Raw genomic sequence first — 72089 nt, 5'->3', positions numbered from 1 at the left:
GCTTATGAAGATGACAAAACCCTTAACAAATTAGCTATTGTGCCCCGGGCATAGACACAACGCTTGGAGAAGTTCAATTGTAAAAAAAACAAAAATTTGCAACACTAAAATAGCCAATAACAATTACTCCTGACTAAAGGAAATCGGGATAGTGTCTTCAGCCTTCCAATTATTGAGTCCGTCGCCAATTGTTGGGAAAATCCAGCTATCCAGGTCGCAATCGCTGTCAGCATCTTCTACAGCATTAATTTGACTCTTGGCTACCTTCTCAGAGATAAACCCCAGGCCAAATTTGTCAGACTTGTACGGTACGTCGATCAGTTGACCCCAACCAGTACAGCCACCATCTTCAACCACAGCTTGAGCGTCCTTCAGAGAAATCATAGCAGGAGGAGCACGGATAACCTTGGGCACACAGGAAGTCGGCTTAAGGACAGGACTGGTCGGAGGAACTACTTCAAATGACTGACAAGGAGTCTCAATGAATTCACCATCCATCTCGACGTATCTGAAGGCATGCACACTACTGACAATGTACTCTTCTTCTCCACACACGGTGACAATTTTGCCCTTTGTGGGATACCTCAACTTTTGATGGAGAGACGAGGCTACAGCGCCTGCCCCATGAATCCAAGGGCGTCCCAGTAAGCAGGAATAGGCAGGACGAATGTTCATTACATGGAAGGTAATGTTGAAGACTTGAGGTCCTATCTTGATAGGAAGGACTACTTCTCCATGGACAACACTCTTCGCACCATCGTAAGCACGTACCACAATGTCACTAGGTTTTAGTTCAATGCTTTTACAATCCAGCTTATCCAGCACAGCTGTCGGCAGCACATTCAAGGAAGAGCCATTATCGATCAACACATGAGACAAAGTGATTCCCCTACACTCAATGGAGATATGCAGGGCTTTATTGTGATTCTTTCCTGCTGGTGTCAGATCAGCATCGGAAAAGCCTAGGCCATTGTCAACAGCCAAGTGAGCAACATAATTTTCGAACTGATCGACAGATGTTTCCTGAGGCACGTGAGCAGTCTTCAAGAATTTTACCAATGCATTGGCATGAGATTCAGAAGATAACAGCAAGGATAACATTGAGATCTTAGACGGGGTATGCCCCAACTGTTCTACAACATCAAAATCACTCTTGCGAATGATTTTCAGCACTTCTTCCATTTCTTGTTTGGCAACATCTTCGGGAGTAACTTCGACCGGTGTCTCTGACTGAGAAGGATTGACTGGTTCCTTTCCTCGAGTTTCAAGGACAGGAGGTGAGATTTCTGGAGAGAAGATCCTTCCGCTTCGAGTAATTTTACTAGTCCCAACAATGCCACTAATATTAGCAGCATTATCCACTTGCTTCACGCCATGGACGTAAACATCACCGCCATAATTCCACGGAATAGCTTTGCTTGAGGAATACGGGATCGGGCCAGGTGCAGTGATGATTAGGGGAGCAACCCTGGGCTCAGCAGTAATCTTCACAGGCGCCCTGGTAGCGGTAATCTTCACTGGAACTTTGGACCTAGCAATCACAGATATTTCTTCAATAGGGTTTTCCGCCTTAGGAATCCTTTCGAAGAGAACTGTACGATCGTCCATCAGCCGTTGAATACCATTCTTCAATTTCAAACAGTCCTCTGGCCGGAGTATGCAGAGATTGCAATCTTCAGCACAACCTGGAAATAAACCAGCTTGCAATAAATTCCTCTTTATGATCGGGAGAGGAGATGTTAAGTCCGCCACATTGGAAACGTGATCGTCATCATCCACGGCATTAACCGTCTTGTCATGATTAGGCATAGGGGCAGTGATGACATTAGGGGTCTCCGGAGGCTCAAACTCAATTTCTCCAGCTTCGATCATATCCTGAATCTTATTCTTCAATGACCAGCAATTGTTTGTATCATGCCCGGGGCTATCGGAGTGATATGCACACCTGACATTAGGGTTATAACGAGAAGAGGTAGTGTTGGGATTCGTAGGAGGATCTCTGAGGGTGATCAAATTTGCCTTTAGCATTCCCTGCAGTGCCTGTGCCAAGGTCATATTGATCATGGTAAACTGCCTTCTTGGCCTGTCTTGTTTGGGCTGGAAGTTTTGAGATGGTGGTGCTGCAATCGTAACTGCTCCAATGTCGTGGTCACGGTTTTTCTTGTTACGACCCTTTTGACCGTACACAGCATTTGATTCGTTCCTCCCCTGATAGGACCTTTTGGTGCTTGCAGAGGTAGCCGCCTGTATCTTTCCACTTCGGATGCCGCTTTCAACACGTTCACCTGTTAATATAAGTTCAGTGAAACCTGATGAAGAACTTCCTAGTAGATGGCTGTAGAATGGGCCGGTCAGTGTGCCCATGAACATGTCCACCAATTCTCTGTCAGTCATAGGGGGTTTGACTCTGCCAGCCAAATCTCTCCACTTTTGAGCATATTCCTTAAAGCTTTCTTTAGATCCCATAGTCATATTCTGCAACTGTAGCCGGGTAGGTGCTAGTTCAGAGTTATACTGGTACTGTTTATAGAAAGCTGTTGCTAAATCAGTCCAGGTGCGGATGTCAGAGCTCTCGAGCTGATAATACCATTCCAACTGTGTGCCAGCCAGGCTCTCTTGGAAGAAATGGATCAATAGCTTCCTGTCAGTGGTATGCGGCTGAATCTTTCTCACATAAGCTCTCAGATGCATCTGAGGACAAGACGCACCATCGTACTTAGTGAAAGTGGGGATTTTGAATTTGCGAGGAATGGTCACATCGGAGACCAGACCCAAACTTTCGAAATCTAGACCGGGCGCCTTCTGACCCTCCATAGCTAGCATACGTTCTTCCAGCAACTTGTACTTATCATCTCTTGGAGAGTACTGTTCATTTTCATAATCTTCATCGTCATCCTCAGGGTTGGAGAAATCAGCATTCTCTTCCTCTGAATCATTCTCCGCCCCCTCTTCTGGACCATTCGGGATTCCAAACTTGACTCCTGCGGCCTGTCCTTTACGCCTTCTTCCCGGGTTAATGAAACTCACAGCTTTCTTGTCTTTCTTCTTTTTGAGCAAAAGAGCCTTCAGTTCCTCCTGCCCCTTGGATAAGCTTAGCATCATCTCCTTGAATTGAGCATTCTGAGTCTGGAGATCTTTGACAGTTTGTTCGAGATCCATTTTTCTGTTTGCAATGAAGACCGTGAGAACATTGAACTTGTAAAATACCTGTTATGCAGTGTTATGTTATGTTATGCAATGCATGAAATGTTTTCAAGGACTTTTGGAATTTAACTTTGCGTAAATCACCAACGAGAGAGAAATGTTTATTGCTAATTTCTTTGATCAATGTTCATTACAAAAGGAATAATAATAAAAATACAATGAAAGCTCAAGTCTCCCAGGGGCGACTTCTTTTTGGGCGAAGATACCCATTGAGTCTTCGTTCCTCATTAAGCTGACTGGTAAGTTCTAACACTTTCTTCCTTTCTGCGACGAACTGAGTCTCGAAAGTATCCCTTTCTTCTCTCAACTGGATCCAGGATCTCTTTAGTTCCTCAACATTGGTAGGCATATCTGGATAAGGAATGATCTGAGGAGCACCTCCTTCAACTTCAGGTTCGACAATCTGAGGTCCGATTGCAAGATATGGCATGACAAGTTCACGAGCTCTGGCGCGTACCCATCTGAGATAAGGTTCCATAGGAATAGAATTTTTCTGTCCTAAAGTACCTCTTTTCACCATGCCCCAGGCTCGTACAAACCTTTGACGGAGACCTTGATAGTCGTTGTCATAGTCAAACACAGTGCCTTCGATGATCATTTCATGTGGACCATCTCTTCGAGCACAACCAAACTGTCGCAGAGCTAAAGCAGGATTATAAGTAATACCTCCTCTTATTCCTAGGAGTGGTACATTAGGGAACTCGCCACAACGGTCAATGATGGTAACATTTTCCTTGAACTGAGGACACCAACAGATGTCTGGGTGGGAGAGCGACATTATCCTTTGAGACCATTTCAAATTCTGCTCGTTCTTCAAGACTGATTGAGGAAGGTGCGAAATAAACCACCTAGACAACAAAGGTATGCAGCACATGAGAGTCCCTTGCTTCTTCATGGTACGAGTGTGGAGGGAATGCAAAATGTCTCCCAGCAAGGTAGGTACAGGGTTATGAGTGAGAAATATCTTAATAGCATTCATGTCTATGAATTGGTCTGGATTAGGGAATAACACCAAGCCATAGATTAGCAATGCCAGGATGTCTTCGAAAGCACGGACATTCATAACTTTTAAGAATTCTCGGGCCTTATTTGTCAGGAATTTGGCAAGTAAACCCTTAACTCCACTCCTTATTACCCAATTAGCTTCAATGTCGGATTTCGTCATGTGTAAAGCCGCGGCAACTTCTTCAGACTTCGGAACCTTTTCTAAACCACTGAACGGTAGTTGATCAAGGATAGGTATCCCAAGCAGTCTGGAGAATTCTTCCAGTGTAGGTACCAACTGATAATCTGGGAATGTGAAGCAATGATGTTTAGGGTCGAAGAACTGGAATAAAACTCTCATCATATCTTCTTTGAAACCAGTGGTAACCAAATTGAGGAGAGAACCGTGTTTCTTGATGAACTGGGCATGATCGGAAAGTTCTGACACTAAGTTCTTGAGTTGAGGAGAGATTGCTACAAGATTAATCCGGATGGTCTTCCTGGGAGCCATAGCTTTACAAAACAGAGCAAAGTTAAATCCCTAAGTCCTTGAAATGGTTAGTACAATGTTATGATGTCATGATGTTATGATGTTATGATGTTATGAGGTTAAATAAATAACAAGCGCAAGCAAGTCACACAACCATCATTCCTAGGTTTTAAGGCTTGCATGAGTTCCATAGGTAAGTACCCTCCCCACTGAAGTTTAGTTGGTTCAACCTGTCCTAGAATAGTAACCGGGTTCTAAAAGGATCTCCAATCATTGACCTTCCCTCAAGTCCACTTCAGTGCAACACCAAGTGGTTGACCGAAGCTTCCCTAAAGTCCAATCTCAAGGAGTGTAGTATCGAGTCTCAACCAACCCCAGTCGGAACCGAAGTCAGTTATCTCACTACTTTCTAATGGCCAGGATGAGTCAATTAGGGTTCTAAAAGTCTGGTTAATGCTTTAATGACACCACGTAGATGCCAAATTTTTCCTCAAGTAAACATGAGGAACATCAGGACATCCAAAGTATCACATTAACCGTAGCCATCATTTTAACCATTCCAGTATACGCCGGATAGTCGCGATGATCTATTGCTACTTACCTAAGGTACACTAGATCCGGGTGTAGGATCTTTCACTCAAGAATACCCAAGCAATCCCTTAAAAGTAAATCAGACAATTTGGAATAAGTGATCTTGTTTTTAAGGTAACCTCTCTTTTTAAAGTGTCCCCAGCAGAGTCGCCAGTTCTGTCATACGGTGAACTGACTTGGGGTGTTTTGCTTTTTATCGCAATGTCGCGGATAGCAAGAGTCGCCACCGACTTTTCTTTTATCCAATAAGGAAAGGTGGAAAAGAACAGGAAAGACCTCAATAGATTTTGGGTTCGGGAGGTACATTATACAAAGGGAAGGTGTTAGCACCCTTTGTATCCACGGTTATCCATGGGCTCTTAATTGCTGGATCACTTATATTTTTGTCTGAAAAAGTGCTTGTGAACGGCTTAGAAAATGTTTTGAAAAGAGAGTTTAACTTTGTAATGATTCTCGTATGAATGTATACAAAGTGGTTATCTCGTTTAGTTTTGAAAGTTGTTTGAAAAAATATAACTCGGTAATGATTCTAGTATGAATGTATACCAAGTGGTGATTTTCCAAAAGAGGTTTTGAAAGGTGTGAGGTGTTGAAAATATTTTAGGTTATGATCCAGTAATTGAGAGTTATACCTTCCTAAGGTCGTTATGAACGTTTCCTATCCTTATGAGGGTAAAACTGTCCTTACTATTGAGAAGTAAGTAATTTTACCCTTTGGATGTTTAAGGGTCATTGTAGGGTCATCGATAGGTCATTGAAGGCAACAGTTGTAAGGATACCTTAGCATTCGAAGGGACGATCATCATTTAACCGTAGGCTACACCGAAGGGTCATCGAGGGACAAAATCATATATTCGAAGGCAACATCCGAGGGACTATGATTTATTTTAAAGGGACATGATGATTTAATCGAAGGGTCTTTGCTAAGGGTATCCCCACATTCGCGGGACATGACCGTAATACCGTAATATCGTAAGGCAATAAAGAGAGGTCCAAGATCACATATTTATAGGCCGTATTTTACAATCGATTAGGTAATTAGGATGAATCTCCACATTACAATTAATACATTAAAATTAATACATTAAAATTAATACAGTAAAATTAATTAGGTAATTTAGGGTGAAACTCCACAAGGGTATCCCACCCCTAAGGTGGAATGCCTAGCCGACCATTTCCTTGGAAACATGTAAACCTTTACACAATTCAACACACGGATTAGAGCATCGAGATAAAATATAATTGAAAGTTGCACCATAAAATAAACACAACAATCATGAACTCAAACCAAATGATGCAGAATTATAATAACATAAGATAGAACAGCCAAAAAAAATGAAACAGCCGCTGTTCCATTCGCCCCTGCTTCGCCTAGCGAAGGCCTAGCGAGTACTCGCTACTGGCTCGCTTAGCGATGTGCTAGCGAGCGCTGCTGGTTTTTGAATATGATATCAGTATAATCTCAACCAATTTTATGCCTTATGGATCTCATTACTGCAATTATACGATTAATCATTTAAGGTATGCATGGTATATATTAAAGTTCACATGCCAAGCTTAAGGTATTTCATAAATCTAATCATAAAGTCATATGCAAATTAGGAATATAAAACAATGATAGCAATGTAAACCTGTTAGCAGCTGAGTTGTGACTTCGAATCGGCAAATCGGATTGAATTGGGTGGAGGTAGAACTTGGTGCCGCCGAGTTCCTTCCAGGTTTGCCTCCAATGAGTATCAGGGTTTGCTTGCTAGGGTTCTCCTTTCGTCCTTTTTCGTTCCCCTTTTCATTACTGAAGTGCTGGTATTTATAATGCTCTTTTTTGTGACCTAATGGGCTCAGAGTGAAGCCCGAAATTTTCTGTTGTCTGTCAGCTTCGCTAGGCGAGCGTGTAGCGAACGTGTAGCGAACGTTCGCTAGGCGAGCGTGTAGCGAACGTGTAGCGAACGTTCGCTAGGTGAGCGTGTAGCGAACAGGCCAGTTTGGGCCATTTTCTGGATTGGGCCATTCGTGAGCTGGGCCTTTGTTCCTTTGAGATCAGTGTCATAAAAATGAGTCGGAGTGCCCTGAAAAATGTCTTGAAATATTAATGGGCAAATTTTGGGGTATGACAACATGTGACTCGAATCACAGTTTTAACTTGATTAAAATCAGTCAACTATGTGACTCGAATCACAAGTTGCACTTGATTCGAATTAGACAGATCCTGCCAGCCTTTACCTCATTTAATTCAAATCACGCTTTACACTTGACTCAAATCACACTATTTCCCCCCCACATTTTTCTATTTGGATCTGTTCAAATTAACTCAAATCATGCTTTATACCATATTAGAATCACGAGCCTTCATGAAACGAATCAAAGATTTAAGGTGACTCAAATCATGAAATGTTCTTGACTCGAATTTAACTAACTTTTTCCATCCATTTTGTGCTTAATATCAAGGACATATAAATTCATTTTGTCATCTTATTAAAAAAACAATTTCACAATCTACACTGTAATTTTGTGAAATCAGAACCTCCCTTTTTGAAAACCCAAAAAATCTTGCAAATATAATTTGTTTCATCTTCAATCTCTAGTTTGAGTTCAGATCTTGATCATGGAGATTTGTAATTGTTGAGGGAGACGTGACTTCAAACTAACCGTTCTTGAAGATTTTGACAAGGATTTTCAAGAAGCTTGCAAGATTGAGACTATTGTCATTGGTACTAACAAAATCTAGTGAAAAGAACGAGGTCCTTTTCTTCAGCTGACCTTGGGAATGACCGTGTGGAAGACTACATAAAATATGGAGTTCTTATCAATCTTCAGATAGTTCACCGCACAAGAAATACATGGAATCAATGGGTGATTGCCACACACGAAGACTGTGAGCATATTGGTGAATCTGGAAGATAAAAGAATTGAGAGTCGAGTAAATATTCCGCAGAAGAGTTTGACATTAAGTTGTATACAAGTTAAGATCCAAATAAGAGATTTATTAATTTTAGCATTATTGTGGATATGTGATTATATGAACTCTTGTAATATTTGTCAAAACATTGTGGAAGATGTCATACTCCAATTTTGTCTCACTTTTTTTCAATTTTCCATCTGGATCATACTTAAATCATCTGCACGCATGACTATCGAGTTATCCAATTAGGCCATTCATTTTAACGTTTCATTCATCGCATTTCACATAATTCGTCAGTGAGCTAAAGATTCAGTAATAATGAATTTTATCAGTTTAAGTGAGTTTTCGAGGAAGATATTATTTGGTGATTATTCGGGTTTATTTCCCATATTTCTTGTGGTGCGAATCATCTCTTTATTTGAGATTCATGGTTATTAGGGGGATTGAAATGATTGCTACTTAATTCAGAAGATTGCTTGAATTAAAAAAAATGGCAAAGTTGGAATAAAAAGAAGATTTCATTCATTGGAAATTCATGATATAATTCATATTGCTTGAGATACAAATCAAAAGAATGAATTTCAAGGAAAGGGTAAAAAAAACTACATCTATTGGGTACAATTGACTTTTTGGTCAACTGTTGACTATTGTCTCGCTTTTGACTCATGAGTTTTCTTAGACCTATTCTACAAGAATTTGAACAAAAGATTCATCATTATTCATCAAAAATGACTTATGTCATGATTATGTTATAAATGCTAATTTCCAACAAATTCTATCTTCCATCAAGCTTTACTTCCATGACTTGCTCTTCACTTTCCAATGTTGCTTCAAACTCATTCTTCCACTATAATGCTCACTTTTCTACAAAGAAAATTTGGATCAAGTTAGTCTCCATGAATCATAAGCATAAGTCATCAAAAAGCAATCAAAAAGTCATGAAAACTTAGACAAATTCTGCACTATATAGTGATTTCAATACTTGTTTTTCAACACTTTCCAACATTGATTCATGCCCACAAAAATTAGAATTTGATCTATAAATTTATACCATTCAAAAGTGCTTCTATTCAACACAAAATAAGTTCTCAAAAGCACTTAATGTCATGAGATAATTCACCAAAAAATCTTGGCAAAAATTTCAAAAAAATTAAAATGCAAAAACATTCAAAAATTCCAAATTTCATGCATAATCACTAATGACTATTTGCCTTACATTTCAATTTGATACTTTTGCAAAAACCTAAGTACCATTTGTTTCTAACTACCTATACATCAACAATCATTCAATTACACAATTAACTCTTAACTACCCTAACTACCAAACTAACATAAATCCTATCAAACAAACACAAATTCTAACTTTCATTTTCAATCAAATTTCCATTCAATCCTAATCATTCATAACAATCAATTCAAGGGTTGAGATTAATGATCCGCAACTAAGGCTTATATTAATTTTTAACCATTGATAATCTTACCATCCTATTTAAGTGTTTATGAATAACTATCCTACTTAAGTGCTTATGAATGACTTTCGATCCTATTTAAATGTTTAAGAATAGAGATTATAAGTATTGCATTGGCAGTGTAAAATAGTTTTACACTGTCATTCAATAGAAACTCAATAATTTTTCATATTATCAACGTAATTTTAAAATTAAAGAGTGATGTGGTGGAATGTATGTCGTTAATTGATTGACAATATAAAATTATTTTACATTGTCAGTGCATATTCTTTTTTCCCCTTATGAATAATTTAATTAAAATATAAATTAATTTCATATATTGATAATCATTTATAACAATCAATCCAAGAGTTAAGATTAATGATACGCAACTAAAACTTAGATTAATTTTAAGGGTAATGCTAACTTGTGTTCCAAAGGTACATGTTAAGAAACCCACAAATAAAAAATTTATTTTGAATAAATAAATAAAATTATTAATTATAAATTTCTAATAAATTCAATACACAATTTTCAAAAATTTATTTTTATATTTATCTCTTAACTTTGTCCCTTGAAACACATGTTAACATTACACTAATTTTAAATCATTGATAATCTTACCCTCCTATTTAAGTGTTTATGAATAACTATCATATTTAAGTGTTTATGAATGACTTACCATTCATTTAAGTAGTTATGAATAACTATCTAATGATTTAATTAAACATATAAATTAATTTCATATATTGATGTATATTCAGTAGTCTAATAAATAGCATAAGTGATTCAAAAACAAATACGTAAAATGTTGCAATCGTCAAAGAGAAATGATACACCTTAATTTTTACCATAAATATATACTCATAGTTTTTAATAATTTTATTTTATCTCATTTTGAAATAAATGCTAAACTAAAACAAGTGCATACGGACTGTGTAGATGGCATACAATATCTCATTATCAAATGACATCCTTATCTCTATTTATATAAAAACTTGTATCAATTGGTGATAAGGAATAATGTTTCAATTGGTGATAAGGAATAATGTTTCAAGTTAACCATTCTGAAACAATTATATATACATAAGGGTTATGTCAGACGCAATTTTTGTCAATATATTTATCAATTTAACAAATAGTTTAAAAAAATGTTCCAATCAAGATTCAAATCTGTTACCTTTGAATAAATATCAAAAGTCTTTCTCAGTACACCATATTGAAGGAGAAGAACGATCCAAAACGCAACGGAATTTAAAAATTTCTCCTTTAGTGATCCTTACGAATGAACATGATCAGTGATAGAATCGTTACCTCTTGTGGCGATTGAAACCTTTGTTGCATATCTACAAAGCGATCACGAACGTTGAATGGTGACAACGCCTCTATTCAGTCCACACAAACGGATTCCTTCAATCTCAGTGCTAACTGCTGTGAATGAAGGCTTTGAATGAGTGAGAGAGAAAACGAAATTACAACTGCACAAATGCTTCTGCACAAAGGTTCTATTTATAAAACCACTTGTGTGGGCTGCAAGCTAAAAAGTCCACTTAAGTGTATGTAACCCATATCTTATATTATGCCAAAATCACTTAAGCGCATAGTACCTCACCATATTTCGTATTTTACTTAAGTAGACCGTATCTTACGATGTTCTACAATTCACTTAAGTGCACCGTATCTTACAGTGTTCCTTAGTTACTCTCTCTCATCAATCCGTCCTTTTGTGTGTGACCCTATAGATTTTCACGTCATTGGCAATTATATCAAATCACGTATTTAACATAATAAACAGTGAGCGGTATCTAGCAACACATCACTACTACCTAAGACACGAAAATATCATGTGATCTGATAAATCCTTTTGTGAGAATACTTATGTGTATAATTACCCTTTTGCCCTTATGTCTATATTGAACACAAGACATCGATCGTGTCAGCCTTGTCCAGTTCAATATTGGGCCCGGAGACATTTATCTTGTTACGTAGGATGAGCAAATTCCATCTAGGTCACTCATGTCCCTCAGTATGCTTCGTGGAGTACCCATCAACTGTCTTTATGGTCATCCAGTTACAAACAATGTTTGATCAACAATAAGGCACTCGACTCTACATCTAGGATACATAGTGGTTTCAGGTCAAAGAGTGGTATACACCATTATCACCATGAGAATAACTTATGACACTTAACATAACATTCTATATAGTATTCTCATAGCGGGTCAATCCAGTATAAATATTACTCTCAATATTCATACTTATGTTTAAGACTTGATAACTCCTTATCCATGATCCATGAGATGTGATCATTAGTCTATATACATAATAGTCTTAATACTTTAATGTTATCCCACATCACAACAAAGATCGACTACAGATACTTTAAGAATAGTATCCTTATGTTTAATGAGATCTCATGATTAAGTCACACTTGATATATTAAACGGATTAACTATTCTAGGGACTTTATTAAAGAAACGTAATAAAGAAAAAATATTTTATTATTAATAAATAATTCGATACAAGTACCAAAAGTATTGGTCTCTAGGGCTTACACCAACACATATAATCACCTATGATTTAAATGATTCATAAAATCAATTTAATCATTATTATTTATCAATTAAATACTTTAGAAATTTCTCCAACAAAAAAGTGTAACTCAATTTGCACATGCAGGGATTAATGAATGTGAATGTGAATAGTTCATTTTTATGTGTAGCACTATGATATATATATATATATATATATATATATATATATATATATATATATATATATATATATATATATATATATATATATATATATATATATATATATATATATATATATATATATATATATATATATATTGTTGGAAATTGTTTTGCAATATTAGTTCCAAAATGACAAAAGAGTTAAATAGCATTTAATGCTTTGAATTTTAGTTATTGTTTTGTTTGAATTTTGAATTCAATTTTCATATCTTTTCATGAAATAGTGTCATATATGAAACATTGTGTTTTATGGTGAAATGGTGTTGTTTCATCAAAGGTTGCAAACTTTTGAAACAACATCCATATCTCCTATAAATATATGATTCTATTCAGAAAAATAACACAAGAACTAAAAACGTATTTCTCTTCCAAAATTCCAGAAAACCTTCCTTGCATTTCGGGTTCTTCACTTGTCTTGTGCAGACTCGAAATTAAGGCTGATATTATCCTGAGTGTTCTTGCATTTTCCAACTCTAAGACATAATAAAAGAGTGCTTGAAATACTTTTAAGGAAAGTGATTCTCAATCACGATTCAGTCCTGGATCCATTTAATTTTACCGAATTTTCTAACAATCTTAAAAGTGTTAGTAACATAATGGCTTCAGACGCTGCTGTTTCAAGCATCAAAGTGATGAACCAGGATCTTGTCAAGTTAGATCGATTTGATGGAACAAATTACACAAGATGGCAAGACAAGATGACATTCCTATTGACTGCCCTGAAGGTTCACTATGTTCTTGATCCCGACCTACAACCAATACCTGAACCAACAGAAAATGATTCGGAAGAACTCAAGAAGGAGCGCAAGAAACGCAAGGAGGACGAACTGCTTTGCCGTGGACACATTCTGAATACTTTATCTGATCGTCTCTACGACCTCTACACAGACAATCCATCGGCAACAGAAATATGGAAGGCACTAGAATTCAAGTTCAAGGCTGAAGAGGAAGGTACGAAGAAGTTCTTAATATCTAAATATTTCGATTTTAAATTCTTAGATTCTAAGCCCATTCTTCCCCAAGTGCATGAATTGCAAGTTCTGGTCAATAAAATAAAGGCAGTAAAAATAAACATCCCTGAGACCTTCCAAGTCGATGCAATTATTGCAAAATTACCACCTTCATGGAAAGGCTACCGAAAGAAATTGTTGCACAGTTCTGAGGACTTCTCCTTGGAGAAAATTCAGAAACATCTTCGAATCGAGGAGGAATCGAAGGAGAGGGAGAAATCAAAACCCCCTACTCATTTCAAAACAAACGCTGTGACCAACAAGGGAAAGAAGAGACATGATGGCATGAAGAGTCATCTTGGACCAAAGAAAGAACATAACAAGTTCAAGAACTCTGGTGGTCATAAAGGTCCAAAGAACGGATGTTTCGTATGCGGTAAACCTGGACACTATGCTCGAGATTGCAGACAAAATAAAGCAAAAAATGAGATCAATGCAATTCGATCAGATGATGACATAATTGCTACAGTGAGCGAAATTATGGCAATCAAAGGAAAAGTTCAAGGTTGGTGGTATGACACTTGTGCTACGGTGCATGTTACTTATGACAAGGCTGCATTCAAAACCTATTCTGAAGCAATTGATGGACAAGAGGTACAAATGGGAAATGAAGTCCGCTCTAAAGTTGTTGGAACCGGTTCGGTCGAACTTAACTTCACTTCTGGAAAGAAAGTTACACTTGTAAATGTGCTTCATGTTCCAGACATGAATAGGAATCTTGTTAGTGGGGATTTATTGGGAAAACCGGGTATTAAATCTGTATATGAATCGGGCAAACTTATTTTGACCCGCAATGGTGTATTCATTGGAAAAGGATATTCCGCAGAGGGAATGATCAAACTATGTACTAATGATAATATTATTAATGAAATTTCTAATTCCGCTTACATGCTTGATTCCGTTTCTTTATGGCATAATAGATTAGCACATTGTGGTATTAGTTCTATAAAGAGACTAATTAAATCTGGACTAATTTCATGTAATATAAAGGATTTCAAAAAATGTGAATTATGTGTTGAATCAAAAATGATTAAGAAGCCTTTCAAAAGTGTTGAAAGGAAAACGAAATTACTTGATCTTGTGCACTCAGATTTGTGCGAATTTAATGGCATGTTGACACGTGGAGGGAATAGATACTTTATTACATTCATAGACGATTCCTCTAGATACACTCATGTATATCTCTTAAAGCATAAAGATGATGCATTTAATGCCTTTAAGACTTATAAAGCAGAAGTCGAAAATCAATTAAATAAAAGTATAAAGGTCCTTAGAAGTGATAGGGGCGGCGAATACTTTTCAATTGAATTTGATGCATTCTGTGAAGAGCACGGTATAATACATGAATGTTCGGCACCACGAACACCGCAACAAAATGGCATGGAAGAAAGAAAGAATCGAACATATCAAGAGATGATGAATGCCATGTTGATGCATTCTAAATTACCCCTTAACTTGTGGGGCGAGGCATTATTGTCCGCCTGTCATATAATCAATAGAATTCCGTTAAAGAAAACTGGTATATCTCCATATGAGTCATGGAAAGGCAGAGCGCCAAATATCAGTTACTTTAAAGTGTGGGGGTGTGTGGCATACTACAAAAACATGGACCCTAAAAGAACCAAGTTGGGTCCTCGAGGAATAAGATGTGCTTTTGTAGGATATGCACAACACAGTAAAGCATATAGACTCTTAAATCTAGAATCTAATGTAATTGTTGAATCCCGGGATGTAGAATTCTTTGAAAACCTTATCACAAAGGATAAAGGATCGGAGTCGGCCACTAATAAAGAATCTCATGAAGATAACTCTTCTCGGATTGTAGAAATACAAACTGAAGGCACTCCTATAATCATTGAACCACAACCCGAGCCTAGGATAAGCAAGAGAATTCGAAAAACAAAGAATCTAGGACCAGATGAGATTGATTCTCAATCTATTTCCTTTTATCTTGTTGAGGGAAATTGTAAGAACTTTATTTAACACATTCCGATTATTCTTCAAGTGGAAGATGATCCAAAAACTTATAAGGAAGCAATAACTTCAAGGAACTCCACTTTTTGGAAAGATGCTATCCAAGATGAAATGGATTCAATTGTATCAAACCACACTTGGGAACTTGTTGACTTACCTAAGGGATCAAGGCCCATTGGATGCAAGAGGGTGTTTAAGAAGAAATACTATAGCGATGGTACTCTAAACACTTATAAAGCCAGATTAGTGGCAAAAGGATTTAGACAGAAAGAAGGCATAGATTACTTCGACACATACGCACCAGTAGCAAGAACAACTACTATTAGATTGTTGTTTGCCTTAGCATCTTTGAATGATCTTATAATCCATCAGATGGATGTTAAAACAACGTTCCTAAATGGAGATCTCGATGAGGAAATCTACATGGAACAACCGGAAGGCTACCTGCTTCCTGGAAATGAACAAAAGGTGTGTAAACTTGTCAAATCCTTATACGGACTAAAACAAGCACCAAAACAGTGGCATCAAAAATTTGACTCTGTAATACTCTCAAATGGATTTATTCCTAATTCTTGTGACAAGTGTTTATACACAAAGACGTGCAAAACCACTGTAATATTCCTTTGTCTCTATGTCGACGATATGTTGATCATTAGTAATGATTTAAAAGGAATCTTAGAAACAAAGAAGTTTCTAACATCCACTTTCAAGATGAAAGATCTTGGACTTGTTGACACAATTTTAGGGATCAAGGTTAAGCGAAATAGTGGGGGTTATGAACTTAGTCAAACCCACTATATTGAGAAAATACTTGATAAGTTTAAACATCTAAACTTTAAGGAAGTAACCACTCCATTTGATCATGCCATCAAACTTCAAAAGCATAATGGAAGATCAGTGACTCAATTGGAATATGCAAGTGCAATAGGGTGTCTAATGTACCTAATGCAATGTACCAGACCCGACATATCATTTGCAGTCAGTAAAATGAGTCGATTTACTAGTAATCCAAGTAATGAACATTGGAAGGCAATTACAAGGATTTTTGGCTATCTACTGAAAACCAAGGACCTTGGTCTTCACTATGGAAGGTTCCCTGCCATATTAGAAGGATACACTGATGCGAGTTGGATATCTAATATTGGAGACCATAAATCTACAACTGGATGGATATTTACACTTGCTGGTGAAGCAATTTCTTGGAAGAGCAAGAAACAAACAACATTACACTTTCAACCATGGAATCAGAGTTCGTGGCTCTCGCTTCCGCCGGTCAAGAAGCGGAATGGTTGAGGGATCTTCTGTTGGAAGTTCCATTGGCTAAAGACAATGTCTCAAAAGTGATGATACATTGCGATAGCCAAGCCACATTAGCAAGAGCATTCAGCGAAGTGTATAATGGAAAGTCTAGACATATAGGACTTAGACATTCGTTCGTAAGAAAATTGATTAAGGATGGAATCATTTCACTCACCTACATACGAACATGCTATAACTTTGCAGATCCGTTTACTAAGCCACTGGCCAGAGACTTAGTACGAACAACCTCGAGAGGAGTGGGGTTGAAACTCCTTAAATAAAAGTTCCGACAGCGGCAGCAACCCAATCTTATGTTAACAAAACATTAACTTCAAGATTCAATGGGTAACAACAAGTCGTTGAATTGGATGTAAGTCAAGAATTTGGGAAATAAGGTTGACTGTGTTGAATTGAGGGTTGAGGTTTCCAAAACCTCTTAATGAAGTTCATTAACGAAGAAGAGTATCTATTGGAAAGGATGCTATATGAACCTCACCTATGTGAATTTTGAGATGGTGTCGTCTCAAAGTGAGAGTTGGAGTTTCTCTCATGAAAAATTCATGAAAAGGATAGCATATGGCCATAAATAAGTGCTAAGCGAGATATGTAAAGGAAGAACCTTTAAAGAGTGTGTGTAAGGTAACGTCGGTCTGATCCCATGGATTAATGGTTTAAAAGCTTTGCTACCAAACATTCCGATTAAACTTTGCGTTATCCTCACTAAGGTTAAGTTTAAAATCGAAAGATACCTAAGTGTATTAACACTTTTTATATTTCACTATCTGGAATGTTTTTTGTCATTATTAGAACTAGTGAGGGATTGTTGGAAATTGTTTTGCAATATTAGTTCCAAAATGACAAAAGAGTTAAATAGCATTTAATGCTTTGAATTTTAGTTATTGTTTTGTTTGAATTTTGAATTCAATTTTCATATCTTTTCATGAAATAGTGTCATATATGAAACATTGTGTTTTATGGTGAAATGATGTTGTTTCATCAAAGGTTGCAAACTTTTGAAACAACATCCATATCTCCTATAAATATATGATTCTATTCAGAAAAATAACACAAGAACTAAAAACGTATTTCTCTTCCAAAATTCCAGAAAACCTTCCTTGCATTTCGGGTTCTTCACTTGTCTTGTGCAGACTCGAAATTAAGGCTGATATTATCCTGAGTGTTCTTGCATTTTCCAACTCTAAGACATAATAAAAGAGTGCTTGAAATACTTTTAAGGAAAGTGATTCTCAATCACGATTCAGTCCTGGATCCATTTAATTTTACCGAATTTTCTAACATATATATATATATATATATATATATATATATATATATATATATATATATATATATATATATATATATATATATATATATATATATATATATATATATATATATATATATATATATATATATATATATATTTGTGTATTTGATAACAAACGACATGTTACTTTTTTTTAGATGACAAAACCAATCCTTTAAACACTATCTTCATGGAACAAATTATTTATTTTGTATTTGATACACCTTAAATTAAATCATCATATGAAAAAAGTAAGTTAATTAATTTAGAAATGTTTTATGTTAGCTTCTAAAACTTTATGTTATTTAAGATTTTATTTTATCTATTATAATCTTCTAATTTTAATATTTTAATTTTATTATTATTAATTTAAAATCAATTAAAATTATTTCCATAAGAGTTCCCTAAAACCAACCTAATACAAAACAATATTAAGTTATCTTTAAGGTGTATAACACTCAAATATATCTTGATAATGTTTCATATCTCACATGTATTTTCTTGACATAGATGATCATATTTTGATAGTAGATGGTAGTCGTCTTGATTATGGTTATTTATATAGTTAATATAAGAACTTGGACGAGATGATTGTATTTTATTTAAAGCTTAATTATATATGTATTTTTACGAGTCCCACATCGATTGAAGATTAATTTCATTAATTCACAAACCCGTTAAATATAATCATAGGCGACTAATGTGATACCGAATAGTCACGACCCATCTTGTGAAATGAGAGGTCATGATGGGTTTGTACATAATAAATATTTTGTTCAAGGGGTCTAAGGTTGGCCAAGTCGGAGCTCAGCTAAAAAGGTACATTTTAAAACCATTTTATGACTACTTTCATGTTTAGTTATTATTCACATGTCCACTAATATCTCCATAGTTGTTTATACGCTTTCGTAGTTAGTAGTTGTTTATTCTCTTGCATTTTATTAGGTATTTGGGTATGATGATTTGCCATAATTGTAGATGATATCAAATTTTAGAAGTATTTCCATGATTTGAATGGCAAGAGTATCGATTTTTTGAATTTTATTTTAGATTCCATTATACAATTGATTTAATTAGTAGATTTTTATGACATATTAAATTCAATTTTCTTGAAAAATTTAGTTTAGATGATACAATTTTCCTTTGTTGACCTCTTTGTGTTAAGCACTTATCATAAATGTTTAGGCTTAAAGGGGAGAGATCAATATTCTCACATTATAGTTATCATAGTTTTTTTTCTTCTTTAGATTGAACATGTTTTAAAATGTTTGTATTGTCCACCTAAGAAGTTAGAACCTTACAAGAATTTTTAGGTTATATCTTTTTTGAAAGTTGAGTTATTAAAAGATGTAAAAGTATATCTAGTATCACAAATTGTTTTGGATGAAGATGATTTTTTTAGTACTTGACTCCTTATTTATTTAAGAGTGATCATTATCTTTTTATGGATTTATTAAAGAATTAGGCTCAGACAGTCTCTTCTCTGACACAATATTTGGTTCATTCTAAAGATAGTTTATGAATTGTCTCAGAATTTTCAATATATATTTTTGCATTTCTATTCTAAAGATAGTTTATGAATTGTCTCAGAATTTTCAATATATATTTTTGCATTTCTTTTTGTAAACTTCTTAGTAATATTAGAATGTGGGTTGGTTTGAATATTTTATAAATTCACCATCGAGAGTTGGAGTATTAATATTTTATATATTTAAATTTATTTGATCTATAATTTGGAGATCTCTAATGAAAGTGTTATTTGTTTCAAGTCTTTAGTTGGTCACCCAATTTAAAGAATAAATCTAAATGTTTAATATTATTGCAGAAATGTTATCTAATGATACAATGACGTAAACATTCCACACTTAAAGGATAATTCAACAACTTCATGGAAAAAGAACTTTGTAAGAGGAGATGGGTCAAATTCTCATCAAATCAACCCAACTTTAGAATTTAAAGCTTCATTAAATTTGCTCATTCTCTCGTTATCAACGCTATAATATTTGATTTATCTCATCAAAACTTAATAATTTCTTATCAGGTACACACTCCTTTTTATATCTCATCATAATTGAATAGTATTGTTTTATCAAAGTTATGCTCTTAAGAAAGTATATATTTTAGGCTACTTGATTTATTATTCCCTGACTGATTTAATATTCTCTAATTTTGCATACTTGATTATAAATATGACAATGGGATATAGATATTTATCTATTAATATTATAAAAAGCTCTAATTGAAGCGGTGGAAATTTGAAAGGAGAATGGTTGGAGGAAGGTTTGGCTCAAAGGGGACTCAAAAATGACTATTGTTGCTTTAAAGATCGAAAAGAAAATACCTTAAAGAATGTGAAACCCATGGAAGAATTGCTTAAAATTATGTTCTTTTATGGCTTGCTCACACATTTTTAGAGAGGATAATACACATGAGTTGATATACTAGCTAACCACGCATATAAAATTATTCTGAACTAGGACAACATACAAATTCCAAGAAGATGGGTTAACTAAATTCCAAAAAACGAAGCAGATTAGGAGGTGAGCACACCATAGAGCCATACCTGACCATGACTGATCGACTTCTAAAGCATGTCAAATAGAAATAACTCACTTGTTTCTATAACATTTTCCCCTTGATACAATTGTCTAAGAGAAGGTTATAGAGTCTTTGAAAGGAGTGAAAACGATGAAGTACCTGGAATATTTGGAATGGAATATAGGAAAGAGATTGGTGTGCATTAAGCAAGATATGGATATGTCCTATCGAAGGTTGAAATGACTAAAAATGTTGATCGTATAGAACTCAAATTAAAGATATTTAAGTCAATTGTAAGAGGAGATGAAAAATATTCTCTTCAACTCAAATTTTGCAACTAAAGCTTCATGAGCTCACAATCTCAAGAATCAGTCGTATCATATCAAAATTTCAAAAATTTCCCAGGTACTCACTTCTTTTATCCGCTTTTTATTTCTCATCATAATTGACGTGTGTTATGTGAATAATATAACTTTCTAAAAATTATGCTCTCTAAAAAATATCATTGGGCTACTTAGTTTATGGTCATGTGTGACGTCTATTTATTTACCTCTAAATTTACATAATTGGTTATAAATATGACAATATGATATAGAGCAAATTAAATTTTTTATGAATATAATAATATTATAAAATATGGTAATGTAATAGATATGAAAAAAAAAGATGTAATATATTTAAATTTAACATTACTAAATGATAAGAATTAGTAATGATGAAGAATTAGTAACGATTTAGGGTCGGAATGTAAACGAAGTCTAGTATTTAAACACAAATTCTAATCGGTAAATGTAGGTACAATTGACAAACTATTTGATCATATTTTATTATTTGTTTTTGTTTTTTTTTGTATCCGTTTTTTAAAACTAGGATATATGTTTATGATGGATTTGTTTGTCATGAATTCTAATGTATATGTTCAATTGCTCTATGCAAGTAACATGTAATTCCAAGAGTGATTGAATTATGATTTTTCCCCTTTTGTTTGGTGATTCTATCTTTTAAAAATTAGAGATGATATTATCAAACCTAGATCAAGATCCACCCTAGTCAATCCAATTCAAGAATTACTTGTTCTTCCAATGAAGATGCTGATTTCTGATGAATGAACTTTTGAGAGATACAAATGAGGATGTTAAGATTTCAGCTACATAGATTACCAGACTTACAACACCAAATACCTCTTATAATTAAGAACAAATGAAGGTATTAGTTTTAATTAGATGTGATTTTCAATTTTCAATTAAAAGTTAAAGATACTATTTATTATATTATAAATGATGAATATTATATTTTATAATCAAAATGTTCTTGTTTATGTACAATTTGTACCAAAAATATATGATTACAAAACATTATATTCATTATCTATAACACATAGTATCCGTAAATTTTTAATTGAAAAATGAAAATTATATCAAGTTAAAAACAAGTACCTTCATGTGTTCATCATCATAAGGGGAATTTCGTGCTATAATTCTTGCAATCTCAATGAGACAAGTTATAACGGAAATCTTAACATCCTCGTATGTGTGTCTCAAAACTTGATCAGAAATGAGTGTTTTTATTGGAAGTACAAGTGATCCTTGAATTGGTTTGGGTGGACCATGATCCAAGTTTGATAATAGAACCTCCAATTTCTAAAAGTTAAAGTCATCAAACAGAAGGGGAAACAAATCAGAACTCAGTCGTCACTCTTGTAAGAACAGAAGAACAATTCAAGATATATAATTGAATTCATGACAAACAAATTCAATACAAACATTAACATATATCAATAGATATGAAAAACAATACAGAGGATAAAAGATCAATTATCAATTTGTAAATCACAAATCTAGAATATAGATATGTTAGAACATACATTCTAGTTCAAATTAAAAAACTGATACAAAAAACACAAACAAATAACGAAATTTGATCACATAGTTCGACCAATTGTACCTATATTTACAGATTAAAACTTGTGTTTAAATCATACTTGTCAGCAAACTATGAGTCAGTCATAACCAATAAGATAGTATTAAGAAAAACAATTCAGCAAAATTAATGACACAAAAATGAATAGAGATTACATCAAATAATTGAAGAAGCTGATCAATAGAAGAAGGCGTCAAGTTTTTGGAAAGCTTTCTTCCAACATGTCTAAGCATGTTCATTGTATCTCTATCATCATATCTCAAAACAATGATATCAGGACAACAAGTCATGTTTTGCAGAACACAATTACACTAAAATTAAGACTTTAAAACCCTAAAAATTATCTATATACAACTCAGTAAAATTAAATTTAAGAGTTTATAGTTATGACTTGCAATCAAAGATATAAAAAATGTATTAAAAGGTTCTATGTTTTTGACTAGTTTCAGATTTTGAATTCATATACAATGTGCATGATAATATATGTCAACAATTTTATTAGGTTTCCATATCAAAATTTCTTAATAAAACAACTTTTTATTATTCATCATATGTGTTTTGGTTGGATTAGTGCTAGGAATATATTTTTTTAATTTTTTAAATATTCACTTTTTTGTGAGTACTCTCATAGACATCTTAGTGGGAAATTTAAAACAACAACACTTCTCTTTTTAACTCACTTTCCAACACACCGAGTCATATATTTTTTTATTGGGTGAAAACACATAAATAAAAAAGTGAATATTAATAAAAGTTAAAAATAAGAGTATTCCTAGCATTAGTCCAACCGAAACACAGATGAAAAAAAATAAAAAATTATTTTATAAAGAAATTTTGATATGGCAAATACATTGTATATGAATTCAGAAATCTGAAACTAGTAAAAAAAACAGAGAATTTTTTAAATCTTTGATTGCATATATTAGCTATAAACTCAAATTGAATTTTGTTGAGTTGTTTATTGAAATTTTTTAGGGTTTTAAAGTCTTAATTTTAGTGTAGTGTAACTGTGTGCTGCAAAACATGAGTTGTTGTACTGATAGAATTGTTTGGAGAGATGATGATAGAGATACAGTGAAGATGCTTAGAAATGTTGGAAGAAAGCTTTCCAAGAACTTGACGTCTTCTGTTGATCAGCTTCTTCAATTACTTGATGTAATTTCTATTCATTTTTGATATCTGCTTCATTTTAGTGTCATCAATTTTGCTCAATTGCTTTTCTTAATACTACTATCTTGTTGGTTATGATTGATTCATACTTTGCTGATAATTATGATTTAAATACAAGTTCTAATCGGTAAATGTAGGTACAATTGGCCGAACTATGTGATCAAATTTCGTTATTCGTTCGCGTTTTTCGTATCAGTTTTTTTAATTTGAACTAGGGTTTCTGTTCTAACATATATCTATATTCTGGATTTGTGCTTTACAAATTGATCTTTTATCCTCTGTACTGATATGTGTTTATGTTTCTGCTGGATTTGTTTGTCATGAATTCAATTCTATATCTTGAATTGTTCTTCTGTTCTTACAAGAGTGATTGTTGGGTTCTGATTTTTGTCCCCATTCTGTTTGGTGATTCTAAATTTTAGAAATTGGAGCTTGTATTATCAAACTTGGATCATGATCCACCCAAGCCAATTCAAGGATCACTTGTGCTTCCAATGAAGACACTGATTTCCGATGAGCTTTTGAGACACAGAGACGAGGATGTTAAGATTTTGGTTACAGCTTGTCTCACTGAAATTGCAAGAATTACAGCACCAAATGCCCCTTATGATGATGAAAACATGAAGGTACTTGTTTTAACTTGATGTAAATTTCATTTTTCAGTTATAATATTATAGATGGTGAGTATAATATTTTGTAATCGTATTTTTGTTGTTCAAATTGTACATAAACAACATCTCATTTCTTGATGGACAGGAATTTTTGAAGCTTGCCGTGACAGCTTTTGAAAAATTGTCACATGTATCTGGCCGCAGATATGAAAAAGCAATTAGCATACTTGAAAATTTTTCAAAGATCAAGATGTTCTTGATCATGCTGGACCTTGAGTGTGATGACCTGGTTATGGAGATGTTTCGACATTTCTTGAGAATTATAAGGTTAGTCCCCTTGCACATAAGTTTTCATGTTACTTCTGGTTTATGTAACACTGACGCGTATAATAGAACTGAAAAACAGTGTTCTGAATTATAAACTTAGTATCAATAGAACTGAAAAAAACTTCTGTGAATGTATTGAAATAAACAGTGTTCTGTATTATATTTACATATTATCTTGCTTAACATGTGTGTATGAAGGTGAATTATCAATACTACAAAATTGTAGATTGCTTATTGCTAAAATATTGATTGTTTGCTCAATTTAAAGGTCAAACCATCCGAGTAATGTAATTGAATCAATAGAGAATATAATGACCGGGATACTTGACGAAAGCGAAGATATTTCCTTGGATCTTCTTAGGCCTTTGTTAGATAGTGTAAAAAAGGAGAACCAGGTAACATGTTTTGCATTATTACTTGTGTTTTCGTTTGCATTATTAATCAATTTCACCGTGTTAATCTGGTTTTTCTCAGACAATTTCACCTATTTGTTGGACCTTGGGGGAGAAAGTAATTACAAATTGTGCTGTCAAACTTAAACCTTATCTAATGCAAGCAGTTGTATCCTCTGGAGGAACGCTTGATGAGTATCCGCAAATAGTAATTTCTATTTGCCAGAATCAACCTGAATCACAAGTACACAATCAATCATTAGTATGTTTTCTAATAAACTGCTTTCAAATCAATATCAAATTCTCATGATGCGTTACAATGTTTCAGGTTCAAGCAGTTGAGAACAATCTTGATGTACCTAAAGATGCTACGGAAGAGCCCTTTGACGTAAATTATCTTTTTCCTTTCTCAGAAAGCTTTTGTATTATTAAATTTTCATTCGCAAAGCATTGGCCAATACATTTATCTTTATTTCTAAAAATCAGGTGACAAAAGGCCTTGAAACAGATACTACTTGTGTGAGAGATTTCCAAATTGTAAATGACATGGAGACAAATATACAAAGTACTAGTGCTGCTACTATGAACGGAGAAGTTGTAGAATGTTTTGGTTCAAAAAGAAAACTGCATCCGTGTACTAAAAACTCCGAAAAAACAAATCCAAAAACAAGTACAAGCAATTTAGTGTTAGTTCAGGAACTGAACTCTGAAACTCAACTGGATATTGTTCCAAGAAAGAGAGCTCGTAAGCCTAATTCTTTAATGAATCCAGAGGAAGGATATGATCACTCTTGGATTTCATCTCAATCCAAAAAGGCTCATGATAATGGCTATGCTCTTGCACTTTCTAAAAGCCCTACTTCCACAAAGGGTAAAACACTGTCAAATCCCAAAACTGTCGACCAAGCACTCTTTTCGGAGGTTAAGAATGAAAAAGCATCTATAAAAACATCTGATATAGGAGGCAGTTTTCTATCTTGTGAAAATCCTGCTTCTATTGATGGAATTGTAGTGTCAAATCTTGAAGATGTGAGCAATGCTTGTGAATCTAAAAATGATTCTCTTACAAATCATAACATTCGTAATGGAAGCTTCCTAAAAAAAAGGCGGCCAAGGAAAAGTATTAGCATTAGGAAGTTAAAGGATGATAATTTGAGTCCTTTACTTGAGAAGACTTCTTCAAAATCCCCTGGTGTAACAAAGGAGTCTGAAGTGAAACATGAGGCACCTGTTAGAACAATTAAATTATCTATCAAGTTTGATGGGAAAGTTGTTGTGCCTCCTACATCAATAGTTGCTAGCACAAATTCTGAGAAATTTTGTGACGACGAGGGAAGATCCGCTTCTCAAATAGAAGTTAAAAAAAGGAGGAGACAAACTGCTACTTCTAATAAAAGTTTCAACAAATCGTCTGCTATGAAGGTATATAACAAGTTTAAGTCAGTATCTAATGTGCGATTTATATGTTTATACAACTCTTGAATATTTTTTGTTTAATATTTGTTTAGAGACATGAACCAATAAAACTTGGTGACTCATTGGTTGGTAAAAGGATCAAAGTCTGGTGGCCATTGGACAAGATGTAAGGATCTCAATACCACTATTCAGCACTTTCTTTGTATCAGTTGCTTGCTTTGTTTATAATTTTTTTCTTCAGATATTATGAAGGTGTTGTCGAGACCTATGATCATGTCAGAGGAAAGCACAAGGTGAGATTTAGAGTTATGGTGCTTAAATGATGGATACCTTAACTTTAGAAGTAAAAGGATTGAATCTGATAAGTATATTTGTTAATTTTCCATATGACTATTCAATAGATTTTGTATGATGATGGTGAGACGGAACAGTTAAATCTGAATAAAGAGCGTTGGGAGCTACTTAATGTTTCACCAGAAGAAGGACTTGGATTTCTGAAGCTTGTAGGACCATGTAAGGGTGAATAAATCAATTCTCTATCCAGGTAAGTCTGTATTCTAAGCAATATCTTTTGGTTTAGCAAACTATCAAACACTTACATGGACACCGTACACAATATTGGCACAGGTACGGAGAAACCAATAATAAATGGAAGTGATTGAATATAACATTTGTCTTTGTTCGGTTAGTGTTAGATATCAGACACTTTCAATAAAAATAATGTTGGTGCTACAAAGTTAGCAAGTACTTAATTTGGATCCTTATTGAAATCTACTGAGATTTTTGTTGCTGCAGGTATGGTTTAGTTGATGATTCCATGGATGATCCTATAACAGCGAAAGAATGAAGAATGATTCACCCATCAAAAAGTATATAGAACTATAGGGAATGTATCAAAAAAACAAAGGCCTATAGAAAATGTGTTAGAATGAAGAATGTATATCATGTGCATATATATTGGAACATATATGTTAGTTATGGTAGCACAATGTAAATACATTGGAGACATTGACATACAAATCCTTCTTGAAAATGGAGAAATTTCGATGAAGACATAGATTCTCTTTTTTGTTATGAAATTTCAATCAATTTTGATATACTTTTGTTATGAAAGTTGAATCAATTTTGATATACTTTATAATATTTTCATTAAAATAATATCGGATTAGTGTGATGAATATATGCCTTTAAATTTAATTTTTTTGACATTTCTCATGGGATGATTAAAATTGCATTGTCTTAAATATGTAATTCAATTTTAAAAGTTAGAAGTTAATTATAAGGTGGTTAGGCAATTATAACCATCTTCACATCTGATTACTATTAATTTCATCTGTGGTGTGTCCAGTCTCAAAGAATTGGGAGCACCGATGACAGTGTAGTCAATATCGAGTACTGGGTCTTAAGATTTTATGATCTTACGTGTTGAAGTTGCATTTTAGTGTTACAATCTAAAAAAATATTTCTCATGCAATTTGTGGTCAAGATTGAGTGTTGGATCTTAAGATCTTACGTGCCGAAGTTGTCTTTTATATGACTATATTGATATGAGAATACATGATATCTTAGATGATTAGACTTGTTAGTTACATTTATGTTTTTTGAGCTTTTTAAACAAAGTCTTTTGAACTTGTTAAATCATGGAATGGTGGTTATGTGTTATTAATTAAATTGGTTGAATTTTGTCATTTATAGGATATTTTATCCATGTATTATAATTTTCATGTTTTTGTGTGTACATATATGTAAAATTATCGCTTTTCCCTTAAGTAAGATCTTAAGTGCAGTACTACGATCATAATTTTACGATCTTTTATAGACCGTCCAATCCTACTAAGATCTAGTGCGTGATTACCTTGACTAATGAGACTAATGTTCCAGGATCAAAAGAGAAGGAGACACCACGACTCTGATACCATTGTTGGGGAGTCAGAGAGAATCAAGAGCATCAATGATACTAATGTTCTAGGACTAATTTCCACCCATTCATAAACGATATTGGACTTTAACCAGTCACACTTGCATCCAACATTACTACTAACTCTATTTGTGGTTACCACTACTTTCGCACGTGATTATTACTAGTTTTACGTGCGGTTAGTACAAGTTTTTATACATAGTTACTACTAACTATGTTTGTGGTTATTAATTAAAAATTAGTTAATTAATGGTATGATCCTCTCTATATATATATATATATAACATTTGTAATCACAACTTATATAGATCAATTGAAAAGAAACACTCTCTCTTAATTCTGATTTGATTTATTTCGTTACCTTATTTGTTAAGATATCCCAATATATTGGTGTCAGAGCACCATTTCGATTCAAGTTTCCATCAATAGAAAATGGAAGACCAACTTATATAGCAACTTTCAAATGAAAGACAAACTTACATTGCAACTTTTAGTACAACAACCAAACGAAACTTGTGCGATAACACGAGTATTTTATTAATTTCAATCTAAAAACCAGTGATGTGATAAGAAAATCTTACATCAACTTTTTTTTCTCTATCAAAAATGCAAAAAGGGACTAAAATTCCAATTTAAATAATTATATTTTACTCCTAACTTATAAATCAAAAGCACTATTAACTTTATTGTTTAATATAAGTTATTGATTTTTAATATCAAAATTTGTACAATAATATATTTGTTTCAGTATTTAAAACTTAAAATAATTTACATTTTAATTTTTAAATTTTTTTTTAATCTATAAATTTTCTTAATAGAGGAAGAGGAATATTGCAACTATGGATGAATTATAATTTAAGTTTTGTAAAATGAACTTTTGTTTTAGTGGGAAAGTGAAATATTAGATGTTAGTTAAAACACTAATGATTGATATTGTATCAATAGTGATTTGTTATATAAATATGTAAATCATATTGTTTACTAGATTTGTAAGATCAATTGAGATTACTTATGTTCACTTTAGAAGTTACATGTTTCTTATGAAGTAGGTTGTCATTTTCTTATATACTTCTGACTAGCAAAAGAAATTATTATACCTGTTTTGAAATGACGTTTTTACATAATAATAATAATAATAATAATAATAATAATAATAATAATAATAATAATAATTAAAGGATATAATTGAAAAATTAATAATTATTTTTTATATTTAAAAATGATAGTTATTTTGAAACAAATTTTATTTATTAAACGATAATTATTTTAAAATAGAGAGAATAATAAAGAAAATGTATTAGGAGTTGGATCTAGTTGAGTGGACCAATGTCTAACCGTGTGAATCAAAGTTTACACCTTAAATTATTTTCTCTACCATTTATTGATTTTTTTTTATAAAAAAGCTCTATTAAACAAAGTTTGGATTCTCTCCCTAATTTTAAGATTAACTCATTTGTTTTGGTTTTTCACAAGATCCAATCATTAGAATCAATAACATCGCATATTTTTAATTATCTCTCACACACATTTACAATTTAATTCAATTATTTTATATTTTATATTTAATAATACTAATTTACTATATAAACATTTATTTTATCTTCAATAAATTACTTATTATATATTTGAAATTTACTACCTAATATTTTTTGAGAAAAGAGATCGTGCACTATCGTAAATTATTTTTACAGTATCAATTAATGACAAACATGTATCCCGCCAAATCAACCTATAAATTTTAAATTATTTATATGATTTGACACTTTAAAGTATTTTGATTGAATGTATGTATAATATTTTTTTTACATTGACATCGCACTACCATTAAATCATATTTTTTACTTAATTATTAAAAATCATTTATTTAAAAAATATCTAATACATAATATTTCTAAATAAATATTTACTATATGTAAATAAATATTATTTTAAAATAAATTACTTTAATAATATATTATAAAAAATATATTTTATTTTAAATATAATATAAACTAAATAAAATGGAATATTATTAAACAGAATAAAAATGTTTTGTTCTGAAAATAATGTTTTGTTGAGTTTTGTTTTGACAAAAGAAATTTTAAAATATTCAAATATATTCTTAAAATAGGTTCGAATATTTTAAAACTTGTTTAAATATTTAAAAATTAAACATATTATAAATTATATTCAAACATATTTAAATTAAATTTAAACATATTTTAAAAATATTTAAACACAGGTTAAAATATTCAAACATATTCTTTTATATTTCTCCATTTAAATGTGTTTAAATATTTCACAAGAACAAGTTGTGCTGGTAGTTATGCAGCGTGGTGATTGCGGGAATACTCTAGGTTTGAACCTTAAGAAATACTTTTTCTTTTGTATGTTTTAAAATCTCAAAGGTTTATATATTTTAAACTAATATATTTCTACTATTATTATGTAATAAATATCTAAACAAATTATAATTAATTTTAAAATGATATTTATTTACATATTATGTAATAAACATTTATTTAAAATATAATGTGTTAAGTATTTTTAAATAATTATGTAATTAATTTCAAATATATAATAAATAATTTATTAAATAAGAAATAATTATTTATATTATAAAATATTATTGAATATAAAATATGAAATAATTGAATAAAAGTGTAAGTGGGTGTGAGTGAGCGTGTAACACCCTTATTGATTATGAGTCTAGAATTATAATAGTTAAGGCGTTAGAATTTTGTTACTGAGAACAAACATCATGCATATATGGAATTAGAGTACATGTACGATACAACATAGCTAAAAGGAAGTACATGAAACATCATAATATCCGTATAACTAAGATTAAAATACAAGAAAGGTAAGCTCTAGCTTCAAGGTCTCACTGCATCTTTCCTTTACTGTGAACCACCTGAAAATAATGCAACATAATCATGTGAGATACTAAATCTTAAGGTTAACCTATTCTGCGAGACCACGACCACTCGGCTATAAGGTTACTGACATATTATTCTAAGCGTCATGCATAACTGTAGACCCAACGCACACTATGCCACATGCATAACTGGAGACCCAACAATCTCGCGTCATGTGCGTGTCCAGTTGTTGGATCCAACGAATCCATTAGACCTACATAGCCGAGAGTTATAATGCATGAAGTTTCCCCAAGAGGTACCTTTTGAGTCAATCCCAAAAGTCTCCGCCATTACATCACATATACATCTATGATTTAAATTATTCATTAGAATAAATGTGCATAAGTCACGCATGAAATTTTAATATCATTGTTAGAATTATCAATATGACACATTAAATAAAGCCTTCTGTCTCATATTCTTTTCATGTGGATTTGACGGTCAAGCTCTTGCACTCTATGAAGCGACACCATTTCATTGTCATGTATGTAGACTATATCATACATGCACTTATAATTATGCATTCCAGCAAACACATGTTATATATCTATTAAGAATAAAATATCTTCCTACCAGTCTGATTCTCATGGTCCAAGTACTTTTATCCTTTGAGATGTATATATCATTATATACTTCAATCAATCTAATGGTGTACTTTCATCATTGAACTCAAAACTTAACGTTAATCAAGTGGGAGTTGAGTTTCCATTATTTATGATTAATTAGATATGAGTTTGTTTTACATCCCTAATCCCTAATGATGTCTTTCTTGTATTCAATTATATACAAATACATCATATCTTTGTCAATCCTTTCGTCAAAGAATTGCAAGATTTTACAAATTTTAATAAATTCCGAATATTCAATTTTTCAACTAATGATGCATATGATTACTTTATTTACTCTTGATAGTATTTACCATTTATAATCAAATCATGACACTTTTGTCATATTAGTGCAGTTATCCTATACAACATATATTCTATATTCCTGATAGTTTCAAATAAACTATCATCATGACACTTTTGCATTCATTTTGTCATATACACAAGTTTTATATCATTATTCATTTGCTAACCAATTTAGTTTGAAGTTTTACTTCCACTTAAATATATCTAAAGTATACTTAAACATTTATAGCAATCGACAACCATGATCATACAAATTTGTCATGACTAACATTTATTTCATGAAGTGGGTTAAAACATGTAATTTTTAAACTCCGTATAAATACAACGCCATATAATTTATTTGTATTCTTTTAAAATAAATAATTTTCTTACATAATTAACACGTGCATAACAAATTATGTGCTAAATTCATGTTTCATATTTAACAATGTTTTATGGTATATCCAAATAAAAATTAAAATACAAAATAAACAATAAATTCACATCATTAATATTTTTTATAACTTTTCTCCATTAGTATTTTTCAAATTACAATAATAAAAAATATACCAAAATTACTTTTAATATCAAGACGAACAAGAAATACTATTTTCATATTATGATACACATATAATATGAGATAAATCATTTTAAGTTTGATAAATTCTTGCACAAATAAAAATACTCATTAAACATATCCTTGATATTTTTAACAATTTATTTACATCATTTTATGTTACCAAAACATGCATTATAAATTCAAATTGATGATTTTTTTGCCAAATCATTTCAACTAGAAATAATGCACTATTAACTAAAAAAAATTACTTGGACCAAAGAATAATATTTAACATGTAAATACACCATAAATCAAATATTTTCTTAATTATCCAAATTTACATACTTGAATAATTTATAAATCATACATACATAAATTTATGAAACATGTTAAATTTAACATAAATAAATATCATTTTCAACATATTTTACAATGATTTAGAATATCATATAATATATATTCATTTAACTAAATTATGTACATTTCACCATGGATATGAATAAAGAAAGATGTATATTTATTTCTCCATCAAAGTTACAACCATAAATTGATCACAAAAAAACATAAATTAAAATTTCACAATTTTAAAATTATATGAATTAATTGTGTATCTTTCATCGTCATTAAAAGTTGATATCATATTCTTTAAAGTTTCATACTTTAATATTAATTATAAATAAGGTATGCATCAAAATCGAAAATCAAAGCTAAAGATTGTTAGATCTTGTGAATCAAAGCTATAAAATTTGAATAATATGGAGATGTTACGTACACAATAAATTATAAAGCAGGTGTTTACACTAAACTTTAAGTTCGATTGTCCCAACAATTTAGGCAAATTGAATGCAAATGGATAATCCGACAAATTCTCTTCAAGCTACTTTAAAAACCTTAACATTAATCACACATTCACATTAAGCATATCAATCAATGATATTTTACACAATAAAAATTCTCTCATTCATTCTCGTACACTACAAAAATAAAAGTGACTTAGATATAATTTTTGACACTTCAAAAAAATAATTTTTGTATATGTTTATGTCTAACAAGTATCTCTATTTATATAAAAACATGTATCAATTGATGATAAGAAATAATGTTTCAAGTTAACCATTCTGAAACAATTATATATACATAAAGATTATGTCAGACACAATTTTTGTCAATATATTTATCAATTTAACAAATAGTTTCAAAAAATGTTCCAATCAAGATTCAAATCTGCTACCTTTGAATAAAATATCAAAAGTCTTCCTCAGTACACCATATTGAAGGAGAAGAGCGATCCAAAATGCAGCGGAATTTAAAAATTTCTCATTTAGTGATCCTTACGAATGAACATGATCAGTGATAGAATCGTTACCTCTTGTGGCGATTGAAACCTTTGATGCAGATCTACGGAGCGATCACGAACGTTGAATGGTGACAACGCCTCTACTCAGTCCACACGAACGATTCCTTCAATCTCAGTGCTAGCTGCTGTGAATGAAGGCTTTGAGTGAGAGAGAGAGAAAACAAAATTACAACTGCACAAATGCTTCTGCACAAGGGTTCTATTTATAGAACCACTTGTGTGGGCTGCAAGCTAAAAAGTCCACTTAAGTGTATGTAGCCCATATCTTATATTATGCCAAAATCACTTAAGCGTGTGATACCTTACCATATTTCGTATTCTACTTAAGTACACCGTACCTTACGATGTTCTACAATTCACTTAAGTGCACCGTATCTTACGGTGTTCCTTAGTTACTCTCTCTCTCATCAATCCGTCCTTTTGTGTGTGACCCTATATGTTTTCACGTCATTGGCAATTATATCAAATCACGTATTTAACATAATAAACAGTGAGCAGTATCTAGCAACACATCACTGCTACCTAAGACACGAAAATGTCATGTGATCTGATAAATCTTTTTTGATAATACTTATGTGTATAATTACCTTTTTGCCCATATGTCTATATTGAACACAAGACATCGATCGTGTCATCCTTGTCCATTTCAATATTGGGCCCGAAGACATTTATCTTGTTCGTAGGATGAGCAAATTCCATCTAGGTCACTCATGTCCCTCAGCATGCTTCGTGGAGTATCCATAAACTGTCTTTATGGTCATCCAGTTACGGATAATGTTTGATCAACAATAAGGCACTCGACTCTACATCTAGGGTACATAGTGGTTTCAGGTCAAAGAGTGGTATACACCATTATCACCATGAGAATAATTTATGACACTTAACATAACATTCTATATAGTATTCTCATAGCGGGTCAATCCAGTATAAATATTAGTCTCAATATTCATACTTATATTTAAGACTTGATAACTCCTTATCCATGATCCATGAGATGTGATCATCAGTCTATATACATAATAGTCTTAATACTTTAATGTTATCCCACATCACAACAAAGATCGACTATAGATACTTTAAGAATAGTGTCCTTATGTTTAATGGGATCTCATGATTAAGTCACACTTGATACATTAAACGGACTAACTATTCTAGGGACTTTATTAAAGAAACATAATAAAGAAAAAACCTTTTATTATTAATAAATAATTCGATACAAATACTAAAAGTATTGACCTCTAGGGCTTACACCAACATATATAATCACCTATGATTTAAATGATTCATAAAATCAATTTAATCATTATTATTTATCAATTAAATACTTTAGAAATTTCTCCAACAAAAAAGTGTAACTCAATTTGCACATGCAAGGATTAATGAATGGGAATAGTTCATTTTTATGTGTAGCACTATGATATATATATATATATATATATATATATATATATATATATATATATATATATATATATATATATATATATATATATATATATATATATATCATAGTGTGTATTTGATAACAAGCGACATGCTACTTTTTTTTTTTTTACACTAGTACAAAAAGAATAATATAATTTGTAAATTTACACCCGTTTTACAAAAAACGGGTGTAAAAAGCAAATGCGGTGGCAGTTTTGTAAATAAAGTCTTATTTTGAATTTTAGTACGTAACAATAGACACCCTATTTTTAAATAACGGGTGTAAATTCAAATATTATTTATTATCAACTCTATATTACACCTGATATTCAAAAAAAGGGTGTAAATTTAAAAATAAAAATAAAATATTCGTGCCTTAAACAATAACTTTTATTATTCTTATTTGTTTAATCTTAAATTTTCTTAAAAAAATAATAAATTTTAATATTAATATATAACAATAGACACCCTATATTTAAAAATAGGGTGTATAATTATAACAATATAAATGACTAAATTTATATTAAACCCGTTATATTAAAATAGAGTGTAAATTTTGGAATATTAATATAACAATAGACACCCTATATTTAAAAATAGGGTGTATAATTATAACAATATAAATGACTAAATTTATATTAAACTCGTTATATTAAAATAGGGTGTAAATTTAGGAATCCCTAAGTACAATTTATCATTACCGCCTAAAATATAACCATGACTTCTCATGTTCCAAATTTTCTTTTCATTTCACATTTTAGAAACTTTTCATCATCGATGAAGTGCAAGAAATAGTGAAAAAGGAACAAAGAACGTGATTGCTCGGAAATCTTCACAACCCACAACGGCTTCATCATTCTTCTTTACCGTTTTCTATACTCTCTTTTACGCTGCTTTGGATATTAAAGTTGATTCATTCGTTGTTGTTCTTACTTTTCTTTGCTGGGTTTCTTCTAGTTTCATCGTTAATTCCATCAGTTTCGAACTCGCTTGGAAGGTACTTTATTCATTTATTCGTTTGTTTTCATTCATCTACTCATCAAAATTATTTTAACCATTGTGCTGGACGATCTTTACTCATCAAAATTATTTTAACCATTGTGCTGGACGATCTTTACGAAAGCTACTAGCAGCTGCTCGACGACTCATCAAAGAAGGTTTTTTCATCTCCATAGAAACATAACGCAACATCAACAACGGGTTATTGATTTGCAAGTTTGAGACAATCAGGTAAATCTTTTTCCCACTGCCTCTATAATATTTGAACACATGGTTGATTTTGAATGTTGTGTTAATTGTTTTGTGCATTGGTTGTGTTGATTGTTTTGTGCATTGGTTCTGTTTGGAATTAACATTGAAACAGTTTTTGTATATTTTCGTATGGTTCTATTATTCTGATCTCTTTCACAGATTGTGTAATGCTGAAACAGTTTGAGTATGTTTCAGCTTCTTGTTTGATTTTCATTTAAAATTGTAGTATCAATGTTATGATTGAACGTTTAGGGCATTTTCCGCGAGTTCCCAAGCCCAACGACAATTCCAAGATGGGATTTTCATTGGAATTTGCTGGCATGCTTAACAGAGCCTGCCTGTTCTTTTATATTAGGATTGTTGGATTTGTCGCAAGCCTGCTTAACAGAGCATGCCTGTTCTTTATGTTCATGAGTCTGCATATGGTAAGCTATTTGGTAAGCTATTTGGTCTATATTCAATCTTGAAATCGTACCCCAGAAATTTCTGTAACCACGTCTGTTGTTCAGAAGTTTGCAGTGATTGATCCATCAGGATTTTCATACTTCTTTGATCTGTTCTAGTAATAAACTTGTTTCCCAACAAGTTGTGTTTGAACTTGGCTAGTGCTTCTGTAATTGCCAATAGCTCTCTGATGTAGGCTGAATGTTTCTACATTCTAGGTGCTAATATTTTTGAAAAATAGGTTATAGGGTGTCCATTCTGAACCAACACTTCCCCCACTCAAATGCCCGATGCATTAGTCTCCAATATATGGTTATAAGAATTTTGGCAATGCCAACACGGGCTGCAATGGAATGGCATCAGTCTCCATTGCAAAACTTTCTCAATTATGCAGACACTATTATAGGTAACTATATTTTGTGGAGATGGATTTAAATAGCTTAAAGGATTAGCCAACTGAACAATTCTGATAAACAGTTATGAAGCGTCAATATGGATACAACCTTACCTAGTGGAGCAGTAACCAACCCCGTGAACGTCTAGGACATCCGAGCACCAGTGCCCAATACTTTCTTTGTAGGATTCTATTTTCCGTGCCAATCTATTTAAGCTCAATACTTTCTTTGTGTGGCATTTGCTTCTCTGTTGAAAGATGAAAACTACCTAGAAGTTATAGTAATTGTTTAATTGACTGCAATATGCTTTGATTCATACTGCGGTTGAACTTTCCTCTTCATCCATTATGAAATACTGATGCTTCAGAATTAAATTAAATTTACTTTTCAATCACCCAAACAACCAAGCTAGGGGTTGCCTTGTGTCTTTCCATATAGAACTGTTTCTTGGTAGGTTTTACACTCGCAGCCATAGTATTGCTCAGTTGTAGTTGACATCAGCTAAAATGTACATGCCTGATATGAAGCTAGAGTTTTATTGTTATAAGTTTGTAACCATTTTGATTTCCAGTAATGAGTTGATGAAACTTGAAATTTTAATCATGAAGTACTGCTTATAGCTTGTAAGTAGTTGTTTGGCAAATTGCTCTTTCATGAACTTTCTATTTCATAACCATGCTGTAGTGTTACTCTCTAAATTTGGTTAAAGTAGTATTATTCTGATAAGGAATACTATAATTGTGATGTTTGACAATGCTCTCTCACATATAGGAACATTCTGCTCATAATTTATACATAATACATAATACATAATTTGGTTAAAAGTGCCAATCTATTTAAATTTTTTTAAGTTATTCAAAATTGAGCTAAATGGTTAAAAACTTATAACAAAATTCCAGGAACATTCTGCTCATAATTTATACATAATACATAGATTCATTAGATTCAAAAAAGGACAACCAGGAAGCTAGAACTCATACCAACAATAGCCTCAAGTCTCAAAAGGATTTCAAAAATAACCTTTCTTTTAATATATATTTTGTCTACATACTGTCCCTTGTAAATAAATATATATTCAATCTCATTTTTTCCATTCTTTAAATATTAAGAGTTGTGTTAGCTCAAAACGGTTCACTTTTAGAGAAATAAGATATGTCAAAAATTGAATCAATAGAAAGAAAATGAGCAAAAATAAATAAATAAAAAAAGGTGTTTTTCTTTGAATGTGATTTTTGCCACTTAGATTGGTTTTGTTTACCTAATTAAAGGGGGATCTTTGTAAAAGAACCACAGGTTATATCACAATATGGTTGGAGTTGTTTAATGATTAGCAATATTTGGATAATTCTTTTTTCCAATTTTAGATGTTAACGTTGTCACATCCTAAAGTGTAGTGTGCATATACAATGTCAACTGTCAGATACATTACAAGATAAATCAAACAACTACCCATTTGCAAATAGAATTTTTTAGTTACATAATCCTCCTTATTAGAATTTTCAAATGCTAAGCTAAATTTGTAGTGCTTCAGAGCATCCACTTTGTTCACTGCTACAAAATAAAATATTAATCATACAAATATTCATTAACAAATGCCAACAAAACTAAATATTCATTAGAACTTTGGAAGCTAAATATGGAGAAAAACCGTCAGTTCTTTCAAAAATGTTGTGTGTACGTACCTGAACCGCTCCTTTAGACACAATGTCTCCACAAAGTCTGTCAGAATTGCGAACCAGATTGCTAAGTGCACCTGCTGCATTTGATTTGGTTTTGTCCTCCTCTGCTATAATTCAGCGTTGTTCGCTAGTTTTGCTTCTGAGTTTGTAAAATTAGTTTGCTAACTGTGTTTTTAGTTGTCAATTTAGTTGTCACTAACTTAACACATTTATGATCAAAATTATGGTTTCCTCACAAGACTAGTTGTATTATTTATAAGAAACACTAGTTGTATTATACTTGTAAGTGCATCTTTTAACTACAATTCTTTTTGTTCTTTACATAGTTATGGATCGTAGTTGGATGCAAAAAAATCGCCTATCCGAGGAGTATAAGAAAGGAGTGTTAGAGTTTTTGAAATTTGCTGAAACTAATCTTCCTGAAAGTAATGGAAGATTTCACTGTCCTTGTGCTAAGTGTGTAAATATTGCACCTTTAGAGGCTCACATCGTATGGGAACACTTAGGAGTTAACGGGATTTGTCAAAATTATACAAAGTGGATATGGCATGGTGAATTGTCTGACGCGCCAAAGGCCTCTCCTAAAGAAGAGTTTGATGTAGAGATGGGTGATCGTCTAGAAGATATGATCCGTGATATTGGACAAGACTCTTTTCAACGGGCAAATATACATGACACTCTTTGCAATGACAGTAAAATCCCTTTGTATCCAAATTGTAAAAACTTCACACGACTGTCGGCTGTGCTAAGATTGTTCAATTTGAAGGCGATTAATAGTTGGACAGATAAAAGCTTCACACAATTGTTAGAGTTGTTGAAGGAAATGTTACCGGAAGAAAACATGTTGCCGAACCGGGCCTATGAGGCAAAAAAGATATTATGTCCAATGGGTATAGAATATAAGAAAATACACGCATGCCCTAATGACTGCATATTGTATTGGAAAGATAATGAAGAGAAAGAAAAATGTCCCAAGTGCATGACATCACGCTATAAGAAGAAGAGTGATGATGAAGGTTGTGATGTGACCACAAAGGGTCCTCCAGCAAAGGTGTTATGGTACCTTCCAATTATTCCAAGGTTTAAGCGATTGTTTGGTAATTTAAATGATGCGAAGAATATTAGATGGCATGCAGAAGAAAGGAAGTGTGATGGAAAAATTCGGCATCCAGCCGACTCTTTGCAATGGAAGAAGGTTGATACTTTATTTCCAGACTTTGGCATTGAACCAAGAAACCTTAGGCTTGGACTTTCTACTGATGGAATGAATCCATATGGTAGTTTAAGTAGTAACCATAGTTCATGGCCCGTTCTCTTGATTATCTATAATTTATCTCCTTGGTTGTGCATGAAGAGGAAACATGTTATGTTATCTATGATGATTTCTGGACCAAAACAACCAGGAAATGACATAGATGTTTATCTAAGCCCGTTGATTGATGACTTAAGAAAGTTGTGGGATGAAGGAATTGATGTATTTGATAGTTTTTCAAATGAAACTTTCAAATTGCGGGCTATGTTATTTTGCACCATCAATGACTTTCCAGCTTATGGTAACTTGTCTGGTTATAAAGTTAAGGGGCATAAAGCATGCCCTATATGTGAAAAAGATACATGCTACCATCAATTAGAGAAAGGAAAAAAGACTGTTTACCTTGGACACCGAAGATTTCTTAATCATAATCACCCATATCGAAGATTGAAAAAGGCTTTTAATGGATATCAGGAGTATAAAGTTGCCCCAAAGGCCTTAACTGGAGAAGAAGTCTATCATCGGGTGAGGAACATAAGTGTTAGTTTTGGAAAAAAACAAAAAAAGATTACAAGTAATAATATATGGAAGAAGAGTTCAGTGTTCTTTGACCTTCCATATTGGTCCAGTCTTGATGTAAGACATTGTATTGATGTAATGCATGTGGAAAAAAATGTGTGTGATAGTGTAATCGGAACACTTCTTAATATTCAAGGTAAGACCAAAGATGGTTTAAATTCTCGTTTAGATATGGTTAAGATGAAAATAAGAGAGGAGTTAGCTCCTCAACCAAGAGGTAACAAAACCTATTTGCCACCGGCGTGTCATACATTGTCAAAAGAAGAGAAAAGAAAATTTTGCCAGTGTCTACAAGGTGTGAAAGTGCCAAATGGATACTCCTCAAATGTCAAAAGTCTCGTGTCAATACAAGATCTCAAACTAATTGGTTTAAAATCTCACGATTGCCACATTTTGATGCAACAACTACTACCTGTGGCTATTCGTGGCATCTTGCCAAAAAATGTCCGACATGCCATAACTAGATTGTGCTTATTCTTTAATGATATTTGTAACAAAGTGATTGACCCTGATAAATTGGACGAGATGGAAAACGAGTCAATTATTATCTTGTGTCAGTTGGAGATGTTTTTTCCTCCTTCATTTTTTGACATCATGGTTCACTTGATTGTTCATCTAGTTAGAGAGATTAGATTGTGTGGTCCTGTTTATTTAAGGTGGATGTATCCTTTTGAACGATACATGAAGATATTGAAAGGCTATGTGAAGAATTATTATCGTCCTGAAGCATCTATTGTTGAAAGGTACATCACAGAAGAAGCCATTGAATTTTGTACAGACTATTTGTCAGATGCAAAACCTGTAGGACTACCCAAGTCTCGTCATGATGGAAGATGTGACGGTAAGGGTACACGTCTAAAGGTTAAGCATATGGGCGAAGGGGAAGTTTTTCAAGCACATTTGTATATATTGAATAACACTGACGAGGTTCATCCATACTTGAGTACACATCAAACCATTGTCAAAGCTAAAAACCCTCGTATGACTGAAAAATGGGTGTTGAAAGAGCATAACAGAACATTCTCAAAATGGTTTAAAACCAAGATTATGAATGATGATAATGCTTCTGATACATTAAAGTTTCTAGCATACGAGCCTAGCTTTAATGTTTTATGTTGGAGTGGGTACGATATAAATAAGTTTTCTTTTTGTACAAAATCACAGGATGACAAGAGTACCATGCAAAATAGTGGGGTAATGATAACAGCTTCTTCAATGCACTTTTCTAGTTCAAAGGATAAAAACCCTGTCTTGGCATCCACAGCTTACTTTGGCGTTATAGAAGACATATGGGAGCTCAATTATGTTAAGTTTAAAGTTCCTATTTTTAAATGTAAATGGGTTAATAGTAACAATGGTGTGCAAACTGATGAATTAGGATTTACATTGGTGGACCTTGATAAGGTAGGATATAAGGATGAACCTTTTATCATGGCAGCTCAAGCAGTACAAGTATTTTATGTAAAGGATCCCTCGAACACTAGGTGGTCTGTTGTCCTCCAAAGAAGAAACATGAATTATAGTGATGAAAATGAAGATTCAACTCTAGACATTGATCACAATACTTCTTTTTCAACACAAAGGCCTTATTTTAATGATGAAAATGAAGTTGATGATGTTTATGCCATTCGTTATGATCATCAAGAAGGGATTTTGGAGGATAATAACAAATAACCAAGAAAAACCATCTATATTTTACTAATAACTATATTTTAGTTAATAAATTGTTATTATGTTTATTATTCATTTTAATTTTAGTTTTGACTAATATTGTTTTCTCTCTAAACAGGAATTATGGATAAACCATCTAGCTCTTCACCAAAAAAAAAGAAGACTAGAGGTGTCACAGCATTGCTACGTTTCATTGCCAAACTTCCTGATGGTGAAAAATACCAAATTGATTTTGATCCTGATACCTTCCAACCCATTGGTCAGTATGCTGCAAAGTTTAAAAGTTATTTGTCATTCATTGCACGTAGCAAGGTTAGTATAAATGAAAAGCAATGGAAAAAGATAAGCGATAAGTTGAAGGACGTGATATGGGACGATATCATGGTATGCATTTTTAATTAATTATTTTAAAGTTATTATCTATAATTGCTTCAATTACTAACACTCCTTATGTTTTGAAGTGTAAGTTCACTTGCCCCACTGATAAAGAATTTAGGAAGCATTGGTTTGTTTATATGGGGGAACGATTGAAGCAATTTAAGACATTGCTCTCAAATGTCTATATATTTGGGAAAGGAGATAAGCATGGAAATACAACTCCATTTGAAAAGTATAAATTTATCAAAGAAGAAGATTGGGATTTGTTTGTCCAGACTCGACAAAAAGAAGATTTTCAAGTTAGTTAAATTTGTAGATTTATTTTTATGTTATCTAAATTGATTTGGTTTTTGACGTTTAGTTTAATGTGATTTATTTGTAATAGGAGAAAAGGCTAAAAGGAAAGACACATGCATCAAAGAATATCCACCCTCATATTTTGTCTCGTGGTGGTTATGAAAAACTTAGGGCCACCGTAATGGAAGAGAGGAGGAAAAAAGTGATTGAAGAGGCCAAAGGTGATGAAAGTTTGATGGTTGACCCTCCCGAACTAAAGCGATATGAGGCATGGTTGATGGCTCGACAGAAGCCATCGGGAAATTTTACATCTGAGGCAACAAACTTAGTAGCATCTAAGATTGTAAGTAATAAAAGATTTATTGATAAATTTAAATTTCATTCATAACTTAGTAATCATTTTACATCATTTTTATATGTATCTAAATGTTTTAGGGAGAGTTAGTGGAAAAAAATACACAAGGTACTATTGTCTTTGAAGGGCGTGACGATATCTTGACTGTTGCCCTTGGAATAAATGAACACCCTGGTCGGATCCGCACTGCTCCTAGGGGTGTGGGCTTTAAGAAATTCTATGGAAAAAGTTCACGCTCCACCTTAGGAGGTGTCTCTCAAGATGACCTTCTAGCCCACCTTCAAGCCTTGGAGCAAAAAATGAATATAGATTTCCAACATAAATTACAAAAACATCTCCAACAACAAAGAACAGAGCTCCAACAACAAATGCAAAAAGAGATGCAAGAGGAGAGAGCTCAAATCCAACAAGGAATGAAACTCCTACAACAGATGCAATTGGAGCTCCGCTCCGAGAGGCCTAAAGAGATGTTTATAAAAGAGGTATGCGTAACTGGATACAATTAATCTACTAAAAATTAGAAAAAAATTAATTTAATTAATGTTCACTTGATACAGCATGTAGAATCTGTGGGTACGAGCACTAACGGAAGTTGCTCAAAGGTTATGACTACTGAAGATTTAACTAAAAAAATGGATGCTTCTGAAGATTACCTCAAAAAGATTAACAATCTCAAGGAAAATTCATTCTCTCTAGATTTGGATCATGAAACAAGTGAACTCTCAGTTTTTATTGATAGGGTGGATCTTAATGAATTAACTTCCGGTATTAAATGGCTATCCACATCTATCTTGTCTTTATGGTGCACGTAAGTATCATATTCTATTGTTAGTTATTTTTTTTATGTATCAAATATAATTAATATTTGTTTCAAAAATTTAGATATCTACATCGCATGTGTATCTCCAAGAATTTCAACAAACTATTTGGGTTTCTCGATCCAAATAGGATACTAGTTCACACAAAACCGGCCGAAGTTATTCAAACATACATACAAAATAAGTTGGATGGAGAGCCAAAAAAATGTTATTTAGGACCATTGCTAAATAGGTAAGTACATGTTTCCTTCAAGGTTTTATCGTTTTTCATATGTTATTTTGTAATATTTAAATTTTATTGATTCTAACACTTTTTTTTTGTAAATTTACAGCAATCACTGGCAATTGTTTGTCATTTGTCCTGAAGATAATATTATTTTTTGGTTTTGTTCATTAAACAGATCTCCTAAGAAAAATATTAAGGTCATATTGGAGGGGTAAGAAGCCTAAATAGAGAGATATCATTTATACTAAATTTTTGTACACATAGTCTTTATATTTATAACTTACTTCGTTGACAACTCTTTTATCAGAGCTCTAGAAGGTTATCATTTATTAAGAGGTATTAAGAAGAAGAAGCCTAATTGGAAGAATATTATGGTAAGATTTGTTTTACTATATTGTCGTTTCTTGGAATACTGGTGTGTTGGCTTGATTTTTTAGTTCTGGAAAGATACCATTTATAAAGAGGTATTAAATGCCCATATATCTTGATTATTTATATTATTATAAATGAGATAAAGAAAAAGAAAATTCCGATTTTATAATTGCAAGTGATATATTTGTAAGTTATCATTATAAACATGTAGTATATTTATTACTGAATTGCACTTATGGTGATAAAATTATAGTTGTACATGCTCTGAACCAACTAAAATTGTATGTGTTTCTATGTCGAGTGAAGAAAGTTAGTGTTGGTACAAATTTTGTGAAAAAGGAAAAAAGTTTGTGATGTTGTTGTTTTTGGTGGCTTTAATGTAACTAGGAGTTTATATGCAGGGGCATCAACAAGATAACGGATGGGCATGTGGATATTATGTCATGAAAAATATGTTTGACATTATTGATGCTTGTATTGTTGAAAGATTCAATGAGGTATTTTATATTACATATATTTAATGAAAAACATGTAAATTATTGTTTTAACATGTAGTTGTTTAATTTATTATATGTTTGAACTTGCAGATATTCACAGACACCTCATCATATGAAAAAGAGTCAATTGATCACATCCGACAACTTTGGGCTCAATTCTTTTTGCAAAAGGTTGAAGAGCAAGAGAACTAGGAAAAGAAAGATTTAATGACAAAACAGAAGCGATTAAAAAAAACTTATATATAGATATATTTTTGTTCCATGAATGATTTATTGGTACAAGTTACATGAACAAAGTGGTTGAATTTTTTTCTTACATGAATACAATTTTTGTTGATGTATGACTTGGTGCAAGATTCTAAAGATTAGAGAAATGTTTGTTTTGGTTATTTTTGTTTTTTATTGAATATCCAGGAATATATAAAAATATTTGGTTTAATGAAATTTCAAATAAAATATTTTTAAAAAAATTGAGATATTTTACACCCTTCATACACAAAATAGGGTGTAAATGTGTTAAAATTAAATGTAATTATAAGATATTTTACATTTGATATATCAAAAATAGGGTGTAAATATTTGTCATTTTACACCCGTTTGAATTATAATAGGGTGTAAATTCGTTTAACTTCAATGTATGTAGGTGACAATTTACACCCGTTTTATATTAAATAGGGTGTAAATGTCCTAAAATTCAATGTATATATCTACCAATTACACCTTTTTTATCTAAAACAGGGTGTAATAGGTGACAATTTACACCCGTTTTATATTAAATAGGGTGTAAATGTCTTAAAATTTAATGTATATATCTACCAATTACACCCTTTTTTTAAATCTAAAATAGGGTGTAATATATTCTCTTTTTACACCCGTTTTAAAACGGGTGTAAATTCTTCATACATATCTCACCCTTTGAATTTACACCCTATCATAACGGGTGTAATATGTATAAAAAACGGGTGTAAAATCTTCTTTCTGCACTAGTGTTAGATGAGAAAACCAATCCTTTAAACACTATCTTCATGGAACAAAATATTTATTTTGTATTTGATACACCTTAAATTAAATCATCATATGAAAAAAAGTAAGTTAATTAATTTAGAAATGTTTTATGTTAGCTTCTAAAACTATTATAATATTTTAATTTTAATATTTTAATTTTACTATTATTAATTTAAAATCAATTAAAATTATTTCTATAATAGTTCCCTAAAACCAACCTAATACAAAACAATATTAAGTTATTTTTACGGTGTATAACACTCAAATATATCTTGATAATGTTTCATATCTCACATGTATTTTCTTCACATAGATGATCATATTTTGATAGTAGATGGTAGTCGTCTTGATTATGGTTATTTATATAGTTAATATAAGAACTTGGACGAGATGATTGTATTTTATTTAAAGCTTAATTGTATATGTATTTACGAGTCCCACATCGGTTGAAGATTAATTTCATGAATTCACAAACCTGTTAAATATAATCATAGGCGACTAATGTGATAGTCACGATCCATCTTGTGAAACGAGAGGTCATGATGGGTTTGTACATAATAAATATTTTGTTCAAGGGGTCCAAGGTTGGCCAAGTCGGAGCTCAGCTAAAAAGGTACATTTTAAAACCATTTTATCACTTTCATGTTTAGTTATTATTCACATGTCCACTAATATCTCCATAGTTGTTTATACGCTTTCGTAGTTAGTAGTTGTTTATTCTCTTGCATTTTATTAGGTATTTGGGTATGATGATTTGCCATAATGGTATATGATATCAAATTTTAGAAGTATTTTCATGATTTGAATGACAAGAGTATCGATTTTTTGAATTTTATTTTAGATTTCATTATACGATTGATTTAATTAGTTGATTTTTATGATATATTAAGCTCAATTTTCTAGAAAAATTTAGTCTAGATGATACAATTTTCCTTTGTTGACCTCTTTGTGTTAAGCACCTATCATAAATGTTTAGGCTTAAAGGGGAGAGCTCAATATTCTCACATTATAGTTATCACGGTTTTTTTTCTTCTTTAGGTTGAACATGTTTTAAAATGTTTGTATTGTCCACCTAAGAAGTTAGAACCTTACAAGAATTTTTAGGCTTTCACCTGCTCATATCTTTTTTGAAAGTTGAGTTATTAAAAGATGTAAAAGTATTGCTAGTATCACAAATTGTTTTGGATGAAGATGATTTTTTTAGTACTTGACTCCTTATTCATTTAAGAGTGATCATAATCTTTTTATGGATTTATTAAAGAATTAGGCTCAGACAGTCTCTTCTCTGACATAATATTTGATTCATTCTAAAGTTAGTTTATGAATTATCTCAAAATTTTCAATATATAGTTTTACATTTCTTTTTGTAAACTTCTTAGTAATATTAGAATATGGGTTGGTTTGAATATTTTATCAAGTCACCATCGAGAGTTAGAGTATTAATATTTTATATATTTAAATTAATTTAATCTATAATTTGGAGATCTCTAATGAAAGTGTTATTTGTTTCAAGTCTTTAGTTGGTCACCCAATTTAAAGAATAAATATAAATATTTAATATTATTGCGGAAATCTTATCTAATGCTACAATGACGTAAACATTCCACACTTAAAGGATAATTCAACAACTTCATGGAAAAAGAACTTTGTAAGAGGAGATGGGTCAAATTCTCATCAAATCAACTCAACTTTAGAATTTAAAGCTTCATTAAATTTGCTCATTCTCTCATTATCAACGCTATAATATTTGATTTATGTCATCAAAACTTAAATATTTCTTATCAGGTACGCACTCCTTTTTATATCTCATCATAATTGAATAGTATTGTTTTATCAAAGTTATGCTCTTAAGAAAGTATATATTTTAGGCTACTTGATTTATTATTCCCCGACTGATTTAATATTCTCTAATTTTGCATACTTAATTATAAATATGACAATGGGATATAGATATTTATCTATTAATATTATAAAAAGCTCTAATTGAAGCGGTGGAAATTTGAAAGGAGAATGGTTGGAGGAAGGTTTGGCTCAAAGGGGACTCAAAAATGGCTATTGTTGCGTTAAAGATCGAAAAGAAAATACCTTAAAGAATGTGAAACCCATGAAAGAATTGCTTAAAATTATGTTCTTTTGTGACTTGCTCACACATTTTTAGAGAGGATAATACACATGAGTTGATATACTAGCTAACCACGCATATAAAATTATTCTGAACTAGGACAACATACAATTTCCAAGAAGATGGGTTAACTAAATTCCAAAAAAACGAAGGAGATTAGGAGGTGAGCACACCATAGAGCCATACCTGACCATGAATGATCGACTTCTAAAGCATGTCAAATAGAAATAACTCACTTGTTTCTATAACATTTTCCCCTTAATACAATTGTCTAAGAGAAGGTTATAGAGTCTTTGAAAGGAGTGAAAACGATGAAGTACCTGGAATATTTGGAGTGGAATATAGGAAAGAGATTGGTGTGCATTAAGCAAGATATGTATATGTCCTATCGAAGGTTGAAATGACTAAAAATGTTGATCGTATAGAATTCAAATTAAAGATATTTAAGTCAATTGTAAGAGGAGAAGAAAAATATTCTCATCAACTCAAATTTTGCAACTAAAACTTCATGAGCTCATAATCTCAAGAATCAGTCGTATCATATCAAAATTTCAAAAATTTCCCAGGTATTCACTTCTTTTATCCGCTTTTTATTTCTCATCATAATTGACATGTGTTATGTGAATAATATAACTTTCTAAAAGTTATGTTCTTTAAAAAATATCTTTGGGCTACTTAGTTTATGGTCATGTGTGACGTCTATTTATTTACCTCTAAATTTACATAATTGGTTATAAATATGACAATATGATATAGAGCAAATTAAATTTTTTATGAATATAATAATATTATAAAATATGGTAATGTAATAGATATGAAGAAAAAAAAAGATATAATATATTTAAAATTAACATTACTAAATGATAAAAATTAGTAATGATGAAGAATTAGTAACGATTTAGGGTCGGGATGTAAGCGAAGTCTAGTATTTAAACACAAATTCTAATCGGTAAATGTAGGTACAATTGACAAACTATTTGATCATATTTTGTTATTTGTTTGCGTTTTTTTAATCAATTTTTTTAAACTAGGATTTATGTTTATGATGGATTTGTTTGTCATGAATTCAAATGTATATATTCAATTGCTCTATGCAAGTAATATGTAATTCCAAGAGTGATTGAATTATGATTTTTCCACTTTTGTTTGGTGATTCTATCTTTTAAAAAATAGAGATGATATTATCAAACCTTGATCAAGATCCACCCTAGTCAATCCAATTCAAGAATTACTTGTTCTTCCAATGAAGACACTGATTTCTGATGAATGAACTTTTGAGAGATACAAATGAGGATGTTAAGATTTCAGTTACATAGATTACAAGAATTACAACATCAAATACCTCTTATAATGAAGAACAAATGAAGGTATTAGTTTTAACTAGATGTGATTTTCAATTTTCAATTAAAAGTTCAAGATACTATTTATTATAATATAAATGATGAATATAATATTTTATAATCAAAATGTTTTGGTTTATGTACAATTTGTACCAAAAACATATGATTACAAAATATTATATTCATTATCTATAACACATAGTATCCGTAAATTTTTAATTGAAAAATGAAAATTATATCAAGTTAAAAACAAGTACCTTCATGTATTCATCATCATAAGGGGAATTTCGTGCTATAATTCTTGCAATCTCAATGAGACAAGTTGTAACGGGAATCTTAACATCCTCGTATGTGTGTCTCAAAACTTGATCAGAAATGAGTGTTTTTATTGGAAGTAGAAGTGATCCTTGAATTGGCTTGGGTGGATCATGATCCAAGTTTGATAATACAAGCTCCAATTTCTAAAAGTTAGAATCACCAAATAGAAGGGGAAACAAATCAGAACTCAACAATCACTCTTGTAAGAACAGAAGAACAATTCAAGATATATAATTGAATTCATGACAAACAAATCCAGTACAAACATTAACATATATCAATAGATATGAAAAATAATACAGAGGATAAAAGATCAATTATCAATTTGTATCACAAATCTAGAATATAGATATGTTAGAACATAAATTCTAGTTCAAATTAAAAAACTGATACAAAAAATGCAAACAAATAACGAAATTTGATCACATAGTTCGGCCAATTGTACCTATATTTACTGATTAGAACTTATGTTTAAATCATACTTGTCAGTAAACTATGAGTCAACCATAACCAACAAGATAGTATTAAGAAAAACAATTCAGCAAAATTAATGACACAGAAATGAATCGAGATTACATCAAATAATTAAAGAAGCTGATCAATAGAAGAAGGCGTCAAGTTTTTGGAATGCTTTCTTCCAACATGTCTAAGCATATTCATTGTATCTCTATCATCATCTCTCAAAACAATGATATCAGTACAACAAGTCAGGTTTTGCAGCACACAATTACACTAAAATTAAGACTTTAAAACCCTAAAAATTGTCTATATACAACTCAGTAAAATTAAATTTAAAAGTTTATAACTATGACATGCAATCAAAGATATAAAAAATGTATTAAAAGGTTCTATGTTTTTGACTAGTTTCAGATTTTGAATTCATATATAATGTGCATGATAATATATTTCATCAATTTTATTAGGTTTCCATATTAAAATTTCTTAATAAAACAACTTTTTATTATTCATCATATGTGTTTTGGTTGGATTAGTGCTAGGAATATATTTTTTTTATTTTTTTAATATTCACTTTTTTATGAGTACTCTCATAGACATCTTAGTGGGAAATCCAAAACAACAACACTTCTCTTTTTAACTCACTTTCCAACACACCGAGTCATATATTTTTTTATTGGGTGAAAACACATAAATAAAAAAGTGAATATTAATAAAAGTTAAAAATAAGAGTATTCCTGCTATTAGTCCAACCGAAACACAGATGAAAAAGAATAAAAAATTATTTTATAAAGAAATTTTGATATGGCAAATACATTGTATATGAATTTAGAAATCTAAAACTAGTAAAAAAAACAGAGAATTTTTTAAATTTTTGATTGCATATCTTAGCTATAAACTCAAATTGAATTTTATTGAATTTTTTTTAGGGTTTTAAAGTCTTAATTTTAGTGTAACTGTGTGCTGCAAAACATGACTTGTTGTACTGATAGACTTGTTTGGAGAGATGATGATAGAGATACAGTGAAGATGCTTAGAAATGTTGGAAGAAAGCTTTCCAAGAACTTGACGTCTTCTGTTGATCAGCTTCTTCAATTACTTGATGTAATTTCTATTCATTTTTGATATCTGCTTCATTTTAGTGTCATCAATTTTGCTCAATTGCTTTTCTTAATACTACTATCTTGTTGGTTATGATTGATTCATACTTTGCTGATAATTATGATTTAAATACAAGTTCTAATCGGTAAATGTAGGTACAATTGGCCGAACTATGTGATCAAATTTCGTTATTTGTTCGCGTTTTTCGTATCAGTTTTTTTAATTTGAACTAGGGTTTCTGTTCTAACATATATCTATTTTCTGGATTTGTGATTTACAAATTGATCTTTTATCCTCTGTACTGATTTGCATATCTATTGATATGTGTTTATGTTTCTGCTGGATTTGTTTGTCATGAATTCAATTGTATATCTTGAATTGTTCTTCTGTTCTTACAAGAGTGATTGTTGAGTTCTGATTTTTGTCCCCATTCTGTTTGATGATTCTAAATTTTAGAAATTGGAGCTTGTATTATCAAACTTGGATCATGATCCACCCAAGCTAATTCAAGGATCACTTGTGCTTCCAATGAAGACACTGATTTCCGATGAGCTTTTGAGACACAGAGACGAGGATGTTAAGATTTCGGTTACAGCTTGTCTCACTGAAATTGCAAGAATTACAGCACCAAATGCCCCTTATGATGATGAAAACATGAAGGTACTTGTTTTAACTTGATGTAAATTTCATTTTTCAATTATAAATTCAAGGATACTATATATTATAGATGATGAGTATAATATTTTGTAATCGTATTTTTGTTGTTCAAGTTGTACATAAACAGCATCTCATTTCTTGATGGACAGGAATTTTTGAAGCTTGCCGTGACAGCTTTTGAAAAATTGTCACATGTATCTGGCCGCAGATATGAAAAAGCAATTAGCATACTTGAAAATTTTTCAAAGATCAAGATGTTCTTGATCATGCTGGACCTTGAGTGTGATGACCTGGTTATGGAGATGTTTCGACATTTCTTGAGAATTATAAGGTTAGTGCCCTTACAACATAAGTTTTCATGTTACTTCTGGTTTATGTAGCACTGACGCGTACACGGATATCAGAGAATTATAAGTAAATTTTCATGTTACTTCTGGTTTATGTAGAGAAAATTGAATGAAAGAACGAAACTACATATCTTGGTGTCACGTCAATGTTAGACATTGGACACACCTTCAATATGAAGAATCATTGCTACGTAATCCAAACTTGCCTAGATGAAATTTAATACCTCCATTTGGTTTTTTATTATTTCTGTTACTTTGGTTATTTATAATCAAAGTAAAACATTGTTGAATCTTTGGGGCATGAATCATTGTTGTGATATTGGTTCTGCGAAGTCATTTCCTATCACAAACATGCCATGGGAAAATGATTTGATTTTTGTTATACTTGTTTGATGAATGCATATGCTGAATGAATTATAAACTTAGTATCAATAGAACTGAAAAAAACTTCTGTTAATGTATTGAATAAAACACTATTCTGAATTACATATTAACTTGCTTAACATGTGTGTATAAAGGTGAATCATCAATACTACAAAAATGTAGATTGCTTATTGCTAAAATATTGATTGTTTGCTGAATTTAAAGGTCAAACCATCCGAGTAATGTAATTGAATCAATGGAGAATGTAATGACCGGGATACTTGACGAAAGCGAAGATATTTCCTTGGATCTTCTTAGGCCTTTGTTAGATAGTGTAAAAAAGGAGAACCAGGTAACATGTTTTGCATTATTACTTGTGTTTTCGTTTGCATTATTAATCAATTTCACCGTGTTAATCTGGTTTTTCTCAGACAATTTCACCTATTTGTTGGACGTTGGGGGAGAAAGTAATTTCAAATTGTGCTGTCAAACTTAAACCTTATCTAATGCAAGCAGTTGTATCCTCTGGAAGAACGCTTGATGAGTATCCGCAAATAGTAATTTCTATTTGCCAGAATCAACCTGAATCACAAGTACACAATCAATCATTAGTATGTTTTCTAATAAACTGCTTTCAAATCAATTTCAAATTCTCATGATTGTGTTACAATGTTTCAGGTTCAAGCAGTTGAGAACAATCTTGATGTACCTAAAGATGCTCCTGAAGAGCCCGTTGACGTAAATTATCCTTTTCCATTCTCAGAAAGCTTTTGTATTATTAAATTCTCCTTCGCAAAGCATTGGCCAATACATTTATCTTTATTTCTAAAAATCAGGTGACAAAAGGCTTTGAAACAGATATTAGTTGTGTGAGAGATTTCCAAATTGTAAATGACATGGAGACAAATATACAAAGTACTAGTGCTGCTACTATGAACGGAGAAGTTGTAGAATGTTTTGGTTCAAAAAGAAAACTGCATTCGTGTACTAAAAACTCCGAAAAAACAAATCCAAAAACAAGTACAAGCAATTTAGTGTTAGTTCAGGAACTGAACTCTGAAACTCAACTGGATATTGTTCCAAGAAAGAGAGCTCGTAAGCCTAATTCTTTAATGAATCCAGAGGAAGGATATGATCACTCTTGGATTTCATCTCAATCCAAAAAGGCTCATGATAATGGCTATGCTCTTGCACTTTCTAAAAGCCCTACTTCCACAAAGGGTAAAACACTGTCAAATCCCAAAACTGTCGACCAAGCACTCTTTTCGGAGGTTAAGAATGAAAAAGCATCTATAAAAACATCTGATATAGGAGGCAGTTTTCTATCTTGTGAAAATCCTGCTTCTATTGATGGAATTGTAGTGTCAAATCTTGAAGATGTGAGCAATGCTTGTGAATCTAAAAATGATTCTCTTACAAATCATAACATTCGTAATGGAAGCTTCCTAAAAAAAAGGCGGCCAAGGAAAAGTATTAGCATTAGGAAGTTAAAGGATGATAATTTGAGTCCTTTACTTGAGAAGACTTCTTCAAAATCCCCTGGTGTAACAAAGGAGTCTGAAGTGAAACATGAGGCACCTGTTAGAACAATTAAATTATCTATCAAGTTTGATGGGAAAGTTGTTGTGCCTCCTACATCAATAGTTGCTAGCACAAATTCTGAGAAATTTTGTGACGACGAGGGAAGATCCGCTTCTCAAATAGAAGTTAAAAAAAGGAGGAGACAAACTGCTACTTCTAATAAAAGTTTCAACAAATCGTCTGCTATGAAGGTATATAACAAGTTTAAGTCAGTATCTAATGTGCGATTTATATGTTTATACAACTCTTGAATATTTTTTGTTTAATATTTGTTTAGAGACATGAACCAATAAAACTTGGTGACTCATTGGTTGGTAAAAGGATCAAAGTCTGGTGGCCATTGGACAAGATGTAAGGATCTCAATACCACTATTCAGCACTTTCTTTGTATCAGTTGCTTGCTTTGTTTATAATTTTTTTCTTCAGATATTATGAAGGTGTTGTCGAGACCTATGATCATGTCAGAGGAAAGCACAAGGTGAGATTTAGAGTTATGGTGTTTAAATGATGGATACCTTAACTTTAGAAGTAAAAGGATTGAATCTGATCAGTATATTTGTTAATTTTCCGTATGACTATTCAATAGATTTTGTATGATGATGGTGAGACGGAACAGTTAAATCTGAATAAAGAGCGTTGGGAGCTACTTAATGTTTCACCACAAGAAGGACTTAGATTTCTGAAGCCTATAGATGCATCTGATATGTAAGTACAGACTGTCTAAAGGCTTTTACTGATCGTAGACAAAATGATGTTGGATTTCATACCAGTAACATGCTTTTTAGCCTACAAGATCCTAACATTGGTGTCCTTAACTCAGTTTTTTTTTTGCAATTGATGCTTCTTATCTGATTTATGAAGCATATTTATACTATCATGTATTTTATAACATGCAGAGCAGAAAAAAGCATTGAAAAATCATAGTTGGAATCTCTCAAGGGTGAATAAATCAATTCTCTATCCAGGTAAGTCTGCATTCTAGGCAATATCTTTTGATTTAGCAAATTATGAAACACTTACACAGACACCGCATACAATAATAAAAATGAAAGTGATTGAATATAAGTGTTCTGTTAGTGTTAGATACTAGACACACTTTCAAGTTGATTTAGATCCTTATTGAAGTCTATGAAAGTTTATGCTGTTTCAGGTATGCTTTAGTTGATGGTTCCATCGATGATCCACCTATAACAGCAAAAGAATGAAGAGTGATTCACCCATCAAAAAGTATATAGACCTATAGGGAATGTGTCAGAAAACTAAATCCTATAGAAAATGTGTTAGAATGGAGAATGTACTTCATGTGCATATATATTGGAATATATATATGTTAGTTATGGTAGCACAATGTAAATACGCCGGAGACATTGAGATACAAATTCTTGTTGAAAATAGAGAAGTTTTGATGAAGATATAGATTCTCTTTTTTATGATGAAACTACAATCAGTTTCGATATACTCCTGAAAATAATATCAGATTAGTGTGATAAATATGCCTTTAAATTTAATTTTTTGAACATTTTGCATTTGATTCAAATTGCGTAATTCATTTTTAGAAGTTAGAAGTTAGTTACAAAATGTTTAGACAAATATAATTAATTTCACACATGGTTACTAGTAAGTCTGTTTGTGGTTACTACTAATTTTACATGTGATTTCCGCAAGCTAATTTTTATATGTGGCTACTACTAACTATATTTGTGGTTACTAATTAGAAGTTAGTTAGTAATATAATTTTATATAAATGTGGTCACAACTCATATAGATCAGTTGAAAAGAAACAACAAACTCTCTTCAATCTGATTTCATTTATCTTCTATATGCTCATTTCAATTAAAGTTTCCATCTATGAAAAATGGAATACCAACTTAGATAGTAACTTTAAGTTCATCACACCAAACGGAAGTTTCAATCAAAAACTAGCATTGTGATTAAATAAGAAAATAAACTAAAACTACAATTTAACGAGTTATATTTTACTCCTAACTTATAAAACAAAAGCATTATTAATTATATTGTTTAATATAAGTTATTGATATTAAATTATTTATTTTGACTTATTATCTTTTAATTTTTAATATTAAATTATGTACGATAATATATTTGGTTCAATAGTTACATTTTACTCCTAATTTATAAAACAAAAGCACTATTAATTCTATTGTTTAAGATACGTTTTTGAATTTAAATGATTTATTTTGATTTATTATCTTTTAATTTTTAGTATTTACGATAATATATTTGATTCAGTAGTTAAAATTTAAAATAATTTACGTTTTAAATTTACTTTTTAATCTAAAAAATTTCTCAACAGAGGAAGAGGAATATTGCAACTGTGGACGAATTATACATTTAATTTTTGTAAAATGAACTTTTATTTTAGTAGGAAAGTATGAAATATGAGGTGTTGGTTAAAATTTAATGATTGATGTTGTATCAATTGTGATTTGTTATAAATATGTAAATGATATTGTTTATTAGATTTGTAAGATCGATTGAGATTACTTATGAACTTTTCACTTTAGAAGATACATGTTTAATCATGAAGTAAGTTGTCATTTTCTTATATATTTTTGACTAGCCAAAGATATTCTATATCTTTTAAAATCACCGTCGGTTAAGATTTTTTTGAATAAAAATATAATAAAAATAATAATTATCAATACATTAAAAAAATGTATTAAAAAATAAAAATGATATTTATTTTAAAATAAAAATTTTACATACTAAAAAGAAAGTCATTTTATAAAGAGAGAAAAATTTATATGTGTGAGTTTTAATTAAAATAAACATTTATATTTTGTATTTGATACACCTAAAAATTATTTTCTCTTCCATTTATCCAAATTTGAAAAAAAATACTTCTATTAAAAAAGTTTGAATTCTCTTTTAGTTTTTGAAAATTAACTCATTTGTTTTCTTCACAAAATCCAATCATTAGAATAAATAAAATTTAACGTTGACTTTTTTTTTAATTTTTAATATTTTTTTTTGTGTTAAATCATAAAAGACAAACATTGAAAAATTTAATGAGTTGAATCCAATGGACCGTCCTCCCAACCCGCCCTGTCTTAAGTCTGCTAAAAAAGAAGCGGGATGAATAAGTTCGTCAAATAAAATTGAACTTAAAAATCTAATTCGTCCCGTCAATGTGACGAGTTGGTGGATTGACGGGCTGCGGACTTACACACCTATTTATTTATTTATCAGTTTTTAATAAATTAATATGCTTGTTTTTTAGATTTCAATTAGATTTTTTACTTATTTTTTAGAACGACTTTTATAAAACATATTTTAAATAAATTTTACTTAAAAAATATTACATATATTCACCAATAAATATATAAAATAGAATCATTAACAAGAGTTAACCTTCAACCAACTCAAATAAATATTTTGAGTGATTGATAACTAGGTTGGCGGGTCAACCCGTCCCTTTTTTGACGGGATTAAGGCGAGACAAACTTAAGACAGGGTTGAACGAGCAGGTAGGCAAACATAAAATTTCAACCCAATCCATCATTTTTTACTTAATTATTAAAATTTATTTCTATTTAAAAATATCTAATACATAATATATTTAAATAAATATTTATTACATAATATCTATATAACTATTATTTTAAAATAAATTACTTTAATAATATATTATAAAAAATATATTATTTTAAATCTATTATAAAGGAAATAAAATTGAATATTGTTAAACAAAATAAGAAAATTTGTTCTTAAAAATAATGTTTTGTTGAATTTTGTTTTGACAAAAGAAATTTTTAAAAATTTAAATATATTTTTAAAATGTGTTTGAATATTTTAAAACTTGCTTAAATAATAAAAAAAATTTAAACATCTTATGACTGAGATTGAAACATATTTTAAAATTATTTAAACACGTGTTAAAATATTCAAACATACTTTTATGTATATAATTTCTCCATTTAAATGCGTATATTTCACAAGAACAAGTTGGGTTAATAGTTAAGTGGCGTGATCATTGCGTGAATGTCTCTAGGTTCAAATATGGTTTATATATTTCAAACTAATATATTTCTACTAGTATTATGTAATAAATATCTAAAGAAATTATACTTAATTTTAAGATAATATTTATATATTATGTAATAAATATTTATTTAGAAATATTATGTGTTAGATTTTTTAAAATAATTATATTAAAAATATGATGTAATTAATTTCAAATATATAATAAATAATTTATTAGATAAGAAATAATTATTTATATTATAAATTAATATTATTAAATATAAAATATAAAATAATTGAATAAAAATGTAAGTGAGTGTGAGTGAGAGTGTAACACCCATACTAATTATGTGTCGAGAATCATAATAATTAAGGTGTTAGAATTGTGTTGTTGAGAACAAACATCATATGCATATATATGCATTAAAAGTATATGTACAATACAAAATAGCTGAATGGAAGTACATGAAACATCATAACTTTGATCAAACAAAATAACGGATTCATAAGAAAGGTAAGCTCTAGCTTCTTTTGAGAACCACATGAAAATAATGCAAACATAATGGGTAGAGATACTAATGGTTTGAGCAAGAAGCTTCCTTCACTTCACGTTCCTCTTTCACTTTTGTGTTTCAATTCTGATTTTGGAAGCTAAAATAATGGAAACAAGGGAATGGACTGTTAGTGCAAGGATTTTCACAAAAGTGGAATTTACGAAATTGTCCCTATGCTTACTCAAAATTCACAATTTAATGGTTCTTCCCAAACATTTTCCAATTAGTTTACTAACTGGTAGATAATTAAAATAAAAATGTAATTGAAATAATTGAATATATATATATATATATATATATATATATATATATATATATATATATATATATATATATATATATATATATATATATATATATATATATATATATATATATATATATATATTAATCAAACAAAACGTCTTATTCAATAGTCAAATGCTTTGTTATTGAGGGGAAGGTCCTTGGTTTAACCCTTTTGGGATTAAATTATGGAATTTTTAGCTTTTAATATTTAACACAATTTAAAAAAAAAATCCAAAACAAAAGGAATCTTCAAATGTTATGAATGAAATCCAAACTTTTTTTTATAAGAAGAGATTTTCAAAATTCTCCCAAATAACAAGAAAAAAATATGTATTAATCCTAAAATAAAGCACCACTAACAAATATATCTTATGAAAAAGAATTAACTTAATTATTTCATAAATTTTTTATGTAAGCTTCTAGAACTTCATGTTATTTAAGATTTTATTTTATTTATTATAAAAATTTTAATTTTAATATTTTAATTTTACTTATTGATTTAAAACCAATAAAAAATATTTGTACAAGAGTTTCTGAAAAACAAACTTAATACAAAACATTATTACTACGTTTATTTATATAAGAGACAATTCATTTTTTATGTTCATTGAATAATTATTCAATGAACCTAAAAAATGAGTTGTCTCTTATATAAAGAAACGGAGGTAGTAAGTTATCTTTAATTAAGGTGGATAATACTCGAAGATGTCTTGATCATGTTTCACATCTAGCATATATTTTCTTGACATAGATGATCATATTTTGATAGTAGATAGTAGTCTTAATAAATACGTCTTGATTATTGTTCTTTATATAGTTAACATTAAAATTTGGACGAGATGATTGTGTTTCAATTAAAGCTTAAGTGCGTATGTGTTTACGAGTCCCACATCGATTGAAGATCAATTTCATGATTTCACAAACTCATTAAATATAATCATATAATCATAGACGACTAATGTGATATTGAATAGTCACAACCCATCTTCATAAACAACAAGGCGTGACAGACTTGTACATAAGAAATATTTTATTCAGGGGTCTAAGGTTGGTCAACTCGGCGCTCGGTCAAAAAGATACATTTTAAATCCATTTTATGACTACTTTCATGTTTAGTTATCAATCATATGTCCACTAATATCTCCAAGTTGTTTATATGCTTTTGTAGTTAGTAGTTGTTTATTCTCTTGTATTATGTTAGGTATTTGAGTATGATAATTTGCAATTATCATAGATGATATTAAATTTTAGAAGTATTTACATGGTTTGATTGATGAGAATGTCAATTTCTTGACTTTTATTTTAGATTTCATTATAAGATTTTTTTATTTAGTTAATATAAGATCATGGACAAGATGATTGTGTTTCAATTAAACCTTAAGTGTGTATGTGTTTACGAGTCCCACATCAATTGAAGATCAATTTCATGAATTCACAAACCCATTAAATATTTTGTCACGATCCATCTTAGGAGACTAGTGTGATATTGAATAGTCATGACCCATCTTATGAAATGAGAAGACATGATGGGTTCATACTTCACAAATATTTTGTCCAAGGGGTTGAGGTTGGTCAACTCGGAGCTTAGCCAAAAACCATTTTATGACTACTTTCATGTTTAATTATTATTTATATATCCACTAATATATCCATAATCGTTTATATGCTTTTGTAGCTAGTATTTGTTTATTCTCTTGCACTAAGTTGGGTATTCGAGTACGATGATTTGCATTATTATATAGGGTATCAAACTTTAGAAGTATTTTCATGGTTTGAATGACGAGAATGTCGTTTTCTTGACTTTTATTTTATATTTTATTATACGAATGATTTTTATTTAGTTAATATAAGAACTGGGACAATATGATTATGTTTCAATTAAAGCTTAAGTATGTATATGATTCCCACATCGATTGGAGATCAATTTCATGAATTTACAAATCCATTATATATAATCGTAGGCGACTAGTATGATATTGATTAGTTACGATGTATATTCTAAAAAGAGAAGGAGTGATGGATTCATGCATACTAAATATATTGTCCAAGGGGTCTGAGATTTGTCAACTCGAAACTCAACCAAAAATGTATATTTTAAAATCATTTTATGACTACTTTCATGTTTAATTATTATTTATTTGGGCACTAATATCTCTATAGTTGTATATTCGCTTTTGTAGTTAGTAGTTGTTCATTCTCTTTTATTAGGTTAGATATTTGAGTATGATGATTTGCATTATTATATATGATATCAAAATTTAGAAGTACTTTCATGTTTTAAATGACGAGAATGTCGATTTCTTGATTTTTATTTTAGATTTCATTATACAAATGATTTATTAAGTATATTTCTGTGTGACTTAATAAATTTAATTTTCCACTAAAATCCAGACTAGATGATATAATTTTCATTTGTAGATTATTTGTGTGTAGCTCCTATCATGATTGTTCAGACTTAAAGAGGGCCATCATTATTCTCAATTTTGTTAGGTTTAGATACTAAAACATCACGAGTTTTAATTATATCTTTAGAATTTGATAGTACAACTCTTTTTGATGGATGTGTGATTTCTCTAAGATAGAAAATTATTATAGTTATCATTGTTTTTCTTTTCCAGATTTAACATGTTTTAAAATGTTTCTATTGTTCACCCTAAGGAGTTAGAGTTACATAAACATTTTTAGACTTTGACCTGCTTATATCTTTTTTTGAAAGTTGAGTTATTAAAAGGTGTAACTATGATCATAGCCTTCTTAAGGATTTATTAAATAATTAGCTCATATACTCTTTTTCCCCTCCATAATATTTGACTCAAATTCTAAAATTATTTCATAAATTGTCTTAAAATTTCCGATACACATTTTGGTATTTCTTTTTGCAAACTTCTTAGTAAGATTAGAATGTGGTATATATATATATATATATATATATATATATATATATATATATATATATATATATATATATATATATATATATATATATATATATATATATATATATATATATGAATTTATGTCGTAGAATTTAAAGATCTCTCATAGAAGTGTTATTTATTTCAAGCCTGGTCACCCAATTTTAAAAATAAAACTAAATGTTTAGTACTATTGCATGAATATTGAATAATGCTGCAATGATGTAAGCATTTCAAACTTAAAGGATAATCAACAACTTCATGAAAAAAAGAGCGTTGTAAGAGGAGAATGGTCAATACTTTCATAAGATCAACTCAACTTTAGCATTTAAAGCTGCACTAAATTTTCTCATACTCTCCGTAATCAAAAATATAATATTTGATTTATCTCACCAACATTACATTAATTACTTGTCAGGTACATACTTCTTTTTATATCTCATCATAAATTGACTTGCTTTGTGTGAATAATATTGTTTTCTCAAAATTATGCTAAGAAAATACTCCGTACTACTCAAGTCTAATTTATAAGAAAAAAATAATAATTTTCACGATTATTAAGAATGATAGTTAAGTAAATTTAATTTTTTTTGTTTTCATATAAAAAAGATAACTCAATTATTAATATATCATTAATTAAATTGTCATCTAAGTAATTAATGTAAGGATAATTTTGGAATAAAGACATTAAATGAGCATAAATTTGTTGACATTTATATTTAAGGCCGAAAAATTTAAAAGACTTTTGCTTATAAATAAAACCGGAGGGAGTATATATTTTAGGCTGTTTGATTTATTGTTATGCGACCGATTTATTATTCTAATTTGGCATGCTTAATTATAAATATGACAATATAAATAGGATATAGAGTAAAATAAAAAAAAAATATATTAATCTATTAATACTATAAAAAGCTCTAAGGGAATGACAAATGAGAATGGAGGAAGGTTTGGCGCATGGGGGGCTTGAAAAACGATTATTGATGCTTTAAGTAGGAAAAGAAAATATCTGGGAGACTTTCAAATTCATGGATGAATTGCTTAAGATCATGTTCTTTTGTGGTTTGCTCACACATTTTTAGATAGGATAATTCACATGTGTTGGTAAACTAGCTAACCATGCACATAAAATTGTTCAGAACTACTATAGAGTTCAATTTCCAAGAAAATGGATCAACCAAATCCTAAGATATGAAGCAGGCTAGGAGGTGGATACACCATAAAGGCATACTTGACTATGACCAACCAACCTCTAAAGCTCTTCAGATGGTGATACCTCACTTGCTCCTCTAACATTTTCCCTATGATACAACTATTTAAGAGAATATTCTGATGTCTTTAAACTAGAAAATAGACACGCCCTACAGATACACATGATATGGGTTTATCGGTCATAGTAGGTCATTAGATGAAAATAAATCATATGATAATCTAACATGTGTCCTTGTGAAAATCATATAATTATGTATATTTCACCATGAGTATGAATAAACAAAGATGTATGTTTATTTCTCCATTAAAGTTAAACCACAATGTGATAAATAAAACATAAATTAAAATTCCACAATTTTAAAATTTTATGAATTAATTGTGTACCTTTCACCATCATTGAAAGTTGTTATCATATTCTTTAAAGTTGTGTACTTTAATACTAATTATAAATAAAGTATGGATAAAAATCGAAAATCGAATCTAAAGATTGTTAGATCTTGTGTTGAGGGTCTGTTACAAAATATGAATAAGAAGAAAATGAAGATGTTATGATGAAAGTTGCACAAAATAAATTCCAAAGCGTGTGTTTACACTAAGCTTTAGATTCAATTCGTCACACCAATTTTGGTAAATTGAATGCAAATGGATAATCCGATGAATTCCCTTCAGAATACTTTAGAAATCTTAACATGAATCACACATTCACATTAAACATATCGATCAATAATATTTTACAGAATAAAGTTATCTCATTTATTCTCGTGCACTAGAAAAATAAAAGAATTACTTAGATATAACTTTTGACACTTGACACAAGTAATTTTTGTATATATTTATGCCTAACAAATATCTCTATTTATAGAAAAGTGTAACACCCACATATAAGATATGTATAGAATACATATTATACATAGTGTAAAACTGATACTGAAATACATAAGTGTCTAGCAGCATAGTGTACATATACATACATGCCCAAAAGAAACATAACATGGCACAATATGTACACAAAAGTGCCCAAAAGAAAACTACTAGGAGCTAGATCATTAAACAATGATCCCAAAAATATCTACACAGCGGAAAAGTCAACCAGTCATCAGGTAAGCAAGACATCACTTTATCTTGTCCTTAACCTTCGCCTACTCAGAACCACCTGAAAAATATTTAACAACATGGGGTGAGATAATAATCTCAGTGGCTTCCCTATCTTATGGGTCCACTCAGCTATACAGGGTTTTCTAATCAATATTCAACTCAAGTCAACAAGGGAACGAAGACTTAAGCGATGGGAAAACTAACTCGCAATGTATGACAACATGCACCTGAGTTCTCACAACTTAACCACGATCATTATTCAGATCATGAAACATCAATTCCTGAACGAACTTACGTCTAAGCCAGACCCGGTTCTTGCATGCTCGTATGATTCGACTTTCCCGGTGGATATCGGGTCCTCTATGAGGATTAATCCCTAGTTCAAGCGACCGTCACCCGTATGGGACTCTAACCACTTAGGGTCTCTTTCACCGTATGGGAATCTAACCCACTTAGGCGTCCACCTTTCCCCCACGTCCGTCGTGGTTGGGACTCAAACCCAATTGAGGCACGAATCATCGCTCTCACATCCCAATGCTTAATCATCTAAGCGTACCAAATAGAGATGTGCACCATCATAGAAAAACACACAATCTGAATACATGATCGGTCCCACAAATCATCGGTTCAAGCGACCATGGAATTCAGGAGGATTCATGCGGAAGAATTCTCGGAAACTACCACCTGCAGTTCCTTGTGGAACCCCTTGAGGATGTATGCCACCATTCCACTGTTGCATGAATTGGTTTTATTACTGCTGCATCTGTTGCATAAGCTGAGGCCATTGAAAACCTTCACTACAACTTGACGGTTCAGAGTCTGAATTTTGGATTCTGGGTCTACCACGACCTCTACGTCTGTCAGCCATGATCCTAAATGTCATACAAATAGGATTAAGTTGATCAAGCTCAATACTATGAATATAACACCAAGGACAATGATGATAACCCACATATGAGGTAGAAAGAAATACTTATAATATTTCATGGCAAGGTCGAGGATACGACCTGCTCTGATACCAACTGTAACACCCACATATAATATATGTCTAGAATACATATTATACATAGTATAAAACTGGTACTGAAATACATAAGTGCCTAGCAGCACAGTGTATATATACATACATGCCCAAAAGAAACATAACATGGCACAAAATTTACACAAAAGTTCCCAAAATAAAACTACTAAGAGCTAGATCATTAAACAATGACCCTAAAAATATATATACGCGGAAAAGCCATCCAATCATCCGGTTAGCAAAACATCACTATATCTTGTCCTTACCCTTTGTCATACCCCAAAATTTACCCTCCTTTTCGCTTTTTTCGTCTGACTATAACTTGATATCCATCTAACCTCATTCGTACTCATTCATGTGCATTCATTCATTCATGATTAACATCTGCTGACAGGTATCATGGATTCAGGGTTTGTGGTTGATAAAATCGGAGTTGGATTGAAGTTTATGGCATTGCACATCATATGGATTGAAATCCTGATTCATGCTATTCAAGGATCTTGTGTACGAACAGTTGTTTGGTCAACATTCACTTGAATTGATTCATGGCATTGACATAATTCGTTTGGTTAAGGATATTATGATCCATATTCGTTTGTCCATGAGAAAGTACGCATTTTTTGCCTGTGTTGACTTTTTGGTCAACCAGCTGACCAAGGTCAACCAGTTGACCAAGGTCAACCATCAATCTTCGAATTTTTAATCGTGTGATCCGTATTTCTTCCATCGATTTCAAATTAATTCTAGAAGCTTTGAATGGATTTTAAAGGTTCAAATTTGATTTAATTCAAAATTTGATTTTTGAGATTTAAATCGACTTTGGAGATATAGTTTGATTTCGAGGAAAATATCTCATCATTTCTCTTTTAGCCGATTATTTTAGAAATAACATTGTTTTGATTACAAATTAATTTTGATATTTCTTTTATTACTAGAATTTCTTGTTTACTTGATTTTATTAGTGAACCATTTATATCCCTATCCATTTTACCAATTTGTAAAACCATTAGTCAATGTCCATACCAAATATCCATATCCATTTTCATGACATTTATCCAAATCCAATTAGTAATCCAATTCTTGATCCAAATTATCCAATACACCAAATCCATTTTTATCCAGTAATCCTTTTACATATTTTGACATATATCCAAATAAAATGCAGAATAAAAAGAATGAAAAATTGAAAAAGCTGCAACAGCCAACGCAGCTAGCATCAGCTGCAATCCACAAAGCCAAAACCAGAGCTGCTAAGCAAAACGCACACCACCTGCATAAACAAGAAAAAAAACCTGCATAATTTAACCAACCTCACAAAAATCAATAACAGCAAAAATATCGCAAAACAGAATCGATAACTAATAGGAAATCTAACTTCATCCTAACAAAATCTAACATAATTTTGTACCCTCTCGTCCCTATAAAATCCAATTGGAAGTTCTAACAGAAGGAGTTTTTCAATTCACCTTCACCTTCAAGAAACTCTCAATTCCTTCTCTTTTTCAATCGGCAGGATTTACGGCTCAGGTAGCAACTTCAAAATCGCTGGAAAGGAAGGTGTAGAAGAGGAGGAAAAGAGCTAGGACGTTGGGCAAGTTATCTTGGCGGAAGCGTTTCTGTAAGCCTCGGTATCAACTTCTCCGGTGTGACGACATCATCATCATCGGTAAGTCCTCTATCATCTCTACGATGCGTGCGCCGTCTTGATGCCACCGCGTAGACTTTAAATCGTTTCTTCATTTCTGTTGGATATGTGATTTTCAGGTCGTGTCGTTGGAGTTCGGTTTCAACTTCCTTTTTGTGAGTATCTGAGGAAGTTAGGGACATATTCGGATCGAGAGAGGCGAAGCGGAGAGTGTGGTGTGAGATTCTGATTTCTAGCCTTAGGTATTATGTCGTTGACGTCGATTTATGCTGTTGAGTAAGGGTTCGTTGAATTTGAGCGCAAATTTAGGTAGAGTGAAGCAAGGCGATCCGGATCGCGTAGTTTTGGGGCGATATTGCTCTCCGCTGCCGCCGACGATTAATGTCAGCACAGAGGCAACCACGTTGTCGACGTTACCAGATCTTGAACACGGTGGAGGGAGAAGGGATTGGGAACAGAACTAAAGTGAGGGAGAGGCGAGTTTGTCGGTGGTTAAGTGACGCTCCGCCGTCGCCGCCGACGAGATCCGGCGCTAGAGAGTGGTGGAGTGGCGTCGTTCGCGTTACAGAGGCGTTTGATTTGGGGAATTCTGTTCCCATGGCTGTAGCTTAAGGGATAAATTGGGCCCTAGGCCCAATCGCCATTGTCCCTTCAGTTGTAGGGCTTACACCTCCCTCATTACCGATACACCCCAGTCCATATAAGGTCCAGGTTCATTGAGTTAATTAGTTTTAATTAGAAGCATTAGAATCTTTAAGTTAGATTAAGATTTTAGAAAAGCTGTTAGAAATAATAATTAGAGATATTATTAGAAATTAATTTTAGAATTTAGAAATCATTTTAATTAGTTGTCAAATTAGAATTAGAATATGATTAGATTTAGAATTTTAGGATAAAGTCTTAAATAGGATTTAATAGATTTTAGAAGTTAATTAGCAATATTAAGTTTAGAATTTTAATAAGAAACATTAGAAATATTCTTAGAAATAATATTAGATTTAGTTTAGAAATAGAACTTACTTAAAGAATAGAAATTTAATATTAACCATAATTGTGAAGTGACGATTCTACCCCTAGGCTTAGAAATAGTTCAATCTTGCATGCTCCCTTAGTTTTAGGACTAGTCTATATTTTAGAATTAATTTCCGTTTATTTCATGCAATCCCTTGTACTTTACATGTACCCCCCTCCCCTTTCCGATGTACGCATTTACCTGCTTTCTTTTATTGCTTTATAGCTACTCCTTAGGCATTAGGAACGCGCACCATTCAAAATCAATAATCAAATCCTTGATCCAACGTCAAGCGGTCCTTTTTTAAATAAAAAATCAATAAACAAACCCTTGATCCAATGTCAAGCGGTCTTTTTCCAAATCAAATTCAATAAACAAACCCTTGATCCAACGTCAAGCGGTCTCTTTTCTCAAATAAAATTCAAAAAACACAATAAATGGCGATTAGGATCGTACGTCACGAGCCTTAAGTGATAAATAAGGGATGAGACTGAAGCTTTCCTACACTCATTCTGAATGCTTCGAACACAAGACGTTTGGCTTGATAGTTTGAGGTATTCACCTTTATCCATAGTCTTTGGTGCAATCCGAAATCAATAACACTTTATTCAAAACATTAAAACAATCCAACTCATTCAAACCTTTTGATTGAGCCTTAGGGCGACATGATCGAAAACCCTTCTTCAAGGTAATAAAATCAACAAAACAAACCAAACAATTTCAAACCCACGAACTACAAAGGCTCTGATTTCTCACTTCAACAAGTGGGCATACGTAGGCACGAGGATCCATTCCTTGGCGAGCACACTAATTTAAAATCTACCTCCACTCCGCAAACCTTTGGCAAGTAAACATTCGATAAACAATACACACGTAGGCGCAAACATCCTAGATGGTTCCCATGGAGTACCATGGATGTGAGGGGTGCTAATACCTTCCCCTTGCATAACCGACTTCCAAACCTGTTAGTGATTGCGACGACCATATCTTTGGGGTTTTCTCGATATTTTCCCTTTCCTTTGGAATAAATAAAAACCGATGGCGGCTCTGTATTTTTCGCGTAGCGACACCCTTCGCCTGCTCAAAACCACCATAAAATTAATCAACAACATGGGGTGAGATAATAATCTTAGTGGGTTCCCTATCTTATGGGTCCACTCTGCTCTACAGGGTTTTCTAATCAATATTCAACTCAAGTCAACATGGGAACGAAGACTTAAGCGATGGGAAAACTAACTCGCAATGTATGGCAACATGCACCTGAGTTCTCACAACTCAACCACGATCATTGTTCAGATCACGAAACATCAATTCCCGAACGGACTTACGTCTAAGATAGGCCCGATTCATGCATGCTCGTATCATTCGAATTGAGGCACGGATCTAACCCACTTAGGCGTCCACCTTTCACCCACGTCCTCCGTGGTTAGGACTCAACCCCAATTGAGGCACGAATCATCGGTCTCACATCCCAATACTTAATCATCTAAGCGTACCAAATAGAGATGTGCACCATCACAGAAAAACATACAATCTGAATACATGGTCGGTCCCACAAATCATCGGTTCCACGAACCATAACAAGATCCATCAATCACATGTGACATCATTTACCATAATACACAAACAATAACATGGCATGTTCCATACAACGCGTCTCATTCTCAATCATGGCAACCATTCGTCCACGACTTCCACATAAGCGTCGATGAATGAATACCGTCATCCAATGTTATCTAAGTTATAAACCTACTCATGTCCTAATACCCATCCTAGGTTAACTTAATAGATTCATCATGTAATTTTCATCGTTAGCATGTATTCAACACAAGCATAGCATCACAAATGCTTAATGGTTTGAAGAATGCACTTAGAAACACTTAAGAAATGGATTTTGAAGTTTTTAACATATGTCAATCAATTGGTTGGGGAAGCCCAATTGATTGGTTCCTCTCACATTTCTGTTTTTCAAAGTTTGCAAAGGATCAATTGGTTGATCCTCGGTGTCAATCGATTGGCTCACTAAAATTTTCCACTGTTCCAAAACAGAAAGTTTGTGCAATCGATTGTAATACACTGTCAATCGATTGGTCCTGCTAAAATTACATTTTCTTAAAAACAAAAGGGTTGTGCAATCGATTGGTGACAGGGACCAATCGATTGGTCCTCTCACATTTCCACATTTTCACTTCACAGAACACCATTTCCTCTGTTACTTCACTTCTAACAAACCATCCACTTCTTCTTCCAACAAAACCCATCATACTGTTGGTGTAAGCCCTAGAGGCCAATACTTTTGGTACTTGTCTCGAATTATTTATTAATAATAAAAGGCTTTTTCTTTATTATGTTTGTTTAATAAAGTCCCTAGAATAGATAGTCCGTTTAATGTATCAAGTGTGACTTAATCATGAGATCACATTAAACATAAGGAAATTATTCTTAAAGTATCCGTAGTCGAGCTTTATTGTGAAGTGGGATAACATTAAAGCATTAAGACTATTATGTATATACACTGATGATCACATCTCATGGATCATGGATAAGGAGTCATCAAGTCTTAAACATAGGTATGAATATTAAGAGTAATATTTATACTGGGTTGACCCACTATGATAATCCTATATAGAATGTTATGCAAAGTGTCATAAGTTATTCTCATGGTGATAATGGTGTATACCACCCTTCGACCAAAAACAATTATGGACCTTAGATGTAGATTCGAGTGGCTTATTGCTGATCAAACATTGTCCGTAATTGGATGACCATAAAGACAGTTGATGGGTACTCCACGAAGCATGCTAAGGGACATGAGTGACCTAGATGGAATTTGCCCATCCTGCGTAACAGGATAAATGTCTATGGGCCCAATATTGAACTGGACAAGGATGACACGGTCTATGCCTCGTGTTCAATATAGACATAAGGGCAAAAGGGTAATTGTACACATAAGTATTATCACAGAAGGATTTGTCAGATCACATGACATTTTCGTGTCTTGGGTAGCAGTGATGTGTTGCTAGATACCGCTCACTGTTTATTATGTTAAATACGTGATTTACTATAATTGCCAATGCCGCGAAAACCTACAGGGTCACACACACAAAAGGACGGATTGATGAGAGATAGAGTAACTAAGGAATATCGTAATGTACGGTGCACTTAAGTGAATTATAGAACATCGTAAGGTACGGTGTACTTAAGTAGAATACGAAATATGGTAAGGTACCACGCGCTTAAGTGATGTTGGCATATTATAAGATATGGGCCACATACACTTGAGTGGGATTTTTAGCTTGCAGCCCACACAAGTGGTTCTATAAATAGAACCCTTGTGTAGAAGCATTTGTGCAGTTGCAATTTCATTTCTCTCTCTTTCTCTCTCTCTCTCTCTCTCTCTCTCTCACTCACTCAAAGCCTTCATTCGTAGCACCTAGCACTGAGATTGAAGGAATCCGTTCGTGTGGACTGA

The 72089-nt window shown here is 31.7% G+C and overlaps 4 protein-coding genes and 1 long non-coding RNA gene across 8 annotated transcripts; 4 read left to right on the top strand and 1 right to left on the bottom strand.

The window, feature by feature from the left end:
- Window positions 1–23274: 23274 nt before the first annotated feature.
- LOC127100897 (sister chromatid cohesion protein PDS5 homolog D) lies at window positions 23275–27411 on the top strand. 4 transcript variants are annotated; one of them, XR_007794531.1, is made up of 12 exons: window positions 23275–23580; window positions 24018–24221; window positions 24352–24533; window positions 24802–24928; window positions 25008–25187; window positions 25254–25313; window positions 25412–26347; window positions 26434–26507; window positions 26583–26634; window positions 26743–26885; window positions 26969–27025; window positions 27137–27411. XR_007794531.1 is itself a non-coding variant. In XM_051038203.1 (11 exons), exons 1-10 carry the CDS (start codon window positions 23449–23451, stop codon window positions 26866–26868), a joined length of 2055 nt encoding a protein of 684 aa, XP_050894160.1. In that variant the 5' UTR covers window positions 23275–23448; the 3' UTR covers window positions 26869–26885; window positions 27137–27411. The 4 variants fall into 4 exon arrangements, 2 of the variants coding, with proteins under 2 accessions (XP_050894160.1, XP_050894159.1); XR_007794530.1 differs by having other exon boundaries at window positions 26743–27025; XM_051038203.1 differs by lacking the exon at window positions 26969–27025 and having other exon boundaries at window positions 25008–25169.
- A 12073-nt stretch (window positions 27412–39484) lies between these two features.
- LOC127104901 (uncharacterized) lies at window positions 39485–42661 on the top strand. The gene has a single exon (XM_051042041.1). It carries the CDS (start codon window positions 39485–39487, stop codon window positions 42659–42661), a length of 3177 nt encoding a protein of 1058 aa, XP_050897998.1.
- A 408-nt stretch (window positions 42662–43069) lies between these two features.
- On the top strand, window positions 43070–45815 carry LOC127100898 (uncharacterized). Its single transcript, XM_051038204.1, has 9 exons — window positions 43070–43335; window positions 43422–43676; window positions 43769–44170; window positions 44246–44496; window positions 44571–44738; window positions 44839–44943; window positions 45040–45106; window positions 45506–45601; window positions 45692–45815. Exons 1-9 carry the CDS (start codon window positions 43174–43176, stop codon window positions 45791–45793), a joined length of 1608 nt encoding a protein of 535 aa, XP_050894161.1. The 5' UTR covers window positions 43070–43173; the 3' UTR covers window positions 45794–45815.
- A 5886-nt stretch (window positions 45816–51701) lies between these two features.
- On the top strand, window positions 51702–56303 carry LOC127100896 (sister chromatid cohesion protein PDS5 homolog D). Its single transcript, XM_051038201.1, has 12 exons — window positions 51702–51946; window positions 52400–52603; window positions 52750–52931; window positions 53536–53662; window positions 53742–53921; window positions 53989–54048; window positions 54147–55082; window positions 55169–55242; window positions 55318–55369; window positions 55478–55596; window positions 55788–55856; window positions 56042–56303. The coding sequence occupies exons 1-11, from the start codon at window positions 51815–51817 to the stop codon at window positions 55813–55815; spliced, it is 2094 nt and encodes a 697-aa protein (XP_050894158.1). The 5' UTR covers window positions 51702–51814; the 3' UTR covers window positions 55816–55856; window positions 56042–56303.
- Window positions 56304–66980: 10677 nt separating this feature from the next.
- Window positions 66981–67571, bottom strand: LOC127100895 (uncharacterized). The gene is made up of 2 exons (XR_007794529.1): window positions 67427–67571; window positions 66981–67230 (listed from the first exon to the last, which is right to left on the bottom strand). It is a non-coding gene; the product is annotated as an uncharacterized LOC127100895 (long non-coding RNA).
- Window positions 67572–72089: the final 4518 nt, after the last annotated feature.

Source organism: Lathyrus oleraceus, chromosome 7 (assembly GCF_024323335.1).
Source record: "Lathyrus oleraceus cultivar Zhongwan6 chromosome 7, CAAS_Psat_ZW6_1.0, whole genome shotgun sequence".
NCBI classification, from domain to species: Eukaryota; Viridiplantae; Streptophyta; class Magnoliopsida; order Fabales; family Fabaceae; genus Lathyrus; species Lathyrus oleraceus.
This window is presented reverse-complemented; position numbering and strand designations above follow the sequence as displayed.

Bases quoted from the DNA above. Each gene is read 5' to 3' on its own strand.
- LOC127100898 (XM_051038204.1), top strand. From the start codon at position 43,174: ATGGGGGAACGATTGAAGCAATTTAAGACATTGCTCTCAAATGTCTAT. The intron at 43,677-43,768 runs GTAAGTAATAAA...TAAATGTTTTAG, and splicing joins ACTTAGTAGCATCTAAGATT to GGAGAGTTAGTGGAAAAAAA. The intron at 44,944-45,039 runs GTAAGAAGCCTA...CTCTTTTATCAG, and splicing joins ATTAAGGTCATATTGGAGGG to AGCTCTAGAAGGTTATCATT.
- LOC127100896 (XM_051038201.1), top strand. From the start codon at position 51,815: ATGACTTGTTGTACTGATAGACTTGTTTGGAGAGATGATGATAGAGAT. The intron at 54,049-54,146 runs GTAAATTATCCT...TCTAAAAATCAG, and splicing joins CTCCTGAAGAGCCCGTTGAC to GTGACAAAAGGCTTTGAAAC. The intron at 55,083-55,168 runs GTATATAACAAG...ATATTTGTTTAG, and splicing joins ACAAATCGTCTGCTATGAAG to AGACATGAACCAATAAAACT.
- LOC127104901 (XM_051042041.1), top strand. From the start codon at position 39,485: ATGGATCGTAGTTGGATGCAAAAAAATCGCCTATCCGAGGAGTATAAG.
- LOC127100897 (XM_051038202.1), top strand. From the start codon at position 23,449: ATGAGTTGTTGTACTGATAGAATTGTTTGGAGAGATGATGATAGAGAT. The intron at 23,581-24,017 runs GTAATTTCTATT...TCTAAATTTTAG, and splicing joins AGCTTCTTCAATTACTTGAT to AAATTGGAGCTTGTATTATC. The intron at 24,534-24,801 runs GTTAGTCCCCTT...CTCAATTTAAAG, and splicing joins CATTTCTTGAGAATTATAAG to GTCAAACCATCCGAGTAATG.